The 61,319-nt window shown below is 45.6% G+C and overlaps 1 protein-coding gene across 1 annotated transcript; it reads left to right on the top strand.

Annotated features, from left to right (window-relative positions):
* Window positions 1-5,991: 5,991 nt before the first annotated feature.
* Window positions 5,992-30,349, top strand: EEF1G (eukaryotic translation elongation factor 1 gamma). The gene is made up of 10 exons (XM_077455845.1): window positions 5,992-6,146; window positions 9,246-9,404; window positions 15,169-15,232; window positions 16,438-16,580; window positions 17,332-17,475; window positions 17,652-17,781; window positions 18,642-18,840; window positions 18,944-19,116; window positions 29,738-29,862; window positions 30,054-30,349. Exons 1-10 carry the CDS (start codon window positions 6,129-6,131, stop codon window positions 30,210-30,212), a joined length of 1,314 nt encoding a protein of 437 aa, XP_077311971.1. The 5' UTR covers window positions 5,992-6,128; the 3' UTR covers window positions 30,213-30,349.
* Window positions 30,350-61,319: the final 30,970 nt, after the last annotated feature.

The raw sequence follows: 61,319 nt of genomic DNA, 5'->3' as shown, positions 1-61,319 counted from the left end.
ACACAGGGATGTGGGATGCACATGTGGGGTAGTTCAATAAAGTATTTGTGATCCTTTCCTAGTGTTGTGGTCATTCATACTGGAAAGCCATTCATCAGTTTTCTTGCTATGTTTGGTGTATGTAACAAATTCATGTAGCGCTTACGTGCGAAACTCTTAGATTCTGCTGCTATGGTAATGACAAATTTAAGACCAGGCTTTTTCTGCCACTTTGTTTTACAAGTTTAAATCAGTATTTTTTGCTAAAAAAAATACTTATAACCCCTAAACATTATACATTCTTTTCTTAGCAGAGGCCCTAGGGCAGGGATATGCAATTCCCATCATGCCTCTGCCTCTGGGTGTCATGCTTGTGGCTGTCAGCGTCTTGCTATGCCTCATGGAACTTGTAGTTCTGCGAAAGCTGGTGGGCTGCTAATTGCATATCCCTGCCCTAGGGAATAAAATAGCGAATGTTGTCATTTTTTTATGTTACATAGTATTTGCGCAGCGATTTTGCAAACACAATTTTTTTGTAAGAAATACACTTTGATGAATTAAAAAAAAAAAATACAATATTTAGTGCAATTTTTTTGTAACATGTCATGCTTTAAAATTCCGCATGCTGGTGGAATGGCGACAAACTACTATACTTAAAAATCACTATAGGCAACACTTTAAGTGCCTTTACAGGTCACTTGTTTAGAGTTACAGAGGAGGTCTAGTGCTAGAATTATTGCTCTTGCTCTAACGTTTACAGTGATACCTCGCATGTGTGGTGCAAATGAAATTTACATATGCGCGAGCGACTTACGTATGCGCTCACTTTTGCACGTGAGCACGGACAGGATGGGGGGCTCTTGAGATTTAGTTTTTTTTCTTATTTATTTCACTTTTTATTTTTACACTGTCCCTTTAATTTTTATTTTATTTTTTTACATTACTTTGATTGCTATTACAAGGAATGTAAACATCCCTTGTAATAGAAGAATGGAGGACAGGTCAAAAAGACCCCAAATCTCCCTTTTACTTTTAAAAGCAAAAGATTTAAAAAAAACTTGTTTACTTCCATCCAGGACTGGAAGTGATGTCATGATTTCACTCTGGCCCTCCAAGGCCATAGAGGTGAGCAGGGGTGGACTGACAACTCATGGGGCCCCCGGGCAATAGGAGATTATGGGGCCCCCAGGCAATCCGAGATTATGGGGCCACACAGTATATACACACACAGTATACAATCACACAGTATACACAGACATGTTTCTATTGGCTGAGAAGGTACTGGAGAGGTGGGGCAGCTATAATCTCAGGATTTTTAGACCAAAAGGATGTCGGTAAGGGACATTTCAGAGACAGATGTAAAGAAAAACACAGATTTTTACATACTGTCACTGGTTTTACTGAGGCTGTAAACCCTGATGGGGCCGCCTAGTGGCTCGGGGCCCTCGGGCAGTGCCCGAGTGGCCCAATGGTCAGTCCACCCCTGGAGGTGAGCCGGCAGCACTGTTGGATCGTTTCTCAGGCAGACAGAAGCAGTAAGCCAGAGAAACACCGGCGGGAAGGGTGGGGAAGGGACATCCCTTCCAGCACCTTCTAAAAGTGTTCTAGCAGCTCTTGAGCCGCTCAGACCGCTTTCATGAGAAAGCCAGCTGCTGGTGTAACAACATATTTGGCGACCCATCGCCTCTTGCTACGGAAGTGATGTTCCATTGCCGCCATCTTGCTACACCCCACACTCGTCCACAGTAAGGATACACTAAGAAGGGGTAAAGCGGACATGTGGTTACACCCACCTGAGTTTTGCATTTTACACGTATTTATAACAGTAAACAGTTATAAGAGTAAAGTCAGTTTATATAGTGAAATACAGGACTTACAAGTCCATCTGACTACTTAGATCTTGAATTTTAAAAGCAGCGGCATCTCTGCTTATCTCACAGGTTTGCTAATCTGACAGAAATTCTCTGCTTTTAAAATCCAACATCTAAGCAGTCAGACGGAGTTCTAAGTCCTGCATTTCACTATAGAAACCCACTATCTCCTACACTATCCACTTTAACCACTACAGATCCGCGCTATTGCCAAATGACGGCATTAGCGCGGACCTACATTTCCGGGACTACGTCTATTGACGTAGTCCCGGTTACGAGCGGCCTGCACGCCCCCTGAGGGGCGCGCGCGGCGCGCTCTGTGATCGGCGAGTCCGTGAGACTCGCCTGATCACCGATCCGTGTAAGGGGTCGATCCCGACCCCTTATCACGTGATCAGCTGTCAGCCAATGACAGCTGATCATGTGATAGAACGGAGCCGGTAATCGGCTATTATTCCTCCTCGCGCTGACAGCGCGAGGAGAGAAAAAAAAAGCCGATCGCCGGCGGCCGTGATCGGGACATCAGTCCCGATCACGGCCATCAATACAAGGGACCACCTGCCACCTGCCTGTGCCCACCTGCCTCCCGCAGTGCCATCCTGAAATAAAATAAAAGCAAAAGTAAGTGCCCCCCGTCAGTGCCCATAGTGCCCACAGTGCCACCCACAGTGCCACCCACAGTGCCACCCACAGTGCCACCCAATCTGCCTCAAAGGTGCTGCACCCCAGTGCCGCCCATCAGTGCCCAGCAGTGCCGCCCATCTGTGCCCAGCAGTGCCGCCCATCAGTGCCACCTATCAGAGCCACCTATCAGTGCCACCTATCAGTGCCCATCAGTCCCATCTATCTGTGGTACCTATCAGTGCCCATCCGTGCCACCCATCCGTGCCACTTATCCGTGCCACCCATCCGTGCCATCTTATCTGTGCCCATCTTTGCCCATCAGTGCCGCCTTATCTGTGCCCATCGGTGCCGCCTTATCTGTGCCTATTAGTGCCGCCTTAACTATGCCTATCAGTGCCCACCGGTGCAGCCCATCAGTGCCCACCAATGCAGCCCATCAGTGCCCACCAATGCAGCCCATCAGTGCCCACCAATGCAGCCTATCAGTGCCGCCTAATCAGCGCACTTCAATGAAGGAGAAAAATGACCCGTTTGCAAAATTTTATAACAAACTATTAAAACATGATTTTTTTTTTTTTTTGCATCTTTTTTTGTTTGTTTAGCAAAAAATAAAACTCCGAGCTGTAACTAAATACCACCAAAAGAAAGCTCTATTTGTGGGAAAAAAATGATAAAAATTTCATTTGGGTACAGTGTTGTATGACCGCGTAATTGTCACTCAAAGTGCATCAGCGCTGAAAGCTGAAAATTGGTCTGGGACTGAGGGGGGTTTAAGTGCCCAGTAAGCAAGTGGTTAAACAATCCCTGAAAATCTTTTTCTTCAGAAAGGCCTACCCTGCCCCCACCTGTACTTTTATTTTCTCCATCAGCTCATTCCCCACCCCTGGTGGCACCTCTACCCCCCCACCCAATGTCTGCCCGGTCGGTCCAGCCGTACTCCGGATCGAATAAAGTAAACTGTGCCTTTATTTTCTCAACTGAAAAACCTCACATCACAAAAATCACAGCAGCAAAGGAAAAAATACAGAACAAAAATACTGACGCGTTTCACGCTAAAATTAGCGCTTACTCATAGCTGATACTATGTCTATACTTACCTGCTCTGTGCAAGGGTTGTGCACAGAGCAGCCCAGATCCTCATCTTTTGGGGTGCCCCACCGGCGCTCCAGGCCCCTCCTTTTTATCGGGTGCCCCATGGAAATCCGCTGTCCCTGAGGGCACCTGTGTGGGCGCTCTCCCGAGTACCGCTGCTGTGTCCATTGACACAGACAGCGGGGTTTCGGCCCCCGCCCCCCGACTCCAATGTCACTGGATTTGATTGACAGCAGTGGGAGCCAATGGCTCCTGCTGCTATCAGTCAGTCCAATGAGGAGTGAGACAGCGGCTTTAGCCACTGCGCTTGTGCACATCGCTAGATCGGAACAGGCTCAGGTAAGAAAGAGGGGGGCTCTGGGGGGAGCTGCGGCGCAGAAGGTTTTTCACCTTAATGCATAAAATAAGATAAGGTGAAAAACGATGAGGCTTTACAACCACTTTAGGTAAAAAAAAAAAAATGTAAAAATGATTTTGTTTACATTTTTGAGGCCCCCCACCCCCACATATATACACATACGCATATATGCATGCTTCGGGAGCACCTATGCATGAAAACGCCGATTGCGATACACATTTTACATATCGCCGTGCACGCAGGAGTGAGAGCCATAATTCTAGCGCCAGACCTCCCCCGTAACACTAAACTGATGAGCTATAGGGGACTGTTAAAGCGTCGCCTATAGAAAATATAGGGTTCTGATTTGCCGCCATTTCACACGTGCACACAAATTCAAGTTGTGACATTTTGGGTTTTATTTACTCGGTGCAACCTCGTCTTTTATATTTTGTGTGTCATAAAAAATTGGAACTACCGCTATTTTATTCTCTAGCTTGTCTTATAGCTCCCAACTGTCCCTGATTTGGAGCAATGTTCCTCCGTCCCTTTTTCCTCCTCATTTGTCCCTCATTTTGGTGTGATCTATATAGGTGTATTTACGACTAAGCCTAAAGCCTCATATACACGATCGGACTTTATACAAACTTTCCCGTGGATTTCTGTACAAAGGGTGTTGCCCGTGAACTTGTTAAGCATACACAAAATCTGACTTTTTCAGCCAACTTTCACCAAATCACGTGGTTTTTCTGCTCTTTACCGCCACCTTTGGTCAACTTCTGTATTGTTGTCTGATCTTTTGCATTGGTTCTGAGCATGCGTGTTTGTAAATGCCGATGGTTTTCTGTACACACGATCGGACTTTGCTCCATCGTATTTATGTTATCCAAAAGTTTGTCTGTTCGCATAGCCAACATTTGTCCGATGAAAACCGAAAAAGTTTGTCCGATGGAGCGTACACAAGGTTGGGTGTTACCTTAAAACAGCTAATTTGCATGTTTGTTGTCAAAAAGTTTTTACTTTTTGCTATAATAAATATCCCCAAAAATATATAAAGAAACAAATGTTTTCCTCAGTTTAGGCTGATATGTATTATTCTACAAATTTTTGGTAAAAAAAAAAAAAAAATCGCAATAAGTTTATATTGATTGGTTTGCACAAAAGTTATTGCGTCCACAAAATAGGGGATAGTTTTATGGCAATTTTTTAATAATTGTTTTATTTATTAGTAATGTTGGCGATCTGTGATTTTTATCGTGACTGCGACATTAGTACACATTGGACACTTTTAACAATATTTTGGGACCGTTGGCATTTATACAGCGATCAGTGCTATAAAAATGCATGGATTATTGTAAAGGATACTGTCAGGGAAGGGGTTAAACACTAGGGGGCGATGAAGGGGTTAAGTGTGTCCTAGGGAGTGATTCTAACTGTGGGGGGGATGGGCTTCCACTGACATGACAGCGAGCACTGTTTCTGATGACAGGGAGGGGGTGATCTCTGTCATGTCACAAGACAGAACGGGGAAATGCCTTGTTTTACAGAGGCATCTTCCTATTCTGCGGCTCAGTGACACGATCCCCGGGATACTGGCAGACATTGAGTCCGCGGGTCCTGCGGGCACGGTCACGCTGTACATGGCGTGCGTGCCCGCTAGCCCTGCCAATTAAAGGGGATGCACAGGTGCGCCCATTTGCCCATCGCTGCCATTGTGACGACGTATAGTGGCGTGTGGCGGTCAGAGGATGGTTAAGGGGCGTGGCATGGGGCGTGTCCTATGCCTACCTACTTTTTGCTAATCGGTGTCCCTCTTTCCCATCTCAGGAAGTTGAGAAGTATGATGTCTGCTTCCTGAAAACATATAATGCTCTGGCAGTGAAAGGGCTGAGTGATGAGGCAGCCCTGTGATCCTGCGGACTGTGTACACCTGTATATGAAGGTGTGATAATCAGCAAGGCTCAGCCGTAAAGTGAGGTGTTAAATTCCCTATTGTATGAGTGGAGCGGTTTATACCCCGCACACATCTACACTGCGGACACACCCCCCCTCCTCCATCACTACATCAATCAGTGACAAGGCCTCGCACACAAAAGCCGCGTCACAGCAGCGTACTGCCGCTAGGCGGCGCCTATGAAAAGCGCTCTTTGTAGCGCGACACTCTTTCTTTGCGGCCTGTGGCAACGTCGGCACGCTCGCTGCACGGCTCCTCCCTTTCTCCTCGCATGAAGATGGCCGGCGGGGTGAGTAATGTCGGGTCCGGGGAAATCTGACAACATCGGACGGCTGGGGCCATGGCCGAGCTCTGCAGGCGGGTGGGCCGGGCTGCGGTGTTTCCTATGTACATAGCGAGGGGGTTATTGTGTGTGTTGTAGACGGCGGAGAGGAGCCGCTACTAGGAATAAAGACACCCCCCCCCCTCCCCGGAACTGAGAGCCAGCTCCGCTGTGTATGAGGGAGAGCCGGAGCATTGTGAGTGACGGACCGCATAGAGGAGCCCAGCCGGCTTCTCCGCTCTATGACCTGTGTATTGGGGCCTGTCTATTGTGTGTTTCTCCCAGACCTCCAATACGCAGAGAGGGGTCCCCTCCATTGTATGACATGTACTGAGAGGGGGGTGTCCCCTCCATTGTATGACATGTACTGAGAGGGGGGTGTCCCCTCCATTGTATGACATGTACTGAGGGGGGTGTCCCCTCCATTGTATGACATGTACTGAGGGGGGGTGTCCCCTCCATTGTATGACATGTACTGAGGGGGGGGTGTCCCCTCCATTGTATGACATGTACTGAGGGGGGGGTGTCCCCTCCATTGTATGACATGTACTGAGGGGGGGGTGTCCCCTCCATTGTATGACATGTACTGAGGGGGGGGTGTCCCCTCCATTGTATGACATGTACTGAGGGGGGGGTGTCCCCTCCATTGTATGACATGTACTGAGGGGGGGGTGTCCCCTCCATTGTATGACATGTACTGAGAGGGGGGTGTCCCCTCCATTGTATGACATTTACTTTGTGTACTGAGGGGTCTTCTGATTTCATACAAGTAGAGGGGTCCCTGTGATCTTCATAGACTGATCATTGTATGACTGGCACTCTGGGCTCTATCAGCTCCCCCCTCTCCTTCCCAATACTCTGGAGCTGGTAATACATGGATTGAAAAATGAATGAGAAATTCAAACATTGCAATTCAAACTTCCATTGATCTAAAACACTGTATCCCAAATGTTGCATTGGGAGTTTGCCTTTCCCCAATTTGAATGAACATTCCTGTTTTGTGTTGGGATGGGTTTTTTTTATTCAACATTAAAGCAGGGTTCCACCCAAAAGTGGAAAATTCTGCTTTTTGGAATCTCCCTGGTGTCACATTTGGCACCTTTCGGGGGGCGGCGGATACCTGTCTAATCCAGGTATTTGCTCCCACTTCTGGGCATAGGTGCGCAATATGCGCGGATATCTACGCCATGTCCAACACCTCCTCTGTCCCCCGCTGTCCTCTGGGAGACACACAGGTCCCGGAAGAGGATTGGGACTACTCTGCAAAACGATTGCACAGAGCAGGGAAGTATAAATGGTATATTTTTTTTTTCTTAAAAGAAAAAAGGATGAACTTTTAATGCCACTTTAACATTCTTAATTGTCAACCATTTAACCTGCTAAAAATAAGTTGACGTTTGATATCCCTTTTATCTAAGGCTTTTCCATACAGGGTTTTGCTTTTTTTTATGCTCTTAAACTTTTCTCATAGGCATTTAAGGTTTACCAGATTTAATTCTTGACCTGAATAAAAATGGCTGCTTCTGATCTCTGCCATGGATCAGTGCATAGGTTACCTGGTCTCTGGTTAGCAGAAGCATTGTAGTGGTTTTATGCAATTAGATTGGATTTAGCTCGCATCTACTTGGCTCTTTCTGGAGGTTTTTTTTTTTTTTTTTTACTAGGCATTACAAATGGGTTATCTATTTATAATGCCTAGTAAAAAAACTGGTTAGACTCCAGAAAGCTAAGTAGTTGTGATCTAAATACTTGATAGCTGTAGCATTGCTCAGTCTGGTGTAAGGACCTGGTTCTAAAACATGTCAAGTGATGAACCCATGAGCTAATGCCTGATTGTAGCATCTATAGCTAGGTGTGTCTTGGCCATGGTGTCATAGAACACACCTAGCTATAGATGCTGTCTAAGGTGTCGCAAGTAATTGGTTAAAGAATGAAAAATGCATTTTTTGTATATGCAAAACAGATCTGGGGATCTTGTGAGTCGGCTTTTGGTATCTTAACCGATTCAGATCCACGCTATAGCCAAATGACTGCTACAGCGCTGACTTTGCTGTGCTCCAGCGGCCTGCGTGCTTCCTGTGATCGAGTCTGAGACGCTCTGGATCAGATGTGTCGATCCCAACCCCTTACCACATTGTCAGCCCATGACAGCTGATCATGTGATACTTTTTTTTCTCCTCACACTGATGGCGTGAGGAGAAAGTCGATCACTGTCAAAGGGACATCGGTCCTGATGGAGAGCAGCCGCCAGATCATCTGTGCCACCTGCCTGTACCCCCTTATTGGGACCCATTAGTGCAACCTCATCGGTGCATATCAACTAAGGAGAAAAATTACAATTGTGAAACATGATTTTTTTTTCTTTCAAACTTTTTTTTTCTTTAGTGAAAAATCCCAGTGGTGAATAAATACCACCAAAAGAAAGCTTTGTGTGAAAAAAACATTTCATTTGGGTACAATGTTGCATGGCCGCGCAATTGTCATTCAAAGAGTGACAGCACCAAAAATTGGTCTGGGCAGGAAGGGGGATTTAAGTGCCTGGTAAGCAAGTGGTTAAAAATACCACTAAGGCACTTCAGACTTTCTTGTAAACCTTTTGCAGAGAGACAACAAGGAAGCTTCTGTTGCCAACTTTTACAGTTGGCTGGTAATCATGCTCATCCCCTGTTTCAGTACACGTCACCCAAAAATATACTTTGCATATGTGAGGTCATTGTCCTAAGTGCACTTGGTGAGTCTAACACCCGGGCAGCTAGTATTGGCAGCCCACACCTTTCTCTTCTAAAAGGTTTGCTTTAAAGTCTGCTGTTTACAGGCATCAAACGCTGATCATCTCACCTGCATTCAGAGTCAGAATTCTATTTATCCTCATGACGGTTGGAGGCTCTGCAGGACATTGGCTCAGCAGATGGTTACTTGTCCTTGTGATGGCTTCAGCCATCATGGTGAGACAGGCCTAAAGATGGATTGCAGATGCAGTAGACTTTTAATGGCAGTTCTAGATTGTGTAAAGCTGGATTTGTTCTTTGCAGATTTAATTATTTTTTTTTTTCTCTTCTGTTGCAGACTTTGTACACGTACCCTGATAACTGGAGGGCATACAAGCCCCTCATCGCTGCTCAGTATTCTGGGTTTCCTATAACTGTTGCATCCTCTGCCCCAGAGTTCCAATTTGGTGTGACAAACAAAACGCCAGAATTCCTAAAGAAATTTCCTCTGGGGAAGGTGAGTTATGATGACTTTGCGTATTGGGTATTACAGGCTGTCTTAAGTGTCATTATTTGGGCTAGCTATGATGCAATAATGTTTAATGGGTCTTAAAGAGGAAGTAAACCCTGATGGGTTTACTTCCTTTCATTCTCTGCAAAGGTTAGGCATAATGAACTACTATGCATCGCATAGTAGTCTATTATGTGTCACTTACCTGACACAGGAGCCAGCGAGGTCACCGCTGTCCCCTGTAGTGCAGCACATCCATCTTCTCTGTGGGTCTCGCTGCTCTGCCGCTGTCATTCGGCGAAGCCGTGATTGCGTCACTCCCGCGCATGCGCACGGGGCCGCCACTCGCGGCATATCGCCGTTGACCGCGGCGCACTCAGTGCGCCTGCGCGCCGCTGTCTACGGCGCATGCGCCGTAGACAGCGTTGCCTGTCTATCGGCAAATATCTCCTAAACCGTGTAGGTTTAGGAGATATTTCTTGAACCTACAGGTAAGCCTTAATCTAGGCTTACCTGTAGGTCAAAGTGTGTTGTAAGGGTTTACAACCACTTTAATAATTTGTTGTGGTAAGCAGTGTGACATCGAAATCCTAAATATCGAAAATGCCAAAACATTGATCCAATACTGCAGTATGTATTTTTTTTATTTGCATTTTTTGCCAGGGTGGATTTGATTTAAATAGTCTGGTTTAAATCACTAGTAAAAAGGCTTGATTTAAATCTGCTCTTCTATAACCCTTCCCACACAGGAAGTGTTGGGCAAGCTGTGGGTGTTTGCAAAGTGTACTTTTGTTTGTCTGTGTTTTTTTTTTTTTGTTTTTTTTTTACCTGTCTGGCGTTGGCAAGCGTTCCACTGTGCTCAGTAGTTTGTTTTGGCAGTCATGGCGCACATGCATTAGCTAAAGCCCAGCTGGACCACAGTAGCCTTTATCTGGGCGCACAAAGATTTGCGTCAGACGTGGATACAGCCACGCTCGTTCGCCAGGACTACATGCGCACGCACAGAACATTCCTGTGGACAGCCAGCTTATTTAAGCTGTGTGCCAAGCATGCAGTGCTTCCAGAAGGCAGTTGTGGGACACAGAGCAGACTGTGAACAGGCACTTGCAGCAGTTCATGGCTCCTTACCCGGGTCACGAGTGTCGCCAAGTGTTGCTTGGCATTATTGTTGCATAGGGGCTTGGTGAGCCCTATTAAAGGGTCTCCCTTCTGAGGTGTTTTTCTACCACACCCAAGTAATTTTTGTGGCTAGTAAGTGTCTTAAGAGTGGGACTAACACTACAGGGGAGGGCACTCCTATGTCAGTAGTTCCTGACTAACCCAGTCCTTTCCCCTGGAGGACCAGAGGCTTCCAAGCAATCTGAGCCACTGTGACTTTCTGGTATTGTGCCTACAGTTAACACTGCTGCTTTCCTTTTATCACCAAGGATGAACTGTGCTCGGCCCTAGCTGTTAGAGCACAGGATTGCTGACAGGATTTCCTCCATCTCGCACAGCGACAAGAAGCACGACAGATCACCCCCGCCCCCCGGAGCTTTAGTTTGGAGCAGGAATGGGTTGAGAAATGGGGAAGAGCTAAAAGTTCAGGATTCTGTTGAGGGCTTGGTGGGTGAGTCTGCTTCTGAACAATCTGGACAAAAATGTAGTTTGTCTGCCTCAATTGCATAGGCTTTTCATCCTGACTCTTACCAAAATGGTTCGTTCTGCCTTTAAGTTGCCTCTTGCAGAGGTGACTGAGCCCCCCCCCCCCCCCCCCCCTATTCTCTTGGGATCCCTGAGTGATTGTACAGGTTCTTGTATCCGAAAGAGCAAACTTTTTTTGCGGGTTAAAAACCAAGCCGTCACAAGGCCCATTTTTGGACCCATGATACCTGAACCAGTATCTACTAATCCAGTCCTTTCGGCTGGGGTCTGTCAGCTCAATTGTAGCCTTGCTCTAGATGGGAGACTTTTTAGCCTCCATCGGTATAAGGTTCGTATTTACATGTACCTATCTTTCAGCCTCATCAGAGGTTCCTGTGATTTGCAATAGTGGAACGTCATTTTCAGTTTGTGGCTCTACCCTTCAGGCTTGCTAGTGTTATTACACAAAGGTCCTAGCACCAGTACTGGGTCTTTTTAAGTGTCTAAGGGACCTGGTGCTTGGGTATCTGGATGACCTCCTGCTCAGAGATCACTCATTACAGGCTCTAGAACGGCGCATAACATGCACAGTGTGGTTGAAAAGCTTGGGCTCAAGGTCTAAAGTATTTAAAGCGGAGCTCCACCCTAAAGTGGAGCTTCCACTCATTGGAACCCTCCCTCCCCCCCTCCGGAGCCACAATTGGCACCTTTCAGGGGGGAGGGGGGTGTACAGGTACCTGCACCCACTTCCGGCATAGATATCCGCAGAATCTACGGATATTTACGCCCCTTTCCGCAGGTCCCCTGCTATCTGCTGGGAAACGCACGGATCCCAGAGACAGCGGGGACCATCCTTATTGCGCAGCGCGACTCGCGCATGCGCAGTAGGGAACCGGAAATGAAGCCGCAAGGCTCCACTTCCTGATTCCCATACCCAAGATGGCGGCGGCAGCACCCGAGACGATCGAGAGATCGGCTTCAGATGCCGACATCGCAGGCGCGCTGGGCGGGTAAGTGTCCTTATTTTAAAACTCAGCAGCTGCAGTATTTGTAGCTGTTGGCTTTACAAAAAAAAAAAAAAAAACGGTGGAACTCCCGCTTTAAGTATGATGCTAGATAGTTCCAAGCAAGAGTATTCTTGTCACCGGCAAAGATCTGTGCCCTGAAGAATTGGGTGCGTCAGATGAAGGGCACCAGACAGCCCTCCATTTGTCTGAGTCTTCTACAGAGGATGGTAGCCTCTGAGGTGGTGCCCTATACCCAGTTCCATTCCAGGCAGCCTCTCTAGCAAGGCATCTTGTTGGCTTGGCACAGGAGAGGACAAGCTCTGGATTATGCAATGTTCTTATCTCCTTGGGAATGCTTAAGCCTAAACAGGTGGTTCCAGGATCAGAGCCTGCAAAAGGGAAGATCCTTCCTCCCGCTAACTTGGAGAGTACTGACTACAGATGCCAGTCTCTCAAGCTAGGGAGTGACCCTAGAGGGGCTCACAGCTTGATGGGAAATGGTAAAGGACAGTACAGATCCTGCCCATCAACGTCCTGGAATTAGACAGTATGACTGGCCATATGGTCATGGACGGTGGAACTTCCGGACTGCCCTATCAGGCATTGGACAAAGCCACTGCGGTGGCCTATATAAACCAACGAGGTGGTACCAGCAGTCATGCAGCTCTGAAGCAGGTGAACCACATACTGGCCTGGGCAGAGGGACATGTGCCGATTCTATCGGGAGTACAGAACTGGCAGACAGGTTATCTCAGCCACCAGCAGATCTGCTTGGGAGGATAGTACCTACACCCAGGGGTGTTCCAGTAAACTTGCCAATGTTTGGTATGGCCAGAGGTGTCTGCCCTAGTGAATGCTAGAAAAGCTGTCACTAGGAACATCTATCATAAGGTCTGGAAGGCTTGTACCGTTTGGTGTGAAGTAGAGCTGGGCGATTTTTCTAAAAAAAAAAACTCTCTTCATGATTCCAATTGTTTTCCTTTTCTTTTTTTTTTTTTTTCTTTTTTTTTTCTGGACACAGCGCTGGTCCTGAGGAGCTGCAGGCAGGAGTTTTTAGGCGAGGCCGCGGCTTCGGCCTAGTCCGGCATTTGGCCTCGTGGACTAGGCCAAAGCCGCGGCCTTGCCTAAACACCTGCCTGCAGCACCTCAAAACCGGTGCGGTGTCGGGGCCGGGCCTGGTGAAGAAAAATCGGTTTGCTGAATTCCTCAAATTTTGAATCTATTTGACCTCTCAACTCAAGATTTAAATCGTGTTTTTTTTTTTTTTTTCCCCTCCAGCCCTAGAGAGAAGCCAGACAACGGCATCCTTGGAAATACGTGAGTGGGAGAATTCTCTTTTCTACAGTCGGCTGTAGAAATCAACTCGGTATTCTACCAAAGGCCTCTAGCCTCCCATTCACTGGTCTGACCCTTTTTATGCAGGGGGCAACTCTTGCTTCCCCCATTAGGGCACCTATGTGTCCTTGGGACTCGAACTCAGTGCTGTCTGTTACAGAAACAACCATTTGAGACCATCATGGAAATTCCATTAGACTTGCTGTCAGGCAAGCTAGCCTTTCTGATGGCTATCGCCTCGGCTAGAAGGGTTTCCGAGTTGGCAGGTCTTTCATGCAGGGAACCATACTTGAGCCTTCACCATGAGTCATGTTACGACCTGTTCCTTTTTTTGCCAAAAGTGGTTATTTTGCACAAGCCCCCCCCCCCCCCCAGAAAGGGCAGGCAGCTTCCATTGCCAATTAAGTCTGATTGGTCATTAGGCCTATGGTCTGAAACGTAAAGCTCCTCCCTTCAGGGTGAGAGCTCATTCTATCAGGGCTGTAGGAACCTCCGATGGCGAAAAGCCCAGGGTATCTGTGGCTCAAATTTTGTAAGGCTACTACCTGTTCAGTGCATTATATCAAGTGGACGTTCGAGCAACCGAAGATTTGGCTTTAGGCTGCAGTGCACTGCGGGCTGCCATGCAAGGTCTGGCTATTTGGCAGGGTGTCTCCCTCCCCTTAAGGCTATTGCTCTGGGACATCCCAGCAAGTAATGAATATTATCCTGACTCTGTCCCATGATGTATGAAAAAAGAAAATAGGATTTCTTTGTCATATCTGTAAAATCTTTTCTTTCAGTACATCATAGGACACAGATCCCCCACCCCCCCTTTTTTTTTTTCCATTTTTACTGTGAAATTGTTTATGCATCAATGTAGTGCATGTTATCCCAGCTTGCAGAGCTTGGATTCATTGAATGAGTTTACCACAAATGTAAATATTGCAGAATATACAGCCTTATGCTACATAAGATCCATTTAATGCTGACAAAAACTAAATTGTATCTTAAATGGGGAAACTCTTTAGTTTTCCGCTCCAAAAGCATTTTATTAAAATTAATTTGATCAAAAAAGCTTTAAAATCAAACTTTATTTTTATTTATTTTTTCCCCAGTTGATCTACCCTGGTCTTTGCACATTTTTGATATTTAGGTTTTTGTATTGCTGCTTTATCGCACTTCATGTCTGCTTTTCGTATCAATTGCTGAGTCACAGCTTTTCCTGTTTTATATCCCAGCGCAGACTTTAATGTTTGAGCTGGTCCAACTGAGGGGTAGACTAATGGCAGCCCTAGGTTTAATAAGCTAAAGGAAAGCTGTAATGAAAGGAAGCTATTGGTTGCTATTGCTGGTCACTTTGTCAACATTTTAGTTACCTTTCTGTCCTACTGCAATACTTCTGAGATAGTCAGTCAGCCTGAACAAGTGTGCAGATCAGGAATGTCAGATTGAAGCCAGAACCCTTCTTTTTCTTTTTTATATATCATGTTCTACCAGTATGAGCAGCACAAAAACATTTTTTTTTCCTTCATAGAGGGTTCACAAAAACAGCCTCCACACTGAGTTTTTTTGTAGTTCCTTTTGTGTTCTAAATGGTCTCCTGGGAGCTTGAACAGAATGCTCCCTGGATTCCTGAAAGCCCTGTCAGTTTATATTTGTGTCCCTGCTAGAGGGTTTTACCGTTTATCCTAAAAAAGAAAACGGAACAAGAATTGATATTTTACATATCAATTTTTTTTTTTTTTTTATGGCTGAAATTTTCACCTTGAACAAGTAAAATGTTTTCTTTCTTGATCGAATGGTTTTTGTTCCCTGTTTTTTAGGTTCCAGCATTTGAGGGAAATGACGGCTTCTGTCTGTTTGAGAGCAGTGCCATTGCTCACTATGGTATGAAATCCTTTGTTTCAGCATATGTATTTATAGTACTAGTCTTCATTGCACATCTGTTCTGTCTCCATTACTTGTGATTAGAAGGTTGGTTGTCTGCTTTTTTCAACCTGGTGTAAAAAAATTTTGAAGGCTAAAGTTGTTTATGGCTGCTGCTAAGAAATACAGTATGACTGAAGACAATTACTGGAGGCTGACTTATTGATCTTAGTAAGAATGGGAGGAACACAAAGTGGTGTGCTGCATTTTGTTCCTCTTTGAAAAGGATTGTGAAGGATTGGTTTTAATGTGAGAAGTGCACCCTGTAGTTCAGGGCCCAGCATGGTCTAAATGGTTTGGGGGGGTATTCTTTTGGGAAGTGCAACCCAAGATTGCACAGCAGTATATCTAGATCTATCTCTCACATTGTAAGCACCAAGAGCAGGGAACATACATGAGCCATGTTAGACCATTAACATACTAGCATGTTTTTGAAGTGTGGGAGGAAACCTACGCAGGCACAGGAATAACATGCAAACTCCAGGCAGATGGTGCTATGGTTGGGATTTTAACAGACAACCCTGTTGCTGCCAGGCAGATGTGCTAACCACTGTGCTGCTCCACATATTCCGTTTTGTTGAAGCAAGTGTTGCACATGTTCTATGGAATCCAATGGTTGTCAAATCAGTGTTTCTAAGTATGTAACTCCTAAAATGTCTCTTAAAGCTCATGAGTTGCAGTAACTGTAAATGAGGGTCCTAAAATTATTGCTCCAGCGTGTGCAATGGTGTTGCTCAACTGTTTATATCCCATGTTCCTATGTGTGCGGGGTTAATAAAAGTCCTTGTTTAAAAAAAAATTTTTTACTACATTTCTATTACAGGGGGGGGTAACACGCCTTCCTTGTGGCAGGTACTTTTTTTTTAGTTGTGCAGTGGTAATCTATTAAACCAATTGAGCACAGGACTGGGATTACAACAGCTGAGGGCAAGTACTTGGAGCTGAGCACTTTCCTGTTTTATCTCCTATAAGTAGGAGAGTGGTAACGTCAGAGCAGGGTTGCATTGATTCCTTTTTCATTTTATTGAAGTGGGTTTGAGTTCTGACTTGATAAAGATTTGACTAAACGGTTATCATCCTGCACAGATTTTGAAAGATAACATTTGCCATCTTATCTACACATAAAGTAACCATATTTTATTTTTATTTTTCTCCTCTGTCCACAGTGGGTAATGATGAACTCCGTGGAACTTCCCGCTTAGATCAGGCTCAGATAATTCAATGGGTCAGCTTCGCAGACAGTCACATTGTCCCTCCGGCCAGTGCCTGGGTTTTCCCAACTCTGGGGATCATGCAATTCAACAAACAGGTATTTCTAAGTGTTTTGGTTATCGTGGTTTGCAAATGGCAGCACTAGGGATTTCTGCAGATCTTGTTCAGGTGTTTTTCCCCTTCCTAAAAGTAATCTTTCTCAGAGTAGAGAAGTATTAGAACCTCAGTGGAGTTTTTTGCACTTTGCATCCATCACGGAGAATGGCTGCCTCCTCTGTTTCAGTTGGCAGATGTCAAGAGTAATCCGGGGGGGACCCGGTGTAAATGTGACAATTCCCCATTAACATTTCGCTGCTAGGTTTGTACATTGTATGGACCTGACAGCAGGAGTTTTCGCACACAATCTGGTGACTGCAGCCTGTCAGGTGGAATGCATTCAAGTTGCTCCACTGCTGTCAGATTTCCTCCACACACCCCTGGTACTGCATTGCATTACATTCCGGTTAAGCAAAAAAAACTTTTGTTGGCAAAGCTACACCCAAGCACATAAAAGTTCTGCAACAGCTAGAAGGCTGCCAGTTTGACACCTGTGCTCTAGGTGTCTTTCAGAAAATATTTTTTTGGGGAGGGGGGGTGGGGGGGGCATGTTTATGTAATCTTCAGACCCAAAATGATTAAGTGTTAAAAAACTGCTTTGGCAGCGCAAGGGTTAACTTACTAAAATGTTTATTAAAGCCATTATTCGTGGAAGTAAGGGAGATGAGTGAAACTGTCTACTTGTATGAACTTTGAAAGCAACTGCCATATTTGACTGATTTAAGTAACCAGGTCTGTTTGCATTGTTCAAGGCCACAGAACAAGCCAAGGAGGAGGTGAAGCATGTTCTGGCTACTCTGGATTCCCATCTGCAGACAAGAACTTTTCTGGTGGGGGAGAGAGTCACCCTGGCTGACATCACTGTAGCATGCTCCCTGCTTTGGCCGTATAAACAGGTATGAATTTTTTTTCTGAGAATGGATTACTTTTTAAAGTAGTTTACGCACTAAAGTACCACTACCAAACTTTGGTTTGTGGTTCTTTCAGAACAAATCCTTATATTTTTAGATATTTTAAAATGGATACCAGCTGGTATATCATAGCTGTAACTAATATATAATTCTCTTCTCAGGTCCTGGAGCCTTCCTTCCGTCAGCCTTATGGAAATGTCACAAGATGGTTTGTGACGTGTGTGAACCAGCCCCAGTTCCATGCTGTGTTGGGAGAGGTGAAACTCTGCGATAAGATGGCTCAGTTTGATGGTAATTGTCCTTGTAACTTGGCAATGTTTGGTCCATTAGAGCTGCTATTGACTTTTTCTCTTTGCAAACCGTGGGGCTGTCATTCTTTTTGCTTTACTGCTTGTGTTTTTTGTTTTTTATATCTTGGGAGAGCAAGTATGTAGCCAGTGTAGTTGGGCAATCAAACCTATGTTTTTAAAAGAGCAGCTGCTGTTTTTTTACTGTTAAATATTTGCTAAAATGTTTCATTGTTGGGCACATGGGTCTATTGGTGCAATGCTTTCAGACTACATGGTTATTGATGTCCATTTAGCTTGTATACAGCTTTAGGGCATCTGACTTTCTATACATGGCCTAAACTTGCAATCAGCCATGGTTGAAATGTCTGTTCATAAACTAGGGCACTTAAAACTTTGCATTTCAACTGAATATAAAAGTGTGGGCAAAAGGGTGCTTTGGCAGGTTAAAAACTGTAAAAATTCTCATGCGTTAGATCAAGTTGTGCTACCCATAACAGATTAACCAGCCTTACTACCTTGCAGGTAAGCTTACTGGTCATAGCAGGATACTCCTAATGGTGTGCTTGTATTCATGCTGGATGGTGGTGGTGGCTAAATGCATTCACATCTGAATACACTTTCATTTATGCATCTTGACTCTCGGTTCGCTCTTCCTCCTTGCCCTCAATGAGGCAATTCATTGTATTCAAGTACCATTAGGTCATTGATGCAAGTAAAATTAGAATTTTCACTGACCCATTTGCAAATGCATAACTGCAGTTTCTTCAGGTTTAAGTTTTCACTAATTTAGTACTTTGAAAGCGTTTTCTTGCAAAAAAAAGTTGTTCCTGTTTAATTGGTTCCACTTTCTGTCCTTTCCAGCCAAAAAATTTGCAGAGTTGCAGCCAAAGAAGGAGACCCCTAAGAAGGAGAAACCAGCAAAGGAGCAGAAGAAAGAGAAGGAGGAAAAGAAGCCTGCTCCTGCCCCAGCAGCTGCTCCAGAAGATGATTTGGATGAGTCTGAGAAGGCTCTTGCAGCAGAGCCAAAATCAAAGGACCCTTATGCTCATCTCCCTAAGAGGTATGTACCTGAACATTGTGTGTAATGTTTTATATAGAGAACACATGCTTGTTTGCTCATTGGGTACATGTCTACTTCTGTAACATGATCTTCTGCTTTACAGCTCCTTCATTATGGATGAGTTTAAACGAAAGTATTCAAATGAAGACACACTTTCTGTGGCTCTTCCTTACTTCTGGGAGCACTTTGACAAAGAGGGATGGTCCATCTGGTATTCAGAATACCGTTTCCCAAATGAACTTTCACAACCCTTTATGAGTTGCAATCTCATTACAGGTGAATGGATGCCAAAAGTACTTTGATGCTGTGTCTTTTTTTATTTATTTTTTCTTGCGGGGGAGGGGGTGGTGTTTTATTTGGTGTATTGCTTGTCCAATAAGTGTCAGAAAGAAGCTGATGGAGAGTCCTGTTATTAATGACCTTTATGAGAAGCAATTAACTTCTTATCCAGCATGGTGCTTTAGAGTTTGCTTTGTTTGCCTGGGAAGGAGCGCTGTAATCCTTCAAGCAAAGGGTTAATATGCAGTCTGATGGGCAGCGACTCTGGCAGAGCTACAGCCACCTTCAAAATGTTAAATGCTTGCCCAGACTACTGTCTGAAAAATCTTAAACATCCTAAAGTGTCAGCTGCTGACGATTATTTGCTTGTTAGCTCTGCTATAGAGGAACATTTTATTCTCTGCTTTCCATTGTTTGGAGGAAGGCACCACATATTGGATCCTCACCTTGGCTATCAGCTTCTTGCCAGTAAACCATATATCATGCAAAAAAGTGTGCAGATAATTCTAAAGACTCAGGAGGACCCAGCAGCCATAGCTATGGGTCTAGTTGTGCTGGGCAACTCAAAACTCATGTGTGAAGGTTAGTGGCTTAATAAGCCTGTATCTCTAGGCAAAACCAGAGCAGCAAGTTGAAAAGGAGCTGCCAGTGGCCCTAGTTTACCAAATCTTAGAGTCTAACCTGGGTATATACTATATATGAAAGTGGAGCCATCCATTTGGTTATGCCAGCATATCCTGTTCACACTTGTGGACGGTGTTGGTAATCCTGCTGTTTGCTATTATGCAGCTATCTGCAGATCCTTAGTATTGGGGCAGCAGTGAAAGGTTATAGTTCTAATCTGCTTTGTGTCCTTGGCTGTATTGAAATGGGTTTCAAAGCCGTTGCCTAAAGTGGATATATACCCTCCCGTATACCCAGTGAACAGTTGCCTCAGATGAAACAAATCTCCCTATAGGTTTCACATGGCTATCTGCTGTCTTTAGCTTGCTATGTTCATTACAATTCTAAATATTGTTAGAATTTGTACTTATTCAGCAGTAGGAGTGATTTCTTGGCATACCTTGTGGCTGCTGATTGGAGGAAGGTGCACCCCCCCTCCACATAGGCAGAGGAAGGAATGTCCAGAGCTTTCCTGTGACAAGCTCTCTACTAATCTATAGCACCCACCCAACACAATTTCAGGCTTATTTTATATCTTGGTTGTTGAACTCGTCAAGTTATGCTGATAGAGGAACGAAACACACTGGACTTCAGGCTTTGGCGAGAGTTGTGCTCATAAGTTTACATATCCTGGCAGAATTTGTTCTTGGCCATTTTTCAGAGACTGTGAATAACATTCTTTCTCTTTATCTTAGAATGTAAAGCTGCCTATTCCTCTTGGCAAAAAGCCTCCAGTTTCTGTAACTTCTTGGCTGTCTTGCATGAACTGTTTGAGATCTCTGAGTGGCTGAATGATATTGAGGTCAGGAGACTGAGATGGCCACTTCAGAACCTTCACTTTGTAGCTCACATCCCCCAAAATATCAGTGATCCACCTCCGTGTTTCACAGTAGGGATGGTGTACCTTTCATCATAGGCCTTGTTGACTCCTCTCCAAATTAAGCTTTTATGGTTGTGGCCAAAAAATTCTATTTTTGGTCTCATAACTCCAAATGACTTTGCCAGAAAGTTTAAGGCTTATCTCGGTGCTCATATTCTCTGAAAAATTAGGAGAAATCATAAATTCTGCCAGGGTATGTAAACTTGTGAGCAGAACTGTAAGTAAACACAACTGATGTGTGCCTAGGTCAAATTAAATGAATCGGGTTTACATCCACTTTAAGTTGACTCCTAAAATGGAGATTTTAATAACCAGGGTCAAAATGATAGTTTTTGCTATGAATATTGTAGCAGTAGGATTTTGATTCCTATTGGACAGTAAGTCGGCCTAAATGTCTAAAAATTCAGGAGTCTTAACCTTTCTGTGCCAAAATAGATCTGTAAAATCAGCCAGATTTAGGCATGAGCTAACTGTCCATATCCTAATTTATCTGGTAGTTGGATGGTATGTGGATGAAAAGGTATCTCCTACACTGAAGAATCTGTAATGATCTTACTCCTGAGATTACTTGGCGTGGCTCATATTGTCATTTGACTGATTGTTGAGGATTGTTTTGGCATCTGGTACTGTCTTCACTACATGGTATAAGATTATCCAGGTTGGGAGATGAACAGCATGCTTTTTCCAGGGCTGCCCTTTTTTATTCCTTTTCAGGAATATTTGTGGTGCACCCATAACTTATAACCTCTATATCCCATTGCTAGAACATTATGTTGGAGAATAAAATGGCGGTCGTTTTTTGTGCAGCAAACTTGCAAGTGCACTTTTTTGGGAAAAAATATATTTTTGACTTGAAAAAATAAGACAACCGTAAAGTTGGCCCAACTTTTTTATATATATATATATATATATATATATATATATATATATATATATATATATATATATATATATATATATATATAGTGGAAGATAATGTTATGCCGAGTAACTTCATGCCCAACATGTCGCGTTTCAAAATTGTGGCTGCTCGTGAAATGGCGACAGACTTAAAATCTCCACCGGTGACGTTTAAAAATTTGTACAGGTTACCAGTTTTGAGTTCATATGTGGGTGTGACTTGCGTTTGCTCTTGCATGCAAGCCCGGCGGGATGGCTTTTTTTTTTTTTTTTTTGGACCCCTTTTTAAATTGGGTCACTTTTTTTATTCTTAAGGAATGTAAACATCCCTTGTAATAAAAAAGTCAAAACCTCTTAAATGAGATCTGGGGTCAAAAAGACCTCCAATCTCATTTACACAAAAATGTGATTAAAAAAATGTCCCCTTTTTAAGAGCATTGGGGGGAAGTGACGTTGCCTCTGCCCTCCAATGCTACAGAGCTGAGTGGGGGGCCATTTTTCCCTCACTTGGCATCCAGGCAGTGAGGGGGGGGGGGGGGAACCAGTCTGCTCCACCGCTACCTACGGCCCTTTCCCATCACTGATTAAAGTGAAAGTAAACCCATTGATTTAAACAGTAAAAAGAAAAAAGCCGGGAATGCTAACTGCACATTGGCTGTGCTCTCAGCCAAGCTATCAAACCATCCAATGGCTGGTGTCATAACGAATCACATGTGCAGCACCATAGCAGTTGAAGATTAAACGGAGGCAAAGATGGCAGCTTCCTTGGCCGAAAACTATGGAGTTTACTTCCACTTTAAGTGAGATCTTGTGGTGAATCTGCCGCTGATACCCCTTATCTGAAAGGGGACAGTCCACCACTTTTAAAAATGGGCTCATGGCAGCTAGCTGCTGCCATAACTATAACGTTAAAGTAGCGATTTATAACGGCAGCGGCTGGTCCTTAAAGCGGAGGTCCACCCTAAAATGGACCTCCGCTCATCGGAATCCCCCCCCCCCCTCCGGCGCCACGATTGGCACCTTTCAGGGGGGAGGGGAGTACAGTTACCTGGATAATCCAGGTAACTGCACCCACTTCCGGGATAGCTGTCTGTGGAAAGGGGCGTAGATTACACCCCTTTCTGCAACTGCCCGTCCCTTTGCGCAAGTGCCCCGCTGCCTGCTGGGAAACACACAGTTCCCAGAGGCAGCGGGGACTGTCCGGATTGCGCCGCGCGGCTCGCGCATGCGTAGTAGGGAACCGGGAAATGAAGCCGAAAGGCTCCATTTCCTGATTCCCATACCCAAGATGGCGGCGGCAGGACCCGACAGACGACCTAGCGATCGGCTTCGGGTGCCGACATCGCGGGCGCGCTGGACAGGTAAGTGTCACTATTTTAAAAGTCAGCAGCTGCAGTATTTGTAGCTGCTGGCTTTAAAAAAAAAAAACGCAGAGTCCCGGTGGACTCCCGCTTTAAGTATTTTTTTTTTTTTTTTTTTAAGGTTTTTTTGCAGGTTAAATGAGTCTTTACACAATGACAGGAAGAATCGTTGAACTACCATAACGTTTTACAGCGTCCTGGTAGTTCATTGAGAGGTATAAGCCTCAAAGGCTGTCTGTACATGTAGCTCATTCTGTGGCTGGGACCCCACTTTCTCAAGAGGGATCAGGCAGCCATTTCAGGAGCGGGAAGATATTACATGTTCCACCATAAAATGGGATGGAACATATAACCGGTTTCCAAGGTTGAACTTATCCTTGGATCAGGTTGAACTCGTCGCCATTTATTTTTTTTTTCTTCCTCCTCGGATCTTAGTTTTGTTTTAGACATTAGTTTTGCAGTGTGTTCTGTAACTGGATGATCAGCTTGCTGTTCCAGGCCTTGGGTCTTTTAGAGGCTTGTACAGCTTTACATTACATCTACTAGTTGACATTCCTCTATGGCAGGGATATGCAATTAGCGGACCTCCAGCTGTTGCAGAACTAAAAGTCCCATAAGGCATAGCAAGACCCTGACAGCCACAAGCATGACACCCAGAGGCATGATGGGACTTGTATCTTTGCAACAGCTGGAGGTCTGCTAATTGCAGATCCCTGCTCTATGGGGACTCGACTAGCCATGCGCAGTAGAAAACAGGCTGTGAAGCCACAAGGCTTCAACTTCCTGTTTCCCTTACTAGAGATGCTGGCACCTGCAGCCAGTTGAATAATTAGCTCAAGTGGGGGACATCGTGGAATCCCTTGCTTGGGTAAGTGCCCTTTATATTAAGTCAGCAGCTACAGTATTTGTAGCTGTTGACTTTTTAAAAAAAATTCTGAAGGAGCCTGGAGCCTGTCTTAGTGGATGGTTCCTCTTTTGTGTTTATCCCTTTTTGATGTCCCCATAACCAGTGTGGGGTTGTGGTATACCGTTCAACCCTGGCTACTTAGAGGGGTAGGGAGCATGGGGCACCCCCTAGATCGGTCCTGGGTCACTTTGCAATCTTTATGAGCTATTGCACTGTGATGGTTCGAACATTGTATATCCTGTTTAGTGAGATTTTTTTTCCCTGCATATTGTTGGTCTGTCTTCCACGGTCATGTAGTTCCTCTGGTTTGGTCTAGTTATGGGTATCTAATTTTTAGGACTGTCAGATAAACTTCAAACTAGAGACCTAGTTCACCAAAACACCATGACTTTGAAGGAATAAAAACTTTTAGGAAATTGGGGGATTGGGAATAAAAATAAAAAAATACAAATAAGAGAACCCTCAAATAAAAGACCTCAAAGAAAAGTGTGGGTTCAATTTGACTTTTTAGGCATAAAGGACAGTTGTGGAGACAACCGACATGTTCAAAAATATATCTGTTATCAAAACAAATTATATATATATATATATATATATATATATATATATATATATATATATATATATATATATATATAATCAAAATTTAGGATAAAAACAAATTTTTTCTCCTTATAAATACACATTAAGTCCCATTTGATATCCTATCAAGGTTAATATAATCCAGTCAGAATTTACAGAAAGAAACTAACAGTTGTGTATATATATATAAAATAGAGGATATCAAATATAGTCTAAACTTAAGTATGTTCTGGTGCTCTACATGTTTCGCATTTATTGGATAACGCTTCTTCAGGAGCTTAATGTTTCGCATTTATTGGATAACGCTTCTTCAGGAGCTTATAGCGGAGTTATTTCTTCGTGGGTATGTCCCAGAAGGGGATCAAAGCCACAGAAGGAAACGGGAAGGTTGACTAAGTTAAAAAAAAAAGCAATTTTTCCAAAAAGGTTAAAAGTAAAAATGTAGATTTAGGTTGGTGGGATCACTTCATTGTGTTGAGCCCTAGGGCTTCAACTATAAGGTTTAGATAGATATTTGTGATGTGTTCTAGCCGAAGGGCGTGTAATGGTAGATAATCTGGTATCCCATGCACTTTAAGTGAAGTGGTCCCTTCCAGTGATTGCAGCAAAACAATTTCCGCAAAGTAAAAAAGCAAGGGGGAACATAAAAGGCAGCCTGTTCACCCCTGTAGTGCTTGTTTTATGGCCGCTGTGGGTGAACAGGTCTCTCTCTCTCTCTCTCTCTCTCTCTCTCTCTCTCTCTCTCTCTCTCTCTCTCTCTCTCTCTCTCTCTCTCTCTCTCTCTCTCTCTCTCTCTCTCTCTCTCTCTCTCTCTCTCTCTCTCTCTCTCTCTCTCTCTCTCTCTCTCTCTCTCTCTCTCTCTCTCTCTCTCTCTCTCTCTCTCTCTCTCTCTCTCTCTCTCTCTCTCTCTCTCTCTCTCTCTCTCTCTCTCTCTCTCTCCTTTTGGAAACCGCAGCTATGTGTTCGCTTCTGTGCGTGAGCTCATAGGGACAGGGTGCTTTAAACATTCTTTTACTTGATTTTCTTTCTTTTTTTTCACGGTTTTAAAAAAATTCGGCAACTTTTATTCCATTACAAGGAATGTAAACATCCCTTGTAATAGAAAAACAAGTATGACAGGGCCAATCTGGATTACGGATGGTCCCCCATCCCCTCAGGTTTCTAAGATACAGCGTTAACTTGGATCCTCCAAAAAGACTTGGTGCCTGAAGCAATAACATTTAGTGCATCAAGGTGTGACTGTAGAAGTATCTGAAGGGGTGCAGGGTTTTACTCAAGGCTGTTTATGGTTCAAAAACCTAATATCCCTGGACCAGTATCTACTGATCCAGTCCCTTTTGGATGGAGTTTGTCCACTCAGTAACCTCACTCCAGATGAGAGACTTTCTAGCCTCCATTGATATGAGACCTGTAGTTAAATGTAACTCTTTAAGCCCTCTTCAGGTTCCTACCATTTTCAGTAGAGGAACGCCATTTTAAGTTTGTGGCTCTACCCTTTGGGCTTGCTACAGCTCCCCAGGTGTTCAAAGTTCCTAGCATCAGCACTGGGTCTTTTAGGGGCCCAAGGGATCTTGGCCCTCTGGTATCTGATCTCCTGCTCAAAGATCACTCACTACAGGCTCTAGAACAGAGCATAACATGCAGTGTGGTATTTGGAAAGCTTAGGCTGGATCATAAATACTGAAAAGTCAACCTTGAGACCAGCCCAGTCTAAAGTATTTAGGTCTGATCCTAGATACGGTCCAAGCAAGGGTATTTTTGCCACCTGTAATGATCAGGTGCGTCAGAAGCACCAGACAACCCTCGCTTCGGCTCTGCATGAGTCTTCTAGGAAAGATGGTGTCCTCCGAGGCAGTGCCCTATACCCACTTGCATTCCAGGCCTTTACAGTAAGACCTCTTGTTGGCTTGGAACAGAAGAGGGCAAGTCCTGGATTATCCAATATTCTCTCTTTGGGCACACTTAAGCCCAAGCTGGTGGTTGCAGATCAGAACCTACGAAAGGGAAAAATCCTTCCAGTAATTTGAAGAGGTATGGACTACAGATGCCAGTCTCTCTCAGGCTGGAGAGCGACTCCAGAGGGGCTCACAGCTCAGGGAATATGGTCAAGGACAAAACGGATTCTGCCCATCAACGTCCTGGAATTACCGGCAGTACATCTGGCCCTATGGTCCTGGACAGTGGAGCTTCAGGAATGTCCTAATCGGGGGTTCAGTCCGACAATGCTACTGCAGTGGCCTATATAAACCACCAAGGCAGCACCAGGAGTCGTTTTGCTCTGAATGTGAACCATATACTTGCCTGGGCAGAGGGACGTGATGATTTTCTATCAGCAGTCCATATACCGGGAGTAGAGAACTGGAAGGGAGATTATCTCAACCGCCAACAGATCTGCTTGGGGGAATGGTCCCTACAACCATTGATGATTCAGGAAATGTGAGCGTTGGGGATGGCCAGAGGTCTACCTACTGGCATCCAGGTTTAACCAGCTACAGCAGTTTGTGTCCCGAACAAAAGATCATCTGGCAATGGGAGCAGATACTCTGGTAGTGCCATGAAGCCATTACGCCCTGGTGTATGCTCCCCCCCAATCCCTATCCTTTCACATTTGCTGCACAGGATTTGGATAGGGGGGGGGGGGTTTCAGTCATTCTCATGGCACCAGCCTTGCTCAGAAGGCCCTGGTTCTGGAGATTGGGACTGACAATAGACAGGCCATGGATGCTTCCATGTTGCCCTGCTCTCAAGGTCCTATAGTCCACCCCAATTTAGTGTTTAAATCTGAAAGCATGACTTGAAGCCAGTGTGTTAAAGCACCACAGCATATCAACCAGTGGTGTCTACCCTAGTGAATGCTAGGAAAGGTGTCGCTAGGAAGATCTATCATAAGGTCTGGAAGACTTGTATCGTTCTGGTGTGAAGCCAAAAGATGGCAGCATTCTTTTTGCCACAGTCAACTGTGGAAATCAGATTGTATGCAAAGCCGGTCAGCTTTCGGCCCTGTCGGTATTCCTCCAAAGGGCTTTAGCCTCACACTTGCTGGTGCGAACCTTTATGCAGGGGACAACTCGTTTTACCCCCCAATCACCTATGTGTCCTTGGGACTTTAACTTGGTGCTGTCTGTTACAGAAACAACCATTTGAGCCCATCAAGGAAATTCCATTAGACTTGCTGTCATGCAAGCTAGCCTTCCTTGATGGCAATCACCTCAGAAGGGTGTTGGTGGCCCTTTTTCGTGTAGGGAGCGATACTTTAATCCTTCACCATGACGGGGTCATGTTACAACCTGTTCCATCCTTTTTGTCAAGTGATGTCGGCCTTGGGATCACGTCCTGTCTAAAGACACTTGGTCTACCAGTGTCCTTTCACCTGGAGATGAAGTATAACTCGGAAGGTAATGAATATTAGCTTAACTCCGTGTCTCATGATGTACTCAAAGAAAAGGATTTTACAGGCAAGTCTGATAAAATCCTATTTTTTTAGATTTACTTTAACCACTTATGGTCCAGAAGGGTTTTCCCCTTTAATGATCAGGCCTTTTTTTTTTTTCTTTAACTGATTTTGTGGTTGTGCGACATTGTACCCACGCACAATTGATGTCCCTGCACACACATAGCTTTCTCTTGGTATTTGATCACCTCCTGCAGTTTTTATTTTTTACGCTATAAACAAAGATCGACAAATTTGAGAATTTTATTTTGCTATAAATATCCATAAAAATAAACAATTTCTTTATCAGTTTAGGCCAATATGTACGCTTCCAAATATTTTTGTTAAAAATCGCAACAAGCTTATATTGATTTGCGCAAAAGTTATAGCGCCTACAAAATAGGGAATTTATGGACTTTTTTTGTTTTTTGTGGGGTTTTTTTTTGGACCAGTGACGTTTATACAGCGACCAGAGCTATAAAAATGCATGGATTGCTGTATAAAAGACACTGGCAGGCAAGTTAAAACTAGGGGGTGATCAAGGGGTTGAACGTGTTCCTTGGGAGTAGGTGGACTGAGATTAGAGATCGCTGTTCCTAATCACTAAGAACAGACCATCTCCTTACTCCCCTGACAGAACGGTAGTCTGCTTGTTTACATTAACAGATCCCTGTTCTGGCTCTGAAGCGATTGCGTGTGGCTGGTGGACATTGCGGCCGCTGACCAAGAGGATCGGCGCTGTGCGCAGTCCCCCTGTAGCTATTACACGAACTGCTGTACGGGTTTGGCGATTCACACAATAGAGCCAACCTGCTGCAGTATGGCAGCGGTTGGTCGGCAAGTGGTAAACCTGCCAATTCTTGAAGGCAGCGTGTATGAAAACTTGACTTCCAAAACTACTTGTGTACTTTTTCAGTTTCTGCTGGCAGTCACATTCTGGGGTTCAATGCTGTGTTGCTTTGGATTGGGCAAGTAGAGCCTGTATGTGCCTGGGCTTGCAGAGTAGATGCAGGATTAAAGCACAAAGTGTGAGCCATTCTGTCTAAGCTGTTCCCAGGATGGGAGTGGGACTAATGTTGAATGAACTGGCAGACAGACCAATGTGATTTTTTTATTTATTTAACATGGTGTAAAATGGGGAGTAGGCTGCTGCCTGGTAAATTTCACTGCTAAGGGAGCTGACATGTTCCCTCTGTTTGTTCTGGGTTTGCAGCTCCTGTGCTGTGAGTCCTCTTTCCGGCAAGGAGCTCAGATTTTTTTTTTCTGGGCATCAATTGGACCTTCAGAGTGCATGTTCCGCTGACGTCAGCGCCTGCATGCACGGTGAATATCTCCTAAACTGTGCAGGATTTATGAGATTTTACCTACAGGTAAGATGCCTTGGCAAAAATGTGAAAGCATGGTAAATGACCGCTTTAATGCTCTGTTATAATTTGAAGTAATTTCACAATTTAAGTATTTTTTGTAAAGGCAAAACTTTTTTTTTTTCCCTGTTTGATAGTGGAGAGATTTAAAGCTCCTGTCCATTTCTATTGCGGTCTGTGCCCCTTTTTTGTAATGTTTACCATTATCGGTGAAAGAACACAGAATTTTGGGCTGTCATCAGAAGCAAGAGGGTAAATCTTCCAATAGGAAGTTTGTAGCCGATGGAATAAACTACAAAACACACTGATTTCCTACAGAGGGACCACCAGATATAGTGGGATCTCCAGATAGTTTAAGGCAAATTCATAAGTGACAACATAAAGTTGCCCAAAACCTGGTTAAATTATGGCACCTTTTTTTTTTTTTTCCTCTTCCTTCCTAGTGATCCTTCAATCAGTGAAAAAACAGACTAGGTGGTTTTATTACACTGGTTCTGTTTTGTACTAAGCACAATCTCCTTCATCCAACAGGTATGTTCCAGCGTCTGGACAAGCTGCGTAAAACGGGCTTTGCTAGTGTCATCCTGTTTGGAACCAACAATGACAGTTCCATCTCCGGCATATGGGTGTTCAGAGGACAGGATTTGGCATTCACAGTAAGTTTACATATTGGCTAACTTTGCATAATTACAATATATTTAAATCCTACTGGGCATATTACAGAACAAGCTTCTCATAAAGCTGTCATGCAACCTTTGCTGTAGATTTGGCAGAAAAGGTATTGCTGTGCTTTGTTTCCAATATCTGGTTAACCTTTAACTTCTTCTTTTTTTTTTTTTAATTATAGCTGTCTGAGGATTGGCAAATTGATTATGAGTCCTATAGCTGGAGGAAGCTGGATTCAGAGAGCGAGGAGTGCAAGACCCTAGTAAAAGAGTATTTCTGCTGGGAAGGAGACTTCAAGCATGTAGGCAAAGCCTTCAACCAGGGCAAGATCTTCAAGTGAGGCCCTCTGGGAGGAAGAGAGGAGCCGTCTTTCATTTTGAAGAGATCTGGGACATCAATTTCTTTCTCTTCTCGACCACTCAGACATTTTAACTTAAGGCAGCAAACAAAAAATAAAATAAAAACCTGAAGTCAAAATATTAGCTTGCAATGGTGTTTAATTTCTGTTCTAAATGGCGTAACCCTTAACCCCCCCCCCCCCCCCCCAGCTGTGCATTCATGTAAAAATTGATCTGCAATGCATGGCTATAGACAAATATAGGCGTGTACAGTGAGGGGGAGAAAGTATTTGATCCCCCTGCTGATTTTGTACATTTGCACACTGACAAATGATCAGTCTATAATTTTTATGGTATGTTTTAACATTAACCAAATATCCAGAAAAAATTAGCATTTTAATGAGTGAAATAAGTATTTGATCCCTTATCAGCAATATTTTTGGTTTCCAGGTGTCTTCTTTACAGGTAATGAGCTGAGATTAGGAGCACACTCTTAAAGGGAGTGATCCTAATCTGTGCTTGTTGCTTATATGAGACACCTGTCCACGGAATCAGATTCCAATCTCCACCATGGCCAAGACCAAAGCTGTCCAAGGATGTTGAGCACAAGATTGTAGACCTACACAAAGCTGGAATGGGCTATAAGACAATCACCGAGGAGCTTGGTGAGCAGGTGACAGCAGTTGGTGCGATTTATTCACAAATGGAAGAAAAAAACTGTCAATCTCCCTCAGTCTGGTGCTCCGTGCAAGATCTCACCTCATGGAGTTTTAATGATCATGAAAACGGTGAGGAGTCGGCCTAGAACTACACAGGAATATCTTGTCGGTAATATCAAGGTAGCTGGGACCATAGACACCAAGAAAACAATTGGTAAAACACTGCTGTAAAGCAGGAATATGCAATTAGCGGACCTCCAGCTGTTGCAAAACTAAAAGTACCATCATGCCTCTGGGTGTCATGACTGCAAGTCTTGCTATGCCTCATGGGACTTGTAGTTCTGCAACAGCTGGAGGTTCGCTAATTGCAAATGCCCGCTGTAAAGGGCTGAAATCCTGTGATGCCCACAAGGTCCCCCTGCTCAAGAAAGCACATTACAGGCACGTCTGAAGTTTGCATATGAACAACTGAATGATTCAGAAGTGAACTGAGTGAAGCATTCAGCTGAGACCAAAATCAAGCTCTTTGGCATCAGCTCAACTTGCCATGTTTGGGGGCGGTGGAATGCTGCTTATGACCTCAAGAACACCATCCCCACCATCAAACATGGAGGTGGAAACGTGCTTTTGGGGGTACTTTTTCTGCTAAGGGGACAGAACGTCGCTGCATCAAAGGGATGATGTACCATCATCTTGGGTGAGAACTTCCTTCCACCAGGGCATTGAAAATGGGTCATGGATGGCTGGCTATTCCAGCATGACAATGACCCTAAAAACAAAGCCAAGGCAACAAAGTGTCTCAAGAAGCTCATTGGGGTCATGGAGTGGCCTAGCCAGTCTCCAGACCTTATACCAGGGGTGCCCAACCTTTTGAAGAGCGAGGGCCACTTAAGCGACTTGGTAACCGGTCGCGGCCCACAATGAGAGCAGCGGGTGGATGGCATGTCTGTGTCCACTCTGCATTTGGAGAGCGGACACGGATGCAGCCCATGATACTTTTTAGCGGATCGTATTGGAGGTAGAACACAAGTCTCTGCCACTACTTAGGGGTGAATGGAGGATCCAATTGGTTGGACTGACCGCGTGAAAGGGGTCAAAGGCTGCTTTTTCACACTGATGCTCTGTGGTTTACCCGCACCAGGTGTGCAACACAGTGTACTTTTTGGCTTTCCTGCAGTTTGCAATAGACTCTTATATTCTGCAGGTTTGGTGCACTTTCAGAAAGCTCTCAACTCGTAGGTAAACTACTCTGCACCTGTGGATCAGTTTTAAAGCAGCCCAGTAACCACTGCAGAAAAGACATGCCCATATATACTGATTTTAGTAATAAACTGACCTTTAATAACAGTATTCTTTCTATTCTATCCCAGAGTAGGAGGTAGTGGGCCACATCAGAGGTCTGAGGGCCACATGTGGCCCCCAGGCCACTGGTTGAGCACCCCTGCCTTATATCATAGAAAATGTGGAGGGAGCTGAAAGTTCGAATTGGCAAACGCCGGCCTCAAAACCTTAATGACTTGTACAGGATCTGCAAAGAGTGGAACAAAATGCCTCCAGAGATTAGAGCAAATCTTATGGCCAACTACATGAAACGTCTGACCTCTGATTGCCATCAAGGGTTTTGACACCAAGTACTAAAGTCATGTTTTGGGAAGGGGTCAAGTACTTGTCTTGCTAATTCAGTTAAACTTTTGAAATGTTTATTTTTCCAAATTTTTGTTCTGCCTCGCTGTTAAAATCTACCATTAAAATTAGACCATTTCTTTGTCAGTGGGTAAATGTACAAAATTAGCAGGGGATTGAATACTTTTTCCCCCTCACTGTATGGTACTATGAGGTCAAAGTCAAATAGCAAGCCCCCCTATGTGATAGTTTGTGACTAGTTTATTTCCTGACCTTTCCAGTGTCCCTGATTTCTCCACGCCCCCCCCCCCCCTCCTGTAGCTAAAGAAGCAGGGATTGTGACTAATTTGCTTCATCCACAGCCATAGGAAATGACAGCTGAAGTCTGTTTCCAGGTTTTTACTTGCTGGAAGTTATCGGGCAGCTGTGCATCGACCAGCTCACCTCTATCCTAAAGCTGGCAATCCACTTTTAAGTTTACATGTACTGTGTACCCCCATCTCCCCCACACTCTTTAAAAAATATATATATATATATATATGCTAGTTGGTTGGAGTTGACTGTGATGTAGTTTACACAGCACTGTGACCATTTTTTAGGTGGTCTGCATTGGCAGTCCCTGCATTTACCACAGGTTTGGTCCTTTAAGGAAAATCTAATGTGCAGTGCTAACCTTTTCATTACTACCCACCTTTATAAAAATGCTAGTGTCAATGACCCAGAAGTATCATCAGGAAAGCCAGAGTGTAATGCATAGCCTAGGTCAGGAACCATAGCTAGTGAGTGTATGCTTGCCTATAGCAACCCTGTTCTGTAATACAAGCACACTTATTGGTGCTTTTTTGCCCTTGGGTCTTGGTACAAAGTGTCGTAGTTCCTGGTTACATACTAGGATTGGGAAAAAAATTGGTGCGTGTAGTCTAGAGGCAGGGCTCGTGGCACCACTAACATCTGCAACAATCCAAGGGTAGGCTGCAGAGAAGTGACTTCAGTATGCTGTTACATGTTAGGCAAGTGTAATCCATTAGACTGTTCAGAGGCCAGGGCAGGCAGCCAATAAGCTTAGTTTGGTAAATGGTCTGAGGTCAAGGCAGGTGGCGATCTGAAAGAATGGTCTAATCTGAACAGGGGAATCCAAGATGGGTAGACAGGGCAGGAACTTGGATCAAGGAAGCAGAAATGACATCGCATGCCCAGAGCTCTAGACTTGTGATGCTTAATGTACCAGGGAAGTAGTGCAGCCAATCGGGGCAGGGTAGAGTCAAGGGTTGGTGGCTGCTGGCCAATCCTGATAAGGAGAAAGGCTAGGCAGACAGAGGACATTAACACTGCAGAGTAGCGGAGGTGAGCGCATGAGCTTGGCTTACACTCCTAACTGCTTTTAGCCTTCTTACAGCTTCTAGTCTGCCACAACAGATCAGTTTGACATCCATGAAAGCAGTATTTTGAGCAGAGGTAAGCAATGGCAGCCCTTATGCTTAGTGCAGTGTTTCATTGAAGTAGGGCCAAAGACCTTTTGGCCATACTTCTGTGGATCACAGGAGTGCACATTGGAAAAACTATAAATGTATCAACACACCATGTGGATACAGAATTACAGATAAGAATGTGCCATGTCCTAAATTTGAAATTTCTCTTGTATTCACCGACACAGCTCCTCTTAGACCATTGGGTTGTATACCTTTCCCTAAAGGAGACACTAGGCAAAGTTGCAACACTCAGAACTTTCAGTCCCGCCCAGGGGAGCGGTCCTATAGGTATCAACCCTCCACCCAGCCTTGCAGTAATCATTTTTATTTTGCCTAGTGAAGGAGATACACCTAGGAACCCTGCGGGTCCTTTTTTTTTTTTTTAATATATATGCTGATGCTTCGCTTTTTGCGCAAGATGAATGATCCTGTGATCTTCTGTCAACAGCCGGTTGGGTGACAGGCTGGTTCACTTATCCTTGTAGTCTCCCCAGTCCAGCCATCGAGCGTGTGCAGGGTGCAGCTACGGCTCGGCAGGCCAGGACGTACCTCAGCTCCAGAGGTGATCGGTGAGCTTTTATGCTCTGGGGCATACATATGACCGGGCTACTGATGTCTGCGTCACAGTATGCCAAGGCCAGTACCCTGTACTGATCAGGAGTAGATCTACAATGGAATGTCTCCCAGCTCTTCAGGACTGGTAAGTACAGCTCTCCCTGTTCTGACGGGGCTGAGCAGCTGGGCATTCCCTGGGAGGTCAATTCGGGGGCCCCCTCACCTCCCTATCTTCTCTCCCCTATCTTCTCTCCCCTGTCCCTATCTTCCCTCCCCTGTCCCTATCTTCCCTCCCTCCTTTCGGGGTGGGGTAGGGGAATGCTGTATGTGGCTGCTGAGCGGTGTGTGTGCGCCTATATAGGGGCCCTCTGTGGGCTGTCACCTGACATGGGGGGGCTGGCTGAATGGCGGTGGTCCTGGGACCTGTATGGTATGCCCCTGGAAGGTGCATGTGAGGGTCTGCTGGGAATGGTGCAGCGCTGTGGCTTTGCAGGGGTTTACCTCATATATTTGGCTGCCATTTTTGGTGTGTGCAGAGCAGGCTGACTGTCTGGGCTTCAGCGGCCATTGTGATTCCTATTCAAGGCACTGGTGGCCATTTTCTGGAAGCCTGAACATATTGAAGTGTTCCTTGACAGCAGCATGGCTCATGCTCTTTTTTTTTTTTATTTTTTTCCATGTTTCCCATCTGTGTACTGGATGCTGAGCGGCCAATTTATGGAAGCCTGAGTCGTGGACCTCCAGTATGCAGGTTAAATAAGTAACCATGATCCCGGTAGTGGGAACTCCTGCATTTAAGGATCCCGTGGACAGGAAGGCCGAGGCAGTGGCTTGTTCCTTGTTTACGGTTGTGAGGTCCGCTGTGCGACCAGTACTAGCATCCACCCTTGTGTCAGACACTGACTGAGCAGGCAAAACGTTTGCACCACAAATTGGGATAGCAACAGGCTTTTCCTGTGTGCGTGAAATTAGCAGACCAACTAGTGCAAGGCCTTAAGTACATTGTGACATGGCCCTGGATACCCTCCCTCTGTATCTAGGGCTTCAGTGTCAGCTGTGGTTCTGAGGCGCCTGATTTGGCTAATATGCTGGTCTGTTGACCAGGCATCTAAAAAAGCCCTGACGGATCTTCCCCCTCGGTGACCGACTCTTTGGAGCCTCTTTGGATGGCATTTAGTAAAAATGCCACAGGTGGTGGAGTACACTACTCCCACAGGCCAGGAAGGCTAAGGAGTCACGCCGTAGGCAAGGGCCCCTTTTTCTGTTCACTAACGGCTTTTCAGTCCGCCTGGAGCCTCGGTATAAAGTCCCCAGCCTGACAGGATGACCATGGATGGACAAAAACGTCCATGGAACCGAAAGCCTGCGAGTAGAGGTGCTACCGCATGAAGGTTTGTCCCCACTCATGTCTCGCGTGGGGGGTCGAATTCGGGAGTTTGCAGCCCAGTGGTCCCCTCGATTTTCGACCAATGGACCTGCGATCTGATTTCCTTAGGCTACAAGATAGTTTCTCTCTTGGTCGCCAAACAGATTCTTCCTCTCCAGCATACCCGTATCCCCGGCTCGCCTGGAGACCCTCTTGGGGGGCAGTAAGGGACCTGCTGAGTCGCAGGGTGGTTGTATCGGTATGTTTCCAGGGATTCTACTCAAATATACTTGTAGTTCCCAAGAAGGAAGGGGTATGTCCAATCTTGGACCTTAAAGCCCTCTATCACTTTGTTAAAGTGCAGAGGTTCAGAATGGAATCAGTTCGACCAGTAGTTGCTGCACTCCATCAAGGGTACTCCCTGGCACCCTTGGACTTCCAGGATGCGTACCTGCACATACCCATATGCCTGTGACAGCAGAAGTTTCTGCGATTTGCAGTCGGGGAAGCCCATTACCAGTTGTGGCTCTCCCTTTTGGTCTGGCATCAGCCCCCCGAGTCTACCAAGGTTTTGTCGTTGCTACGGCAACGTGGGGCTAAGATCATGTGATATCTAGACGATCTCCTCCTGAGAGCATCTTCCGCCTCAGAATTGGAGGAGGATGTGGCGATCACCATGCAGACTCTGCGAGAATTTGGGTGGCTGTTGAACCTAAAGAACTCGTTGATTGTACCGACTCAACGTTTGGCGTACCTAGGCTTGCTGCTAGACTCAATGGAAGCAAGAGTTTTTCTCCCGTCAGACAAGCTGCAGACTCTTAGATCTGCTGTAAAACTGAGGATGAACCACAGGTGGTCGCCTCTTTGCTTTTACATGCGAGTCCTGGAGCTTATGGTCTCCTTTAGGGCTGTACCGTTTGCCCAGTTCTACACCAGAGTCCTGCAGAAGGAGATCTTGTCAAAATGGGACAGATCTCAGTTGTCCCTGGATCGTCAGATTCAGGTGAGCCAGTCAGTCAGAGAATCACTGATCTGGTGGCTGAGGTCCCTGGTGATTCAGGCCGGAAAGTCGTTCCTACTTCTAAAGTGGACAGTGATCACACAGGACGCCAGCCTTTTTGGCTGGGATGGAGTAATGGGGGTTCAGTCGGCTCAGGGCCTCTGGTCGACGGAAGAATCCAAGTTGCCGATCGCTCTCAGTTCGAGCAGATCGATCAGGCTGTACCTCTCCACATGGTCAATGAGACTTCAAGGACATCCGATCAGGATCCAGTCAGACAACGCCACTGCAGTGGCATACGTCAATCACCAAGGGGGGGCGAGTAGCTCAGCCGCGGCATGGGAGGTTGCTCACATACTTCGGTGGGCAGAGCGACATGTACTGGTTTGTCGGCCATTTACATTCCCGGAGTGGAGAACTGGCAGGCGGCATGTCTGAGTCGCCAGATGCGGTACTCAGGAGAATGGCCGTTGCATCCGGAGATATTCAGGTTACTGTGCCTGAGGTGGGGCACACCAGACGTGAATTTTCTGGCCCCCCGTCTCAATTAGAGGATGCCAAGATTCGTGTCCAGGATAAGAGATCCGTGGGATCAGTACCAGCTGATCTATGCCTTTCCTCCACTGAAGCTGTTACCACATCTGTTTCGCAGAGTGGAAGCCAAGGGGATCCCAGTAATACTGGTGGTCCCAGATTGGACTCAGCGTCCCTGGTACGCAGACCTGGTGCGTCTGGTGGTAGACGCTCTTTGGTGACTGCCATTACGAGAGGACCTTCTGTCTCAAGGTCCGATTCTCCATCCTGCTTTACCATCGCCGGCTTTAAGGGCACGTCTATTGAGAGCCAGGTGTTGAGGAACTGGGGTCTCTCGGACTCGGTGATCCCAACTATGTTGAGAGCACGTAAATTTTTCTTCTCGGAAGATATATCATCATTCCTGGATGGACTACATCTCTGTGTGTGGAGAAAGTTTGGCATCCGCGCTTTTTTTTTTTTTTTCTTTTTTCCATATCCAGGGTCCTGCTGTTTTTTCAGCAAGGAGTAGACCAGAAAATGGCGTTAAGCACTATTAAGGGGCAAAAATTTCAGCTTTGGCTTTTTTTTCAGCGGCCCCTGGCTTCTCACTCATAGGGAGTACCTTTGTTCAGTTGGCTCGTCATGTAGTCTTTTCGGTGCGTCCACCATTACCCCCATGGGATTTCAACCTGGTGTTATCGGCGCTTCAAGACCCGCTGCTTGAAAATATCGGAGTTTCCCCTGTTGACTCTTTCCCAGAAAGTGGTCTTTCTAGTGGCCATCACCTCGGCCAGGAGTGTTTCAGAACTGGCGGCCTTGTCTTGCAAATCGCCTTATCTGGTTATCCATAAGGATAAGGTGGTGTTGCGTTCGCAACCGTACTTTCTACTGAAGGTGGTCTCGGCTTTTCACATTAATGAGGACATTGTGTTACCATCTCTCTGTCCTAGACTGAAACACCCTAAGGAGGTGGACCTTCATGCTCCGGACGCAGTTCGGGCTCTGAAAGTGTATTTGTCTACCACTACTCCCTTTCGGAAGTCAGACTCTGGCTCCGGAGCTGGTCCCAAGAAAGGCATGGCAGTCTCATCAGCCACCATTTCCAGGTGGATCACACAGATTGTAGTACAAGCCTACGCCTTAAAGGGGCAGGTGCCCCTCTTTCCGGTTATGGCCTATTCCACAAGGGCAATCGGAACATCTTGGGCCTTCCGACACCAAGTGTCTGTCGATCAGGTGTGTAGACGGCGTCCTGGTCGTCTGTCCACACATTTACCAAGTTCTACAAGGTAGACGTCAGTGCATCGGCTGATGCCTGTTTGGCCGCAAAGTTTTTTGCAGGCGACTGTATAGTTGCAAATGAATATGCAATATTTTTTTCGTTTTTTCTGGGTTTTTTTTTAGATAAAAAAACAGTACTTTTTAAGAATGCCATGTTGCATTACTTCTACAGTGTTTTTTTATTTTTGTGCGATTGTGGGTAGTCACTCCTGTTGAGGGTACCCTGATTTTGTGGTGGAGGTTTCCACGCACTATTTTGTCTGGTGGATGAGGTTTTTATGCTGTTTTTCCCACCCCTCGTTTGGCACTGCTTGGGGACGTCCCAATGGTCTAAGAGAGGAGCTGTGTCGGTCGGTGAATTACAGAGAAGGATTTTACGGTGAGTACAAAGAATCCTATTTTATTCAGAAACAGAAGAAAAATTAGGCTATGGACTTTTTAGGCACAATACAACAACTTGATTAATTAAAAATATACATTTTTATTTACAAAAATTCTAAAACACAAAATCTATACAAAAGATATTCATAAGTGATCATAGTCATCCCTATTAATGTTTCCACATAGATAACACTAGAATGGTGGAAACCACCAGCAAACCCTCTCAACAGTGAAATTAAGTAATCTATAATGGCGGCACATCAAAAGGGATTGAAAAGTGATGTTATGCTCGACATGTTTTGCGTGTCCTCGCGCTTCATCTGGAGCTTATTCTGACCGGCTAGCAAAATAAGAAATAAAGCATAATAAACAACAAAAAAATCATAACCTATAATAATCATTAATATAGAAGTAAGAAAAAAATATATTTAGCGCAGTGCACATTGTTCTGTATTCCTGTGACCTGTTTTCAGCAGACAGTGGGCTAAAGTATCGGCTGACATCACTCAGCTGGTCTACGCTCTGGAGAGAACTTGACTTTACAGCTGGAATCCACCCAGATGCAAGGACTGACAGCTGGCTCAGCCTCTCGGCGAGCCACTGGGAGACTGAGCCAGCCACTCCTTCCCCTTCCACAGCCCAGCACCTCCAGTGAGTGCTGGAGAGGCAGAGCACTGAGCTGATGAATGAGTTACTGGCGCTCTGCTCAATGAACACAAAACTGAACGATCAGTGGTCTTTGATCGCTCAGTTCTTGTTTTAGAGGTGGCAGGGGCAGTTGCAATTGGTGCTGCAGCTGTGTAGGTGTTTTTTGTTTTCATTTAGTTTTTTTGTTTTCCGAACTTTTAAAGGGTGTTTTCTCTGTAATTCACCGACCGACACAGCTCCTCTCTAACAAATGGGTTGTTAGCCTTATCACTAGGAGAATACAAGGCATAGTTGTAATACAACACTCAGAACTCTTAGTTCCGCCCAGGGGGCGGTCCCTTGGCCTACAACCCTCCAGTCTGCCAGACAGACCTCCAGTTTTGTTTTGCCTAGTATTGGAGAAGGACCTAGGAACCCTGCGGGCCCATCGGTCCGTGCTTTTTTTTTTTTTTTTTTTTTATGCAGAAGCTTAATGATCCTGTGATCAGCTATCAACAGCATACATATGACCAGGCTACTGATGTCTGCGTCACAGTAAGCCGAGGCCAGCAGCTACCTTGTACTGATCATTGAGTAGTTCTGCAGTGGAATATCTCTCAGCTCTTCAGGACTGGTGAGTACAGCTCGCCCTTCCTCGGCGGGGCTGAGCAGCTGGGCATTCCCTGGGAGGTCGATTCGGGGGAACCTCACCTCCCTCTCTCTCCCCTGTCCCAATCTTCCCTCCCCCCCTTCCGGAGGGGATGCTGCATGTGGCTGCTGAGCGGTATATGTGGGCTCTCACCTGAGATGGGGGGGCTGGCTGGCTAGAGGTATCCTGGGTTCTCTGTGTTAAGCTCCCAGAAGGTGCCTGTGAGGGTCTGCTGTGGTAGGGTGCGGTGCTGTCTGTCTCATTGCTTTCTTTCTGTACCTCATGGAGCTGCTGCAGCCATTTTAGGTGTGGGCAAGGCAGCATGCCCTCCTCTGCTTCAGCAGCCATTTTCCAAGTGATCTCCTATTCAGGACACTGGCCGGCCATTTTCTGGAAGCCTGAACATGTTCTTTCAGTATTCTCTAGCAGCAGCATGGCTTAGGTGCTCTCACAGCCATTTTCCCTATGTTTCCTGTCTGTGTACTGGACGCTGGGCGGCCATTTTCATGAAGCCTAAGCACGATTTTTTTAGAACGTTTTAGCGCTCATTCTGGCGGCTGCCACCGCCACGGCGTTTGTTTCCTTTGCACTTGGGAGCACTCGGTCTACAGGCGCTACTTGTGAACAGCGCAGAACTCCTCAGGGTGGTGAGTCCGGTGGGAAAGAGCCCCTCAGTCAGCAAGGAGGGTGGGACTGTCACTGTCCTAAGTCCCCTTCGGGTGGCAGACAGGGTAGGGTCAGCATGGCTTCAGAAACTGGTGTTTCTTCCCCTGAAATTCAGGCAATTGCAAACGGGTCACCTGCTGAATGCGCAGTGCCCATGGACACCTTGACGGCGTTCCTCAATACGTTCGTTGCCAAGATGGAGGCGGTGCGTGGGAAGAAAGGTGCGTTAAAGAGGCCCCTGCCCCGTCCTCTGTGGAGAGCTCTGACGCAGACTCGGGTCCTGCTGAGGCTGGTGACCCCTGCTCTGTCTTGTCAGAAGCTGACCAGGACCGTTTGGACAGTGAGGATGAGTCCCCGTCCGGGTCCGGGCGCAACAAACCACTGGTTGGAGCACTTATCACAGCTATGCGTGATACCCTGAAGATTCAGGAGCCAGTGGATCCCTCTGCTGATGTACCGTTCCCTTTTGGGTCCTGCAAGCCAGCACGATCACCTAAGGTGTTCCTGTATCTGGCTTATTTTGGCAAGTTCATTTACAAGGAATGGGGTCGGCCGCAACGGACCTTTTCGGTCCCCAAATACATGGCGGTGAGTTACCCCTTTGAGGAAAGCCTTCTCAAAAATGGTCGACTCCTCCGGTCCTGGACCCCCCAGTATCCAGGTTGAATAAAGTAACCACGATCCCGGTTGAGGGAACTCCTGCATTCAAGGATCCCACGGACAGGAAGGCCGAGGCAGTGGCTCGGTCCTTGTTTATGGTTGTGGGGTCAGCCGTGCAACCAGACCTGGCATCTGCAATTGTGTCACAGACACTGATTGGTCAAACTTTTGCACCGCAAATTGGGCGAGCAACAGGCTTGCCCTGTCTGCGTGGAACTAGCAGACCAATTAGTGCAAGGGCTTAAATATGTCTGTGACGTGGCCCTGGATACTCTCCCTCTGCTATCCAGGGCTTCAGTGTCAGCTGTGGTGCTAATGAAGATATTTGCCAGCACACCATGGAACGACACAAGTAGCGTCCAAATGGGTAATTTATTGAATGATCACAACATGATAGTGCACTATCGTGTTGTGATCATGCAATAAATCTCCCGTTTAGATGCTATTTGTGTCGTTCCGTGGTGTGCTGGAAAATATCTTCACCATGACTTGAACCAGTATCCAACTGGTTGTTGCTACAGCACCCAAATCTGAGAGTGCATCCAGGAACGTGTGCGATGGGAATATAAAGTACTAGCTGTGGGGCTGAGGCGCCTAATTTGGCTAAAATGCTGGTCTGCTGACTAGGCATCCAAAAAGCCCTGATGGATCTTCCCTTCCTTGGCGACCGTCTCTTTGGAGCCTCATTAGATGACATTATTAAATATGCCACCGGTGGTAAGAGAACCTTACTCCCACAGGCCAGGAAGGCTAAGGAGCCGCTCCATAGGCAAGGGCCCCCCTTTTCCGCTCACAAGTGGCTTTTTCGTCCGCCCGGAGCTTCGACGAAACGTCCCCAGCCCGACAGGACACCCATGGACGGTCAAAAACGTCCCTGGAAGCCTAACAAGCCACAAATAAAAGTGCTACCGTATGCAGGTATGCCCCTACCCATGTTTCGAGTGGGGGGTCGCCTTCAGGAGTTTGCAGCCCGGGGGTCCTCCCGGTTATCCGACCAATGGGTCTGCGATCTGATTTCCACAGGCTACAAGATAGTTTCTCTCTTGGCAGCAAAACAGATTCTTCCCCGCCAGCATACCTGTATCCCTGGCTCACCGGGAGGCCCTCTTGGGGGCGGTAAGGGATTTGCTGAATCGCGGGGTGATTGTACCGGTTCCGGATTCGGAACGCTTCCAGGGATTCTACTCAAATCTGTTTGTGGTTCCCAAGAAGGAAGGGGTAAATCCGATCTTGGACCTAAAGGCCCTCAATCACTTTGTAAAAGTGCAGAGGTTCAGAATAGAATCAGTTCGCTCAGTAGTCGCTGCACTCCATCAAGGGGACTCTCTGGCATCCTTGGACATCCAGGATGCGTACCTGCACATACCCATATGCCTCCGGCATCAAAAGTTTCTGCAGTTTGCAATTGGGGAAGCTCACTACCAGTTTGTGGCTCTTCCCTTTGGTCTGGCTTCAGCCCCAGAGTCTTTACCAAGGTATTGGCTCCAGTTTTGGCATTGCTACGGCAACATGGGATCGCGATCGTGGGATACCTAGACGTTCTCCTCTTGAGGGCATCTTCCGCCTCAGAATTAGAGGAGGATGTGGCAATCACCAGGCAGACCCTGCAAGAATTTGGGTGGCTGTTGAACCTAAAGAAGTCGGTGCTTGTGCTGACCCAGCATCTGGAGTACCTAGGCTTGCTGCTGGACTCCAGGGAAGCGAGTGTTTCATCCTTCAGACAAGCTGCAGACTGAGATCCACGGTAAAACCTCTGATAAAACAAGTGGTCATCGCTCAGCTTTTGCATGCGAGTACTGGGACTCATGGTAGCCTCCTTCGAGGCAGTACCTTATGCCCAGTTCCACACCAGAGTCCTGCAGAAGGAGATTCTGACAAAATGGGACAAATCTCAGTTGTCCCTGGATCAACAGATCCAGGTGAGCCAGTCAGTCAGACTCTCTGATCTGGTGGTTGAGGTCCCCGGTGATTCAGTCTGAAAAATCGTTCCTTCCTCTGAAATGGACGGTGATCACAACGGACGCCAGTCTATCTGGCTGGGGTGGAGTGATGGGGGTTTAGTTGGCTCAGGGCCTCTGGTCGACGGAAGAATCCAATTTTCCGATCAATCTGCTTGAATTGAGAGCGATCAGACTGTGCCTCGCCACATGGTCGATGAGACTGCAAGGGCGTCCGATCAGGATCCATTCAGACAACGCCACGGCAGTGGCATACGTCAATCACCAAGGGGGAATAAGAAGCTCAGCCGCTGCACGGGAGGTCGCTCACATACTTCGGTGGGCAGAGCGACACGTACCGGCCCTGTCGGCCATTTACATCCCGGGAGTGGAGAACTGGCAGGCAGACTATTTGAGTCGACAGATGCTGGATCCAGGGGAATGGGCATTGCATCTGGAGACATTCAGGTTGCTGTGCCTGAGATGGGGCACACCAGACGTGGATCTGCTGGCCTCCCGTATCAGTCGGAAGGTGGCAATATTTGTGTCCAGGACAAGAGATCCGTGGGCCGACGCGTCAGACACGCTGGTGGCTCCGTGGGATCAGTACCAGCTGATCTACTGAAACTGTTAACACGTCTGTTTCGCAGAGTGGAAGCCGAGGGGATCCCAGTAATACTGGTTGCCCCAGATTGGCCTCAGCGTCCTTGGTACACAGACCTGGTGCATCTGGTGGCAGACGCTCCTTGGCGACTGCTGTTGCAAGAGGACCTTCTGTCTCAACATCCGATTCTCCATCCTGCATTACCATCGCTGGCTTTAACAGCATGGCTATTGAGAGCCAGTTGTTGAGGAACCGGGGTCTGTTGGACTCATTGATCCCAACTATGTTGAGAGCATGGAAATCATCTTCTCGGAAGATATACCACCGTACCTGGCCCATGTGAGGAGAAAGGATGGCATCCGCGCTCCTTTTCCATATCCAGGATCCTGCTGTTTTTTCAGCAAGGAGTAGACCAGAAATTGGCATTAAGCACCATTAAAGGGCAAATTTCAGCCTTAGCTGTCTTTTTTCAGAGACCCCTGGCATCTCACTCCTTAGTAAGTACCTTCATTCAGAGGGTACGACATGTAGCCCCTCCAGTGCGTCCACCGTTACCTCCTTGGGATCTGAACCTGGTGTTGTCGGCGCTTCAAAAACTGCCATTTGAAAACATCAGGGAGATTCACCTGTTGACTCTTTCCCAGAATGTGGTCTTCCTAGTGGCCATCACATCGGCCAGGAGGGTTTCAGAACTGGCGGCCTTGTCTTGCAAGTCGCCCTATCTGGTTTTCCACAAGGATAAGGTGGTGTTCCGTCTGCAACCGTCTTTTCTACCGAAAGTGGTCTCGGCTTTTCATATCAATGAGGACATTGTATTGCCATCTGTGCCCTAAGCCGAAGCACCCTAAGGAGGTGGCCCTTCATGCTCTGGATGTGGTTCGGGCTCTTAAGGTATATTTGTCTGCCACGGCTCCCCTTCAGAAGTCAGACTCACTGTTTGTTTCGGTGGCTGGTCCAAAGAAAGGCATGGCGGTCTCGTTGGCCACCATTTCCAGGTGGATAAGACAGATTGTGGTACAAGCTTACGCCTTGAAGGGGCAGGTGCCCCCCTTTCCGGTCGCGGCCCACTCCACAAGGGCAGTCGGAACGTCTTGGGCCTTCCGACACCAAGCATCTGCTGCTCAGGTGTATAAAGCGGCGACCTGGTCGTCTGTCCACACGTTTACCAAGTTCTTCAAGCTAGATGTCAGTGATGCCTGTTTTGGCCACAAAGTTTTGCAGACGGCCGTGTAGTTGCGATTGAATATACAATATGTTTTCTGTTTTCCTGGTTTTTCGATAAAAACACAGTACTGTTATGTTAATGCACTGTTGCATTACTTCCGCAATTTGATGCGGTCTTGGGTGCTCACTCCTGTTGAGGATACCCTGTTTTTTGTGGTGGTTTTCCACACACTGTTGTTTTTTTGTGGGTAAAGTTTCAGTAGTTCCCACTTGCCATGGTGGATGAAGTTTTGTGCTGTTTTCCCTCCCCTCGTTTAGCACTGCTTGGGGAGACGTCCCATTTGTTACAAAGAGGAGCTGTGTCGGTTGGTGAATATAAGAGAATAGGATTTTTTGTACTCACAGTAAAATCCTTTTCTCTGTAATTCACTGACTGACACAGCACCCGCCCCTCCTTTTATCTTTACGTTATACTGCTTGTTGACGTACTGAGGTCTGTCTGGCAGACTGGAGGGTTGTAGCCCAAGGGACCGCCCCCTGGGTGGAACTAAGAGTTCTGAGTGTTGTATTACAACTATGCCTAGTATTCTCCTAGTGATAAGGCTAACAACCCATTTGTTACAGAGAGGAGCTGTGTCGGTCTGTGAATTACAGAGAAAAGGATTTTATGGTGAGTACAAAAAAATCCTATTTTTTACTTGGCTAAAGTCTGACTGTATATGTAGATGGCAATAGGTTTTTAGCTTTTAAGATGTACAGAACTCGGGCATGGAGCAGCTTTTATCTGGCAAATGATTTAACATTACTGGAGATAAGACCTTTTTGTTTGCCTTATGGGAAATAAATGCCACTTGAGTAATTTTCTCTGGTCAATAAACCTAAATATAGTTCCATCTTCTATCCTTACTCTTTCCTAAAGTCAATTGCACTGTACTGGAAAGGCCAACTTGAAACCAAATTGCTATCCTATATTTGCCTATGATCATTCTGAAGCAGCATGATTGCTTATTGCAACATAATGTCTTCATAAAAAATGTTTGGCACTGGGAAGGTCATGGCAGGCTTAGAAGCTGAAAGAGGTTATAAAACTTGCATACTGCTTCCCTGGATACCTAACTGAGCCAAACCTTGATTCACCGATGTACATAAGAGCCGAGACTCGCTCCTTATTGGCTCAGATACAACATCAGGGCCCATTGGCTCCCGCTGCTGTGAATCAGCCAGGCCAAGCCCTGCTTTGTGTTTCATGGATGCACTTGGCAGGGACTGAAAGTGAGCACACACGAGTGCCTCCATAGCAAGTGGCTTTCTATGGGGGACCCAAGAGGAGGGGGGGGGTCGAGGCTGCTCTGTAAAATCATTGCACAGAGCAGGTAAGTAGAACATTGTTGTAGTAATAAAAATGAAGCCTTACAATCAAATGAATCCTGAAGATATTTGTACATTACAATGGGTTATAAGCTTTGTACCCATTTTGAAATGGTCTGCCTCTGAATCCAGCAGTGTCCTATTCTCTGCACCCTGTCCTGGCTATGACCTTGATCTGTTGAACCTTGATTTTCCAAAGGCTATTAGAAGTATCTCTCAACTATGCTAGTTAATCCCTTGGTCATATGTTTGGAACAAATAGCCATTTCTGTGAAATGGTGTTGCTGGACTTCTGAAGATTCACTGTATTATGTCCACTCACGTGGAGAATAGTGACTAAAGTGCTGGACTGTGCAAATCACATCTGAAGAAGCATTTTACTTATTTGAGCGACAATATCTCTTGGGATCCATTTTGGATACCATCCTCCAGGATGTAACATGTAGCAAGATCATGCATCTTCAGCCGAGAAGACTAATGCCGTGTACACATGACCGGTGTTTCCGTCAGAATAAACTTTTTTTCTGACGGCGTTCTACTGAAATGGACTTGTCTACACACGATCACACCAAAGTCCGATCATTTAGAACGCAGTGACATACAACACGTACGACGTGACTAGAAAATAAGTTCAATAGCTGCCCTTGTGTCGGTCCGGAACAGCATACAAACGGTTTTCCCGATAGGAATTGATTCCATCTGAAAGATTTAAAACATGTTCTATTTCTAGGTCCGTCAATTTTCAAAAAAAGTCAGATGAAATGATTCCGTCTGACTTTCTGCTGGAAAGTCTGAATGTGTGGTACACCTCATGAGGCTACCTGGAAGGCTTGTCCCTTCCTGGAGGTCAAGAAAAGCCGTATTTGTTACTCTGAAGCTTCAAACGCTTAAGTTCAAGCCCAAGCTGAGCTCCCACGCCTCCCACAAGTTATGGAACTCAAAGTCTGTCAGACCCTCAGACATCTTGTTCACTATAAAGGTGGCCCCCCATATTTCCAACGCCTTTCTGGAGCTTCAGGCTAGGGTTTCACTACCAGCAACCTACTTAAGTGGCTTATCAATCGTAGACTTTGTCAATGTACAGATTAGATCTTCAGGTAGACTCGTGGCTCTATTGGGAAAAGGGTATCGTGGCCCCAGACCCTGCAGCAGAATGATTTCATGGTTTCTACTCTGACCTGTTCAGTTCTCAAATTAAAAGGGGGCATTCATCCCATCTTGAATTGCAAAACTCTATCTTCATTCTGGCTCAAATTCTCCATAGAATTCCCCATATCTACTTTATCAGGGAGACTTTCTATCTGGAGACAGCATGGAGCTGTACCTGCATATCCCTGTATTTCCAGTACATCTGATTTCTATGGGCATTTCTTTGCACTTTGTAGCTCTGCCATCTCGCCTATCTTAAGTGTCCTAGATATTCTCCAAGGTGCTTGCCCCAGTATTGGCCTGGCTGTGCTCTTCTGGAAAGTCAGCACAGGTGACAGACAACTGTACAGACCTTTGCAATGATTTGGGTGGATCCTGGACAAACCTATCTCTTGAGGAATATCTGGGTCTAGTCCTAGACAGCTCAAACCAGCTTGGCCAGCCGAGATTCGTGTCCAGGACAAGAGACCCTTGGGCAGATGCGTCGGATGCGCTGGTGGCTCAGTGGGATCAGTACCAGCTGATCTATGCCTTTCCTCCACTGAAACTGTTACCACGCCTGCTCCATAGAGGGGAGGCCGAGGGGATCCCAGTAATACTGATTGGCCCCAGCGTCCCTGGTACGCAGACCTAGTGTGCCTGGTGGCGGACGCCCCTTGGTGACTGCCGTTTCGAGAAGGCCTTCTGTCTCAAGGTCCGATTCTCCATCCTGCTTTACCATCGCTGGTTTTAACGGCATGGCTATTGAGAGCCAGGTGTTGTGGAACCGGGGTCTTTCGGACTCAGTTATCCCAACTATGCTGAGAGCATGGAAATCATCTTCTCGGAAGATATATCATCGTTCCTGGAAGGCCTACATCTCCATGTGTTATGAGAAAGGATGGCGTCCGCTCTCCTTTTCTATATCCAGGATCCTGCTGTTTCTACAGCAAGGAGTAGACCAGAAATTGGCTTTAAGCACCATTAAAGGACAAATATCAGCTTTGGCTGTCTTTTTTTTCAGTGACCCCTGGCGTCTCACTCTCTAGTGAGCACTTTTGTTCAAGGGGTCCGACATGTAGTTCCTCCAGTGCGTCCACCGTTAGCCCTGTGGGATCTGAACCTGGTGTTATCGGTGCTTCAGAAACCGCAATTTGAAAATATCAGAGAGATTCCCCTGTTGACTCTTTCCCAGAAAGTGGTCATTCTAGTGGCCATCACAATGGCCAGGAGGGTTTCGGAACTGGTGGCCTTGTCTTGCAAGTCCCCATATCTGGTTATCCACGGGGATAAGGTGGTGTTGCGTCCGCAACCTTCTTTTCTGCCGACGGTGGTTTTGGCATTCCACATCAATGAAGACGTTGTGTTACCATCTCTGTGTTCTAAGCCGACACATCCTAAGGAAGTGGCCCTTCATGCCCTGGACGTGGTTTGGGCTCTGAGGATGTATTTGTCTGCCACGGCTCCATTTCGGAAGTCAGACTCCCTGTTTGTTTTGGTGGCTGGTCCGAAAAAAGGCATGTTGGTCTAGTCGGCCACCATTTCCAGGTGGATCAGACCGATTGTAGTACAGGCCTAAGCCTTGAAGGGACAGGTGCCCCCCTCTCCGGTCATGGCCCACTCCACAAGGGCAATTGGAACATCTTGGGCCTTCCGACATCAAGCGGCTGTCGCTCAAGTGTGTAAAGCGGCGACTTAGTCGTCTGTTCACCCTTTTACAAAATTCTACAAGGTAGATGTCAGTGCATCGGCTGATGCCTGCTTTGGCCACAAAGTTTTGCAGGCGGCTGTATAATTGCAATTGCACATACATTTTTTTTTTCCTGTTTTTTGGGGTAAAAACGCAGTACTTTTAAGTAAATGCACTGTTGCATTTGTTACCGCAGTTCTGGACCCGGTTTGAGGGTAGTGGTTCTCTGTTGAGGAACACCGTTTTTTTGTGGGTGAAAAAGTTTAGTTATTCCCACACACTGTCGTTTTTAAAGTTTATACTAGTTCCCACATGCCATGGTGGATGAAGTTTTATGCTATTTTTCCCACCCCTCGTTTTGGCACTGCTTGGGGACGTCCATATGGTCTAAAGAGAGGAGCTGTCAGTCGGTGAATACCGTATATACTCGAGTATAAGCCGAGATTTTCAGCCTCTTTTTTGAGGCTGAAAGTGCCCCCCTCGGCTTATACTCGAGTCATCGCTGTCTGTCTGCCCGATCAGCGTGTCGAGCAGACAGACAGCGGCCATTCTAGGATTCAAAGGCCGCGCCTCCGTCTCCGCCTTCGCCTGTGATAGGCGGAACACTGAATTTCCCAGCAGTCTGTGTTCCGCCTATCACGGACGTCCTCTCATCCTCGTCCGTAGTATGAGGATGAGCGGACGTCCATGATAGGCGGACCACTGACTGCTGGGAAATTGAGTGTTCCGCCTATCACGGACATCCGATAGGCGGAACACTCAATTTCCCAGCAGTCAGTGGGAAATTGAGTGTTCCGCCTATCACCGACGGAGGCGCGGCTTTTGAATCCTAGAATGGCCACCGACGAAGAGCTGCGGGACGGGCCGGGACGCAGGCCGGGCCGGGACGCAGGCCGGGACGGGACGCAGGCCGGGACGGGACGCAGGCCGGGACGGGACGCAGGCCGGGACGGGACGCGGGACGGGACGCAGGCCGGACGGACACAGGCTGGACGGACACAGGCAGGCTGGACACAGGTAGGCTGCACGGACACACACACACACACACACACACACACACACACACACACACACACACACACACACACACACACACACACACACACACACACACACACACACACACACACACACACACACACACACGGATGCATGCACACACAGGGATGGATGGACACACACGGATGCATGGACACACACACACACACACACACACACACACACACACACACACACACACACACACACGGATGCATGCACACACACAGGGATGGATGGACACACACACACGGATGCATGGACACACACACACACACACGGATGCATGGACACACACACACACACACGGATGCATGGACACACACGGATGCATGGACACACACAGGGATGGACGACACACAGGGATGGACAGGCATGTCTCACCCTCGGCTTATACACGAGTCAATAATTTTTTCCAGTTTTTTGGGGGTAAATTGGGGACCTCGGCTTATATTCGGGTCGGCCTATACTCGAGTATATACGGTATGAGAGAAAACAGGATTTTTTTGTACTCGCCGTAAAATCCTTTTCTCTGTAATTCACGACTGACACAGCACCCGCCCCTCCTATTTTTCTTTGTTCTTTGTTATACTGCTTGTTGACGTACTGAAGCTGCAAGGCAGGCTGAGTGGTTCCTACCTAAGGGACAGCCCCTTGGGGCAGAACTAGAAAGTTCTGAGTTTTATATAACATGTTATGCCTAATCCTCTCCTAAAGGACTCAATGTTCTAAAGAGAGGAGCTGTGTCAGTCGGTGAATTACAGAGAAAAGGATTTTACAGTGAGTACAAAAAAATCCTATTTTTTCCTTGCTCGAGCAGTGTAATCTGCTTTCGGCCATGGTTGTATGCTGGGCCCCCACCACGTACAAAACAGGATTTGCCTTGCATTTTACTTGACGCTGAAGAACTATAGGCTGCAGCTTCAGGGAGATGACAGTGCTGGAGTAGGGAGTCAGGGAAGTTGTCTTCCTGTACCCCTCTAGACTCAAAGGATAAGCATTTTTAAATCCTCTTACCCTCATATTTAGGGTGTAACATGTTCTAGCATCCCTCTTCCCTTAAGATTGCCCCCTTTTCCTGTGACAGCAGGCAGGGGTTCTTTTCCCTGCACAGCTTCTGTTGCATTTAAAATAGTTTTCACTGTGCTCTGACCTCACAGCTACATCATTGAATTGTGTAGGAGTAGGCTACATGTGTCCCACCTGCTACTGTGCCAGGCGGAGATGTAGTTCTTCAGATGTGCTTCTGCAGCCTTGTAAAATTTTGTACAAAAGTATGGGCAGAAAGCTGAAGAATGTGTCTACAGAACCCTGCCATTGGCAATCCACTAATTGCAATGATTTGCAGGCTCCCCTGGGGAAAAAGTAAAAAAAAATGCACATTATTTTTCCAGCAAAAAATGACATGCCTTCCCTAAAGGTGAATTTGGCCTTTTAATTAGCATTTACTCTTTCAGTGCAGAGAGAGCCCCACTACAATTTTTTTCCCTACCAAATGTAGTTTGGGCCTTTTATCCCAATCAGGATCCTCTGCTATCCTTCTGTCCTTCAGTTCGGAAAATGGAGATTGCCTTCCATTGTCTGTATACGATATGGGACAGTATAAGTACATCAGCCACTGCTTCCTTGAGAAAGACTGAGTCTGTCATTTATTTTTTATTTTTTAATGTAAAGGTGAACCTTTGAATTTTTTTTTTTCAGTGGCCCAGACAGACCATTATCTAGGCTTCTGGTTTTAAGGATAGTACTCAAGCCCATACTCTTAAATCTGTGAGAGCCTCTTGGGTTTTGTGGCATCAGGCTGTTACCCAGATTTGCAAGGCTGTCTGTCTGTCACCTGGCAGGCAGTCACCAGTTTTGAAGTTTTTTAATAGACCTGTTAGTGCTTGCTAGGTCCCCCACCCCTAGGGTTGCCACATCATCTCTTTAACCCAGGACGCGTATTAATTACACTGGTTCTGAGACTGATCTAATGCAGATTAGGCACCAAGTGAGTTTAATTACCATCTTAATCAGAACCTGTGTAATGTGTGTCCTGGATTAAAGGGATGAAAACCCTACCCACCCCTGCTGCAAAATCACAGTCCCGATAAACATAGCAGATCATTGTCATTACTAGTAAAATAATAATTCCATAAATCTATCCCCTATTTTGTAGACGCTACAACTTTTGTGCAAACCAATCAATATACACTCATTCCGGGGTTTTTAATACATATCGGCCTAAACTGTGGATAATTTATTTTTAAATTGGAATATTATAGCAAAAAGTAAAACATTGTTTTTTTTTCAAAATTGTCACTTTTGTTTATAGCGCAAAAAATAAAAACCACAGAGGTGATCAAATACCACCAAAAAGCTCTATTTCTGGGGAAGAAAGGACGTCAATATTGTTTGGGTACAGCTTCGTATAACAAAAAATGGCCTGGTTATTGAGCAGCCAAATCTTCTGTGGCTGAAGTGGTTAAAATCTGCAAATTTATTAAAAAAGAAAAAAATATTCACATGTACATAAGTATTCCCAGCCTTTGCTCAATACTTTGAAGAATCTTTGGAAGCAATTACAGCATTAAGTCTTTTTGAGCATGAAGCTTGGCACACCTATTTTTGGCCAGTTTCTCCCATTTTTCATTGCAGAATCTCTCAAGTCCCATCATGTTGCATGGGGAATGTCGCTGCACAGCCATTTTTCAGATTTTCAGATCTTTTCAGAGATGTTCAATCGGGTTTAACTCTGAGCTTTGCCTGGGCTACTCAAGGACATTCAGAGTTGTCCCGTGGCCACTCTTTTTATCTTGGCTGTGTGCTTAGGGTCATTGTCCTGTTGGAACATGAACCTTCAACCCAGTCTGAGGTCCAGAGAATTTTCCTCAAGGATGTCTCTTTACATTGCTGCAGTCATCTTTCCCTTCGTCCTGACTAGTCTCCCAGTTCCTGATGCTGAAAAACCTCCCCACAGCATGATACTGCCACCACAATGCTTCACTGCAGTGATGGTTTTGGCCAGGTGATGAGTGGTGCCTCTTTTCCTCCAGACATGATGCTTGCCATTCAGGCCAAAGAGTTCATTAGACCAGAGAATTATTTCTCAGAGTCCTTCAGGTGCCTTTTGGCAAACTCCAGGTGGGTTGTCCTGTGCCTTTTTACTGAGGAGTGGCTTCTGTCTGGCCACTCTACCATACAGGCCTGATCGGTGGAGTGCTTCAGAGAGAGTTGTTCTCTGGAAGGTTTTCCTTTCTCCACAGAGAAACACTGGAGCTCTGTCAGAGTGACCATCGGATTCTTGGTTACCTCTCTGACTAAGGCCCTTCTTCCCCGGTTGCTCAGTTTGGACGGGAGGCCCACTCTAGGAAGAGACCTGGTGGTTCCAAACATCTTCCATTTTCGAACAATGGAGACAATGGTGCACCTTCAATGATGCAGAAATCTTTCTGTGCCTCATTATAATTTTGTCTGGGAGGTCTACAAACAATTTCTTGGACTTCATGGCTTGGTTTGTGCTCTGACATGCACTGTTAACTGTGGGGCCTTTAATATAGACAGGGGTGTGCCTTTCCAAATCATGTCCAATCACCTGAATTTACCACAGGTGGACTCCATTCAAGTTGTAGAAACATCTCAAGGATGATCAGTGGAAACAGGATGCATCGGAGCTCAATTTTGGGTGTCTCAAGCCCAATCAGATTTTCTGCTGATTGCTTCCTTCAGAGTTACCAATGTTTCCATGTAGTGCAAGGGCCTGCCTGATTGCATACAAATTGAAACTCCTAAGATTTGACCTCATATTATATGGTTTTGGTAAATCTGAAGCAAAAACTCAGCAGAAAAACTGATAGTGTGTATGGGGCTTTAGAAATTGCTGTGAATACTTATGTACATGTGATTTTTTTTTATATCAATTTGCAAAGATTTCAAACAAACTTTTTTCATGTTGTCATTATTGGGTATTGTTTATTGAATTTTGAGGAAAATAATGAATTGAATCCATTTTGGAATAAGGCTGTAACATAAAATATGGAAAAAGTGAAGCGCTGTGAATACTTTCCGAATGCATTGTAACCCAGGATCAACAACAAGTTGCCCCTATTTGTGGCTAGGACCAAGGATCCTTTAGCACGAGCATCAGATGCCCTGGTAATTCCCTGGCCTCTATTCAGGTGAATATCTGCCACTCCACACTTCGTGGAGGTGGCCCCTGGCCACTCCTAACAGATCAGACCTGCTATCTCGAGGCTTGTGTTCCATCCTGCTTCTCAGTCACTGGCATGGTTGTGGAAACCCAGGCCTTGAATGACAGGGGTATCTCTGACTTTGTCATTTCCAACTTACTGAGAGCCAAAAAAGCCACTTTGTGAAAAATTTCCTTCCATACCATAAATAATTTTTGGCCTAATGTGAACACAGGCTTTTCAACTACAAATATTACTCTGTACTTCACATTCTAGCCTTCCTACAATTGGAAATGTACCAGAATTTGGCCTTAAGTATTTATCCATTCCAGAAACCTTTTGGCTTTGCTTTTCCTTGATAAAACCTTTTATTTAAGGTCTAAATGGTTAAACTCTTACAATCACCCTTCTTTGTGATCCGTTTGGTTCTCTCTGCCCTGCAGAAGCCACCCTTTAAACCCAGTAGGGTACTGCACAGAGCAGTCTTGGACTTCCTCTATTTGGATTGTCCCGCTAGTGATCTTGGCTCCTCCTATTCTGTGTCTGCCCCCATAGCAAGCACACGCTATAGGGGCAGACCTGTGCGCTTGATCCTGAGCCAGGCTGTGTGCGTTCATTGACACACACACACAGCGTGACTCGGCCCCATCACCACACTCTGCTCACAAGATTTGACTTACAACAGCAGGAAGCCATTGCTACTGCTCAGGGCTGCCATCAGGGGAGTACAGCCCATACACTTGTAAGGGGCAACTGGCTCTGGTTGGGCCCTGCTGACTGGCAGGGATGTGAGAAGGCAGGGGCAGGTGCAGAGGAACTCCATGGATGCTCCTGTATGTGTGTGAGTCGGCAGGCTGCTGCTCTGTCATGAGCTGACATCAGGCTCTTTCATACCACCTCTGGGACATTTCCTGCATGTGCACCCCTCTGCATGTGGAAACAAGAGCTGGGACTAAGGGCTGTTGTGCAGGGGGGGGGGGGGGGTGTACATTTCTGTGTGTGTACATGGCTGTGAGTGTGTACATGCCTGTTTGTGTACGTCTTGTGTGTGTATACATGCATGTCATGTATACACGTGAGTGGTGCTGAGAGCGTAGAGGTGTGTGTGTGTGGGGGGGGGGGGCTGTGAGCATATAGGTGTAAGGGGGGCCAAGGCACTAAAAGACTTGGTGGGACAGCCAGTAAGCAGGACCCTGGGGAATGTTGGGGGGGGGGGGCCTGGACCTGAAGCTGTATAAGGGGCCCCACAATTTCTGATGGCTGCCCTTCTGCTGCTCCCAGCCGAGCTTGGGAGAGAGTAAAGAAGACCAGCAGATGGGCACAGTGCCGGAGCGATACAGGACTCTGGTATTTGGGGACGTGGGGAGCGCCAAGAGTATAGTAAGAGCGACGTTTTTTGCATTAAGATAATAAATGTTTTACCTTTTTAGAATCACTTGAACATTAATTAGATGTGGTAGAATATTCACTTTTTTTTTCTTTCCTGCCTTTTCTCCTGGTGATCGCGCCAGTAGCATACTTCCTAGCCTAGGGTGACAACTCCCACTTGTGTCTATAGAGGTGCAGCATTGTCACTCTAGGCTGCTCAGTTCTGATTTGGACTACAGATCTCTTCCTCCTCTCCTCTTATCCTTAAGATGGGAGGAGGTGCCTAGTTGACAGATGTAAACTAGGCAGAGCTGATAACACTGCTTGAGATTTCAGTGCAGCACAAGCAGCATACACCTGAAAATGCTGGCAGGATCAAAAGCTATTTTTGGCCCTTGTTAAACAGATAAAATACTTTCATTGGATATTTAACAGATTTAACAGACTAGAAGGCAACGAATAAAGTTAGTGGTTCAGGTTTACATACACTTTTACTTTTACTGTCAGCTGCTACACACTTTTCATACTGAATGCTGAAAATCATGACCAATTGCAATAACCGCTGAAATAAAAAAAAGGGCAAACTTGTAAAATAACTACAAATTTCATTAGTAATTAACACACATTTGGGGAAATATGCAAAGTCCAAGCTACTGTTTGTATTCCATACTTGTTCAAGGCAGTGACAGTTTAGGAACACACAACTGTTAGTTGATACCAAATGATATAGACTATTGGCAAATCTAGACGGCATAGCCATACAACGCAAGCAGACACCAAATAATTGCATAATCCCTTAATTAAATGTTCTCATCTTAAGTCGTGTAGCTTAGCTTTCAAGCATCTGAAATATGTCATCTTACAATAGGTCTTTTTAAAACGTTCCATGAGAGGAAGGGATAGGTTGTCTACATTAATCATGGAGGAACTGCAAATAAAACGGCAGCTGCTCACCTGCTCCCCTAGGCCCTCTGGGCTTCATTTTAAAGAAAGGAACAAGAAAAGCTGCCGTTTAACCTGTAGCGTTTTAAGATCTGTGCTGTAGGCCTAGCAAATATCTGTCATAACAGGAAATCTATGTTAACTGCCATCCCATCGCCTTCCATTACTGAGCTGCAATACCTTATTTTAGCCAGGTAGTGGCAGTGTGTGCATGTATGACTTCCACTTGTACGTGCTCTACATTTTGCACTTTTAGCACAAGGCTTCCTAATGACACATTTTTACATTTGTGCATTATAATACATTTTAAGTATTTTTGTATACAAATGGAAATGTACTGATGTATTTTAGAGTAATAGGTACAGTAATAATCTAATCTGTGTCCACTTTTCTTTAACAAGTGCTGTCTGATGCATCATTGTGTAATTACAGTAAGATTTGGTCAAGAAAAATAAAGTTGTAGGATTCAAAGAGGCCTATTCTGGGCTTTGCCATTTCCTGGAATGCATGCTGGGTTAATGTTTAGATCAGTGATTCTCAACCAGGGTTCCATGAAACCCTAGGGTTCTTCCAGAGGTTGCTAGCGGTTCCTTCAGCATTGGGCAATTACTGCCTCTCAGATAAGTTCCCACTCACACCATTGATCTTTTTAACTATCTGTAAGGAGGTAATTCTTCCCAGTGACTACAATTGTAAGGACCATTCTTCCCACTGACCATCACACTAATGTATCGTGAGTTGTAGATTTCAAATTTTTAGAAGGGGTTCCCCGGGGCCAGAGAACTATTTCAAGGGTTCCTCTGTGTTGAAAAGGTTGAGAACGGCTGGTTTAGATCATCGTGAAGGTGCTAAAGTGGGAACAATTTGTGCAGTTTAAGCGGGAGTAAACCCAGTTTAAAAATACACTTACATTCCCGGCATGCCGGAAATGCTAACTTTCACATTGGTTGTGCTCTCAACCAAACTTTCAAACCATCCAATGGCTGGTGTCATAACTGATCACATGTGCAGCATTATGGCAGTTGAAGAATTATTAGAGGCCAAGATGGCAGCTTCCTTGACTGAAAACGATAGGAGGGTTTACTTCCACTTTAAAATGTTGAAGCCCCTAAACAATGATCTTAGAGAAGGTGATAGAAAAGGTAATGGTGCAAAGGGCTTGTTACCTCTTTAGTAATATAACACCAGGGGCCTTGTGACCTTCTGACAACAGTCCCTGGATGTATATGTCTACAAGGTTAAACACAAAGCAAGGACACACCATCTGGGTCACTAGTGATGTCCTTCAAAGTGCTACACAAACAGACATAACCCTCAATGCTGTGGACAGTCCTGTTCTTTACAAGCCTTTTAAAACTGCAGTAAAAAAACTTTTAAGATAATAAACCTGTATTAACTGCTCTGACTCAAAGCATCGTCTTTAGTGTCACTTTTTATTGGGGGAGTTTTCTTCCAAGTCAAGATTCACTTTCACCAAGCTGTTTTCTTGAGTATTTAAGGGCATGGAATTCGTCTTCGGTCCTCGATGTTCCCGTTTGACATGTATTTTATCTCTTCTGAGAACTTAAATTTGATTCTACAGTTTTTTTTTTTTTTTTTATACATTGTCATCTGAATGTGTTTATAAGGTGACATCAGTATCCTACCACAACTGTACAGACAACGCCTAGATTCATGCTGCCTGGCAGCTCTGGTCTGAGCCAGTGCTATGTGAAATCTGTCTACCTGTGCTTGCTCAATATTTAGCTGTTCTAGCTTGCTTAATGTTTTTCTACAGCCTATTTGATAGATATCAGCATTTTAAAAGACTTTCTAGGGACACTTGACATTGAAGCAATGCCTGCAGGCTAGTTATTAGAAATGCCTCCTCGCAGCATCACCGCAATTAAAATATGTGCATGGCAGAATATTAGGAACTCGCCCCCTGCTTCTTATTCTTTTTTTTTTTTTTTTTTTAAGTGAAATTCCAGCTTAAAGTCAATTAGCCTTAACCCTCTCCTAACACTCCCCTACCCCTTAACACTTATGCTGATTAACCTGTGTAAGAAAGGTAATTTTTTTATTTTCTACATAGGTTCCTTTAAGCTAGTGCATTGTTGGTTCACTTACCTTTTCCTTTGATTTCCCTTCTAAATGTTTTTTTGCTTTGTCTGAATATCTCACTTCCTGTTTCTCCTCAGTAAACTTCTCACCATCATCGGAGCTGGTGGTTAGTCAGCCAGAACAGCTTACTGAACAGCTTACTGGGGTGAAACAGGAAGTGAGAAATTTAGACAAAGAAAACAAAGAAAAAAAAACATTTACAAGGGAAATCGAAGGAAAAGATAAGTGAACCAACAATGCACTAGCTTAAAGGAACCTATGTAGAAAATAAAAAAATTACCTTTACAACCCCTTTAACTATTTTTATTATCCGCTGGCTCCTCTGCTCTGTCAGCCAGTAGTGGCTGCAGGGGAGAGGAGGGAGTGCTGACAAAGGATGAATGACCCCAATGGGTAATGTCATCACTACAGGCTTTACCAGCCATTGCTGAGGGCTTTCTTTTCTCCCCTGCAGGTGTCATTGGCTGACACAGGATCACGTGACCAGACCGGAAAATAGATAAGTATATGCATCTTTTTATACACAGGTTAGACAACAAAGGTGTTGGGAGGGAAGCATTTTTAAGGATCATGTTGCCCATGCTGGACCAGAATAAGCACATATCAACAGATTTTTTTTTTGGGCTTTTGCCATTCCAGAAGTCTTTCTCCTTTTGGACTGGATTAAATGCATTTCCCACTAAGCACTGTCTGCAGTTTCCATACTTGTATATGTGAGGTCAATTTTATGTATATGTCACCTCACATACTTTTTCCAGGACCACTAACCCAATACTGACCTAGCCCAGAGGCAGAAGCAGCTCTATCTATAAACTACAGTGCTGTTTTTTTGTGTTTTTTGTTTTGTTTTTGCAAAGCGATTTTGATTTCTTTAAGGGCTCTTTAACACAGGCATTGAAAATAGGCAGTTAGGTTGCAATTTTACTGCCTATCAATGCCACTCAAAATTTTAAAATACGGGAGCAGATGGAGTACACACTGCAGCTTTAGCAGTGCCTTACATTACAGTGGGGCAAAACTAATGCTGCCTGAAGAGTTCAGCAGGGATTGATGCCTTGCAACCACCTCCATTCACGACTATTGGAAAACACCACACGTGGGCCATAAAAGCACTGTATGTGTACCTATAGCATTTAAAGCGTGTTTGAAGTGTGGTTGCAAAGTGTCAAAAGTTATCATTTCTCAAGGTGTTTTACAAGCTTTGCGTGACTTGAATCCCTAAGCGACAAGTCCAAAATTAACAGTATAGGTGTTTTATTGCGCGTTACAGGCTGCTGTACAATCCAATACCTGTGTGAAAGAGCCCTAGGGCAATACAACTTTGTCAAGGATTTGCCCAAGGCAGTGACTGGCCAGTGAAGGACCTGTACACCAATAAGGTTTGTTGTTTTCTCATAGCTACATGCTTTTTGTATTAGGCTGTACTGCATTTCACAGTACTGTCAACCTACTGGAATCCTTAAAATAATCTCCCGCACTGTTAAAGCTCCACCCAAAACCATATCAAACTATAAACCAGCACTGTTCTGTGATTCACACAATAAATATATAGTCAACCTATTACAGTGCAGCACTCCCAATTAGCCCCAGCAGGGCATAACCGCCATAAAAACCTGAAAGATGTTCTAACCTTTCCATACTCTATCCAACATTGAAAATGGTTGACATTAGATATATATTGATTGACTTGGCTGGTTTTACAACCACCCTGTCTGGTTTTTCCAGAATGATCAGTGCCACCGGCTATAGCCAGCAACATTGATCATTGTATTCAGCCAACAGGAAAGTCCACCGCCTGCAGAATACAATAGCTCTGCAGGAGTGATTCTCCCATTCTCATTGAATGTACATCTCCAAAATACACCCCTTCCTAACCAATGACACCACAAAGCTCCTAGTACACTGTGGTCATCTCCTGCCTCGGCCACTGCAACCGCTCAGTCTCCGCTACCCCTCTCTGTCAGTCCCTCTACTGGCTTCCACTCGCCCAACAATTTAAATTTAAAATACTAACAACAACAAAGCCATCCACAACTCAGCCCCCAGCTACATCACTAACCTTGTCATTTTCTTCATTCTTCCCAAGACCTCCTGCTCTCTAGGTTCCTCTTCACCTCCTCCCATGCTCGCCTCCAGGACTTTTCCA

The sequence above is a fragment of the Lithobates pipiens genome, unplaced genomic scaffold (assembly GCF_037356315.1).
Source record: "Lithobates pipiens isolate NorthernLeopardFrog02 unplaced genomic scaffold, aLitPip1_a1.2 Scaffold_10, whole genome shotgun sequence".
Taxonomy (NCBI): Eukaryota; Metazoa; Chordata; class Amphibia; order Anura; family Ranidae; genus Lithobates; species Lithobates pipiens.
This window is presented reverse-complemented; position numbering and strand designations above follow the sequence as displayed.

Bases quoted from the DNA above. Each gene is read 5' to 3' on its own strand.
- EEF1G (XM_077455845.1), top strand. The intron at 15,233-16,437 runs GTATGAAATCCT...CTCTGTCCACAG, and splicing joins CAGTGCCATTGCTCACTATG to TGGGTAATGATGAACTCCGT. The intron at 16,581-17,331 runs GTATTTCTAAGT...GCATTGTTCAAG, and splicing joins TCATGCAATTCAACAAACAG to GCCACAGAACAAGCCAAGGA.